Raw genomic sequence first — 71,761 nt, forward strand, 5'->3', positions numbered from 1 at the left:
TTGGCCGAATACCGAACCAAATCCTGGATTCAGGGCATCCCTAATATAAAGTCACAAAGTTTACATCATGTCTGCTAAAACAAAGTAACAAGTCAGCTTTTAAACAGGTTACCAATGACAACCGAGACAATTTAATTAATTAGTTAAGAGTATTAGAATGTCCTGTGTGCAATTACCCTTACTGCAAGGGTAAAAAGGGTAAAAAGGATTTAGTGCCAAGATATAGAAAACATTTTGTTAAGCATCTACTCAGAAGGTACCTATGCAGACCCATTGGAGCAGACAGCATCAAGCTGGACTTTTAAACCTGCCTGATTATATATGTGGTCAATTCTTGGCCAAATAGAAATCCATATAAAATATTTATATGTCATCAGAAATTCTGATGCAATTTGGTATGGTTGTTTCTGTGTTTGCAGAAATATTATTTTAAACAGATTAAAATATTAATCAGTACTATAATTTATTGTCACCCAGGGCTTAAGTCTTAGCATTAGATCTAGCATACCCAATGAAGCAGCGGTGACAAAAAGCAAGTGGGTATGTTAAAGCAGATGCCACTAATGTACAGTAACTCACCGTAAGAGTTTGCAAACTGGAGCAAAGAGATAGGATGAATCCTCTGGAAACAGGGACTGCTGCTTGTGGTTTAGGTGGGTACTGATTATATATCGTGTAAACACCGCCCCTAGCCATATACAGAAATCCAGAGACCAGGTCCACAGCTCAGTTCCTCAGAGGGTTAGCAAGAAAACTTGCAAGCTAATGACTAAGGTATTTATATCCCATAGGAATGCAGATGGTGTTTTCTTGAAACATCCTATACCATAACCTAATGAACGAAACCCCAAGCATTGTATACAATACAGACTTTCTATAGCACAGAAACCCAAACTGGGGGGGCTGGGCCTTCTAAGAGGCTTAAAACAGTAGATGCAGGGCTCAGCCTGATGGTGAATAGTGATGAGCGAATCTGTTCGTTTTAATGCGCCGGAAAATTAGCAAAACAGCAAAATAATTTGTGAAACGCATCGTCAATAGGTAAGTCAATAAGGCAACATTTTTTACACACAACTTTTTTACTTACTCCAAGTGCATTAAAGTCAATTTTTTTTACTTTTTTGGCTCAGTGACTTTTTTGTCGCACCAATTTCTTGCCGCTGTTTTGGGAAAACATTTGCTGAAATGTGGTGGAATTTCGCTGCAAATCCATGACTGCTGAAAAACTTTGCTCATCACTAATGGTTTGTTGCCCTTGATACTCCTGGGCTGACTATCATGACATGGTTTTCATATATCAGCAAATTTATTTTATGTTGGGAGGCTTGAAACCAAAAACTTTGTTCTCTAGATTAAGTTTAAGGTTCTCCTCTGTCCAAGCACAACTCAAAATGTTAAGTTTATCGTCAATGCGTACTGTATGTTTGCTGTAAGTTGCTGTTTAAGATAAATATATTGCATAAACAAGCTCATATGTAAAACCCTGCTTCATCTAAATAAACCATTTTTATAAAAATATACTTTTTAGTAGTATGTGCTATTGGGTAATCGTAAATAGAAATTTGTCATTTTAAGAATTAAGGGCCAACCCCCTGGGATCATAGGATTCACATCCTATGCCAAGGCACACATACATGAGTTCTGCCTTTTACTCCCACACTCCCTGTTACAGTCAGAGCTGCATTATTTCTGGTCAGGTGATCTCTGAGGGAGCACACAGCCCATCACTAAATGGTGGATCAAGGGAAAGAATGTAAAAGGGCAATATTTATTGATTTACACATTCCCGTTTGGTGAAATTTTTTAATTCAGTATTTATTCTGGGGGTATAGTTTCCTTTACCTGTAGATACCAGATGTTCTTATTATATTAGTGTCCCCATCTTTACCTAAACAGGTCAGGGGGAAATTTCAGGACTGTACTTTTTCCATGTAGTGGTATCCACTTTGCTACAAATTATAATAAAATTATGAAAATTCTTGGTTTGTCTTGGGGTTGTACAATTTGTCCTGTTTCTGTTTTAACCCTCTCTGGTCCTGTTCTTGTCCTGTATGGTTCTGTTTCAGTCCTGTCTGGTTCTGTTCCTGCTCCAGTACTCTCTGGTCCTGTTCCTGTCCTGTTTCTGTTTTAGCCCTGTTTGGTTCTGTTCCTGCTCCAGTACTCTTTGGTCCTGTTCCTGTCCTGTCTGGTCCTGTTTCTGTTTTAGCCCTGTCTGGTTCTGTTCCTGCTCCAGTACTCTCTGGCCCTGTTCCTGTCCTACCTGGTCCTGTTCCTTTTTAATCCTGTCTGGTTCTGTTCCTGCTCTAGTCCTCTCTGGTCCTGCTTCAGCTCCTGTCCTATCTGGTCCTGTTCCTGTTTCAGTCCTGTCTAGTTGTGTTCTTGCTCCAGTCCTGTTGCTGCTCCAGTACCTGTCTCTCCGTCCCGCTTCTGCCTGTCACTGACACTTCGCTCTCTACATCCCAATTCTGTCTATCCTCTTCCTGACTTCGAGCCTCTCCATTTTCATTCTTGTCTTGCTTTTGGTGGCAAAAACTAGTATTAACCCTGACATACCTGCAGATCTATTCCATATACTTTACATCTGTAGATTGTTTTATGATTTCATTATCATTATCATTAAGGGGTATCGGACCCCTTATCCGGAAACCCGTTATCCAGAAAGCTCCGAATTACGGAATGCCCGTCTCCCATAGACTTCATTTTAATCAAATAATTCAGAATTTTAAAACTGATTTCTTTTTTCTATGTAGAAATAAAACAGAACCTTGTAATTGATTCCAACTAAGATATAATTAATCCTTATTGGATGCAAAACAATCCTATTGAGTTTAATTAATGTTTTATTGATTTTTTAGTAGACTTAAGGTATTGATATCCAAATTACGGAAAGACCCCTTATCCGGAATACCCTTGGTCCCGAGCATTCTGGATAATGGGTCCTATACCTGTACCTTAACTGTGTCATGTACCCAGCTGTTGTGGCTATTTATCCTCTAAGTTGCCTATAACCAGTTGAGTGAAAAATCCCACTCGTGGTACTTGTGGCAACATGTGCTCTCAGCGCTTCAGCTCTGCTGCATTCCTTCTGCCTCCTGTTGCAAGTTTCAGGTAATTTCACCAATGGGCGCAGGGGAACTGTAATAGACTGTTAATCAGGAGCCCTAAGACTTCTTAAGAAAACCCCTTAAAGTGAAGAAGACCTTGGTCTTCACTAATCCCCATTTGTGGCCCTGAAAATCTCTGCTGCAGTATCAACAGGGGATCTGAACATGGCAGGGATAATTTCAGTAGCAAAGTACAGACAAGGATCAAACATAGTCAGCAACAGGAAAAGGGTTGGGGCAGGCAGCAAGAAAATGTAGTCAAGAACATGAAAGCAAACAAAGAAACAAGGCTTTGGCATGGAACTGTAAAACAGAGCCAGCTTTGTAAATGAAGGAAGAGCCAGCAAAGTCTATTTAAATTAAGTTTGGCGCCAAAGTGACATCACAACACAGTGCTTCAGAACGCGTGTGTGAATACATGCCCTTGAACCCCAGGACTGGAGCGTCAAGAGGTAGGAAAGTAATCTGGTCTTCCAGTGCGCAAAATAAACCCTGGAGCTACAGCCACCTCCAAAGCAGGCAGTAGCCTAGGGTTCCCACAGTGACCCGGGCCAATCTTTGCAGCTCAGTTGTGCCAAGCGAATAGGGTACAAATGTCACTCTCATGCCAAACAGCGGAAATTGCACCAACCAGACTTTTTTTTCAAAAATTTGCATCTGATTTGTATAGAAGTACAAGCACAAATTTTGATACATTATCCACAATTGCATCAGACACATCTTCTTGTTGAGACAGCACAAATGCTGGAGTCATGGGGGGGAAATTATGCATTGTGGGTAAACAACATATCTCTTGGGTACGAAATTTCACTTTGTACACTTTGGTGTGGTAAGTAAATGACCCCCTAAATTCTACTTCCAGTGTCCCTATTAATATTTTCAGATTGTTCTAGTGGCCAAGTCATAGGCTTAGCAACCATATTACTGCACATATCATAACAGTGTAGGGTGGGAAGCAGGGGATGGGGAGAAGCTGAAAACAAAAAACTGTCACATTACCTTGTGATCAAAAATAGATTAACTGAGCTCAGGGCCTCAAGAGTGTGCAGTACAGAAAGATCCCTGTAACAGCCACCTCTCCTCAAATAACACATTTAACTTTTACAAGGTATTTATTATTATAGATGTAAACAGGGAAAGGCAACTGCAAGTGAAATTGAATTGGGGGTTGGAAAGTTATGTAAGTGAAGTGCAATTAGGGATGCACTGAAGCTGCACATTAGAACTGCTTTCAGGTAACCTATTGTTTCTCCTGTTCCCAGGTAAATGGAGGAGTCCCAAGCCAGACTTGGATTTCTTACTATTGAGTGTTATTCTGATATCTACTGGAAGCTGCTATCTTGCTACCTTCCCATTGTTCTGCTGATCGGCTGCTAGGAGGGGGGCAGCCGATCAGTATGGCACAGCAGTAAAGTGTGACTGCAGTTTATCAGAGCACAGGTCACCCCGGGAAATAAAGAATATGGCTAGTCCCATGTAAAATTTCAAAAGAAAATATAAAAAAATCTATTTGTGTTTTTGAAAAATGGATTTCAATGCCAGATTATGCTGGAGCTCTATTAACTGATGCGTTTTGAAAAAAACAAGTTTTTGTTCTTTTAACCTCATAATAAAAAGGTAATTGTTCAGTAAAAAAACATGTTTAGATGCAGGCAAGTTGTCTGATAACCTGCATGTCAACAGAAGGGAGATGCCATCAAAGCAATGTATCGTTACTGGAAATAGATCCATACCTGCCAGTTTTGGTGAATATATATTACTGCTTACTGTGCAGAATTTCATGCTCAGTGTTTCAGGGTCAGCGAGTGCCTCTCACTTTACACTCTTTTCCTTTCTTTCCAGCTGTTGTGGCCCTTCAGCTGTTGTTAGCAAACTTTCCCAGTCTTCTCCAACAGCTGTAGAAGGATGCCGGGAGTCATAAATCTTAGTTTGAGAGTCAAAAATGGCAGATTTCTTGACTATAGCAATAAGCAACTGACACAAATTACAAACTGTCACTATCTGCGAAGATGGAATTAGGTTGGGGACAATCTGTCAAGGCACAACTGTTATTTACTATGCACAGCAGGATCTAGTGTGACTGTGTGGCATAAATAGCAGGGCAGACGGTCTCTTGGCCTTTAAATTTTAATATAGGACCTTTCTTAGCCTTACAGTAAATATGCCGTAAATGAACACTGGAAAGGCTGGCTGTCAGCAGCTACCCTGGCCAGGTTTAGACATGAAATAATGCTTTAAAAAGAAAAGTGAAGCTGCAGGTGCAGATATGGAAGTGGGCACTAGGGCACTATATTGTGTATTGCCACAATATTATCATCAGCCTGGAAAATGTTTTCTAACAGTATATGAAGTAGTCTTTTACTAAACATTTACAACATAAATATACTTTGTGTTTAGGACGAATGTCAAATGCAGCTTTATATGAAATAGACACAAGAATATTTTCTATATTCTCCAAAAATTATGTTGACAACCATAAGTCACATTCATTAAAGTCAGGGGTCCCCAACCTTTCTTACTTGTGAGCCACATGTCAAATGTAAAAAGACTTGGGGAGCAACACAAGCACCATAAAAGTTCATGGAGGTGCCAAATAAGGGATGTGATTGGCTATTAGGCAGCCTCTATGCACACTATCAGCTTACAGGGGGCTTTATTTGGTAGTAAATCTTGTTTTTATTCAACCAAAACTTGCCCCCAAGTCAGGAATTCAAAAATAACTCCCTGGTTTGGGGGCACTGAGAGCAACATCCAAGGGGTTGGTGAGCAACATGTTGCCCCTGAGCCACTGGTTGGGGATCACTGATTAAAGGGGTTGTTCACCTTTAAATTCAATCTTAGTATAACATAGACAATGATATACTGAGACTATTTGCAATTGTTTTTTTTTTATTTATTTTTTTGGTTTTCAGCTATTTAGCTTTTTGTTCCACAGCTCTCTAGTTTGGAATATCAGATGTTGTTATCTGGATGCCAGGGCCTTGTTTACCTTCGCAACTAGGCAGTGGTTTGAGAGACTGGAATATGAAAAATGAATTTAAAGGGGAACCATGCTTTTAACTACATCCCCTACTTAGCAGTTATAGGGGTGTCATTAATATTTGTTGGATTAACAACTCCCCATGTCAGTAGTGAGAGGATAAATGGCAACCCCCCACTAAGGGGGGCTAGGGAAAATTTCAAGTGTGCTGCTGCCTTAAATATACAGGTATAGGACCCATTATCCAGAATGCTCGGGACCAAGGGTATTCCGGATAAAGGGTCTTAACGTAATTTGGATCTCCATACCTTAAGTCTACTAAAAAATCAATAAAACATTAATTAAACCCAATAGGATTGTTTTCCATCCAATAAGGATTATTTATATCTTAGTTGGGATCATTGATTGATCATTGATTAAAATGGAGTCTATGGGAGACAGGCTTTCTGTAATTCGGAACTTTCCGGATAACGGGTTTCCGAATAAGGGATCCCATACCTGTACTTCATTTCTGCTGCTTGGTTAGTGCATGTACAATATGGAAACTGTACTGTACATATGCCTAGCCAGTAGCAGAGATGTTTTGCTAGGCCCTCCTAACTCTCAGCTCCTCCCCAGGATTTTGTTGCAAGTTTCCAGCAACAGGTTAGACCAAGCATTTTTATGGGGGCAAAATACCCTTAAGAGGCACTGTACCTAGGTGCCAGCCCAAGAGTCCCTAGATGGTAAATATGTCTCTGTGGGGGACAAAATGGATCCCTGTTCTATGTTATGCACCACTTTTTTAGGGCACTCTGTTCAGTTTTTAATATTGGGCATGCCCCCAGCTTCCTCACAACTGGTCCTTCTATGACAAAAATGGTGTATTCCGACAACACTTCCAGAAAGTATGTAATGTCTTTATTTTAGTCCCAGGCACAGAGCAATGTTTCAAGCCCGCAGGATATTTCTCAAGCTCAAAACACTATTTACTTTGTGTCAAGGACTGCAAAAAAGGCATTTTACTACATGGTGTTATGTTGCTGCCCATGCAGTTCCCAGAACCCACCATGCTTTGGTTTCCATTGCACCAAGCACACACCATGCAAATACAGGGAAAATCTCCATACAGTTACAAAGATGATTGGAGCACCCAAGTTTATTTTTTTAAAACTATTTTTTTAATGTCTTTGACTGATCTGTAATACTTAATAAGCTGATGGCTTAATTTTATTTTGAATTAAGATGAAAAGGGGAACTGCAAATCTGGCTTTAACGTGCAGAATTAAATGAACTAATAAGATAAACAGTCCTGATACAGTTAAAAGAGTAAATCTGTCAGATATGCCAACATTTGGTAAGGCAATTTGGCATGTATGAGCCGTGGCCACATCAGGGGACATGCAGGGGAGCCCAGACTTCCATGAAAAAGACTAACATTTGTTCTAAATGAGGCTAGTATTTGTTCTAAATGGGTGCACGACCAGGTGAGCATAGCATTTTTAAACACAGTAACAGAACATTTGAAACCTCAGAAAAGAAAAAAAATCATACTAACCATTGTTAAAATGTTTTATTGTTTTATTGAACATTTACTATAATATATATATATATATATATATATAGATACTATTGGGGATATACTGAAATACAGCTTGCTTTTAAACAACATGCATATTCAGGCTTGTTATGAAATGGGATTATATACATTGGGAAGGTCTGCTTTCTCTAAACTGTTTTTGGGGTTGCTGGGGACACTTATCTTGCATATTTTGATCTCTTGCAGCTTGCCTGTGCTTTTTTAAAATTTCCTTTTATTTCATCTTGAAAAGTTACTTGGGTTGGCCTTCTTACATTTAAAGGAACCTCAGAGAGCTGCTTCTTCAAGTTTTGGTTCTTTTGCAGATTGGGATGTATGATTAAATACTCATCTGCAATCCTGGCTGCCGCTTCTGGAGTAAGGGCCCTTTGCTTGATCATACGCTGTACATCAGGAGGGCACTGAGTGAGCAGTTGTTCTACTACTATTAGGTTAGTGCACTGTCCAAAAGTCTTGACTGCATATGCCTCCATCCACCTATTATAATGGCAGAGAAGGCTTTGATAAAAAACTGTAAAGGTTTGATCAGCCTGATGCTGGATGGTTCGGAACTTTTTCAAATGGGTCTTGGGTGTGATGGCATAAATTTTCAAGATTTCTGCCTTTACAAAATCATAATCATGCTTGTGTTCTTGTGGCACAGATAAGCAGACATCCAGCACTTTCCCCTTCAGTTTGCGATATAAACATTTCACCCAGCGTGATTTGGGCAAATTCTGAAACATGCACCTGCACTCAAATAAATCCAACAAATCCAAGATGTTTTCATTGTCTGCAACAAAATACTGAAGGAAGTCATCTATTTTTCCATCTATTTTGGGTGGTGCACAGCGTTTCTTCAGTTTGGGATGAGCAGCAGTTTTCGGATGTAGCTGCATGCTTTCATCTGCAATTTTGGCAGCCTGATATGGCGTGCAGCCCTCTTGGTTTAGAACCGTTTGCTTAACCTCAGCTGGACACGTTTGAAGCAATTGCTCTAACACTAGAGGCTTATAGCAGTCCTTAAATTTTTTTACATTAGAGGTGTCCATCCATCGCTTATAGCGGTACTGGAGTCTCTGGTAAAAGCTGGTAAAAGATTCTTCTGCATTCCGCACCATATTTCGGAACTTCACACGGTGGATTTCTGGTTCAATATCATAAGGTTTCAGCAAGGCTGCCTTTATTATTTTGTAATCCTGGCAGGCATTCATAGGCACATCACAGTAACATCCCATTGCTTTGCTTTTGAGCCTGTCAGGCAGAAAACAGACCCACTCAGGCTCAGGCACATTGTACATGGCACAGAGTTTCTCGAAATTTAGCAGGACCCAATCAGTAAATTCATTTACATCCTGGAACTGAGGGAAATTCTCTTCAGAAAATGGCGGCGATAATGAACCACTCTTACTATAACAAACCTGCATCTGGGCCATCTCCAGCTTAGCTATTCTGTGATGTTGACGATCTTCTATTATTCTTTGGTGCCAATGCTTTTCTGCTTCTATACCCTGCTTTAAGATATCTCTAATTAGCAAAAGAAACCCTTCACTCTGCTGTAATGTGGCCTCATTTCCTAATATGGCTGAGTGCGTGTGGACCAGTTGGTCTATTAAGGCACTCACTTGCGAGAGGGGCCCAATGTCATCAGTCGAATGGGAGTCTAAAGGCAAAGAAGCATTATTTTTGCTGATGGGGCAAGGAGAATTTCTCTGGTCTGTTGACCCTGTAGCTTTGCTTGGGCCTCTCTGCAAAAAAGGATTTTTGTGGCCTGAAGGCAAATTAGTATTATTGCTGGTAATCAAAGGCACATTTGAAAGCAAAGAAGTATATATTCTGTCTGAACTCAACTGGGCATTACAAGCAGCTGTAGGCAAAGAATGCAAACTGGTTACTGTATTACTGATGTTCCCTTCTACATCAGTCTCCTTGCTATCTTTTGGCCTCTCAGAAGGGGACTGTGAATTTACACTGCCTGCAGGTAAATTAACAGCAATGTTGCTTGAAGCCAAAGGTGCATTTATGCTGCTTGGAGGCAAAATAAAATTACTGTTGCTTGAAGACAAAGTCACATTTATGACACCTGATAGCAATTGGGCTTTACAGATAGTTGTAGGCGAAAGCTCTTTTGTGAAGGCTGTAGACAAGGAAGGGAGATTGAATATCACATTGAATGCTACATCACTGGCATGGCATTTTACCCCTCTCTCTGCATCTCTCTCAGAAGGAGACTGTGCTGCTTCCCACTTTTTTTCAGCCACTCCCTCTGCGCTGCTGACTGACATCTTTTCTGTGGAGCTGTCGCTGTCTCTGGTGCTCATATTTTGTAACGCTGCTTGCTATATCTAGCAATATCTGGCATGTACAGGCATCTACTGGTTGGCAATTGGGTAAGTTGCTTTGAGAGTCTGTCCGTTAACTCAACTGACTGGACTACATACCCACCCCTACTGGCCAAGAGGTCAAGGGTCACACACTGGTTAGGGAAGGGATGCTTTCCCCCAATAGTTACATCTGTGCAATGTTCTGACAGGGGATAAGAGAAAATAAAGGCCTGATACTGACTGGATAAAGATCCCTTCTGGTTTCCCATGGCCCCATTTGACCAAGGGTGCTATTAGACTGATTGGGCAGGGATGGTCAAAAACAGGTCTAAACAGAAATGAATGTATTTAGTCATTCATATCTGACAACCAACGTTGGTAGCATTTCAGCTGTTCCAAAAGATTACACTTTCATCAGCCTTGGAAACTGTGAACAAAAAGGGGCAGATTTCTCAAAGTGTAAAATGAAAGCGCAAGAATCCCACCACTCTCCATTCATTTCTATAGGATTCTACAGGCAAAAGTATCAGTGCGTGAAAGTATGGGGCAGAATTATCAAAGTGTGAAATTAGAGCTTACCACAGAAACATTCACCCACTTTCTATTCATTCCTATGGCATTTTTAAAGTGTATTTATAAAAATATCTTTCACCCATTGATAAATACACTGAACAGAATTTGAATTAGTGAGGTTTTAGAGTTTTAGTCTAATTTGAATTAACTCACAATTAAAAAAACATGAATGGTTTCTTATTTATTTAAAAATCTGAATATGAAAAACTTGAATACCTCGCATTTATGAGTTTATAAGCTCATATAGAATGAATTGCCAAGGACAGTCAAGGACAGCTCCCATTGACTTCTACATGACCTTGCAAGCTTTTAAATGCTAAGATATTACACTCAAGTTTGTTTAGCTTAATAATAGTTGATTTGAAGTTATAATTTGAGTTTGTGAGTTATAACACAAAGAAAAGCTGTAGAAATTGCAGTGCGAGTGTTCATAAAGTTTCCCCTAAACACCATATGTAATATAAGGCAATAAGTTTGCACAGGAGCAGTAACCTATAGCAACCATTAAAATGTTTGTTTTTAAACAGGTGACCAGTAAATGCTACCTGTTGATTGGTTGCTATGGGTTACTTCTCCTGGGCAAACTTATTGGGCAAACACAAGGTCAAGTAACATGAGTGCAACAAGTAGAAATACAAATAGATGAATAGCTTAAAAGGCCCAATCAAAGCTCTGTTCTCAAGCCAATTGATCTGTAGCACAAGTGTCATCTTATCCAACCATCATGAACAACCTGGACCAAATATATCTGGAAGATTGGGCTCTCAAAATTGTGTAACAATGGTTACTCCCAAAGACTTTAGGCTGATTGGAAACTTATGCAAACGGCATATTTCATTTTATACTTAATTTTTTTGTAATGTATATTTTTATTTACAGTTTCATATTTTCGACAATCCATATTTATTTTTAAAAAGCATATTTGATAAATATGCCTCTAAAAATTGCATAGGGATGAATAGAGAATGACGAAATGTTATTTTTGGCAGAACGTGTGGCAGATTTATCAAAATGTGAGTTTAGAGCTCGCTACAGAAAAATTTACTCACTTTATATTCATTCCTATGGGATTTTTAAATGTGTATTTATCAATGGGTGAAAGGTAAAGTTCACAATTTGATAAATACGCTTCTAAAAATCCCATAAGAATAAATTGAAAGTGGGAGAATTGTTCCGTAGTGAGCTCTAATCTAATATGGATAAAGGGGGTACTGCACTTGTTGATAGGCAGGAAACAAGTTATGTTGCTGATACATGATTTATTAAGTAAGCAATGAGAATGAGTGATAAGAAATATAGATGTCCTTACAACGGGCCAGTGGTCAGAGGCAGGCAGAAGACGAAACAAATCCGTAAAGCAGACAGGGGGTCTGGACTGGCAGCAAACAAGGAGGGTCCAGAATAACAGGCAGTGGTCAGGGGCAGGCTGAAGACAGGGAAAGGCCGAGGTCAATACCGGGAGATCCAACAGAGGTCAGGAACAGGAGTTGTAGAACAGGGTAAGGTGAACGGAATCAGGCAGGTACGCGGGCAGGAGTCGGGCAGGAACAGGGGCAGGAATCAAGCAGGAATCACGCAGGAATCAAGCAGTAATCAAGCAGGTAAGGACACTGGATCACAAAAGGGATTAATGATCAAGCAACCAGGGGTTGCTTGTAACAGGCTTATAAAGCCCGTTAATTGTCTGATTGCAACCACCTGGGCTAATTAAGGGAGGGGAAGGTGAACATAAACACAGAAGGGAAGAGGGGTTAACAGAATGTTTAGGGCTGGATGCCCAAGGTCTCCAGTGGCTCAGTGAGGTAGTGCAGAACCTGCCTAAGTCCAGAGTTCCAGTACAGGCAGGTCCTGACATGTACTCTAATTTCACACTTTGATAAATTTGCTCCTGTGACAGGCTTTATTTAAACTTTTGATAAATCTACCTCCATGTTTTTAATACAATGACCTGTGGCACAAAATGAGCCCCCAACTAAGAGTTTACTCTGCTAGCTGGCATTTTTTTTTATTTATGTGAAATTGTACATGGGTGAACCTCCCCTTTACATGTGGAATGAAAGAGAGATGAACTACGGAACTGGGAGGTAAAAGGCTAGGCAGAGCGGCAGTATAGGAAATCTCATGACCACTAGCATGGAAATCTGGGTGATAAAACTACAAATGACTCGTAACAAAATAATTAAAAAAATTGTTTTTATTGACAGCTTTGAGTTTTTTATGGTGCTGCCTCAGTCTGAAAGAAGAATCACATGCTAATTTACAAAAGTCATGCTGATATGATCAGAGACCAGTGGTATATAACATGTTAAATAAATACTGTTAATTAGGCAACTCTTAGATAAATTGCTGGTTTCCCGACAACGTTTCTTCTATGCAGCACAAAGCCCTTCCTTTGCTTGTCCATAGGTTTCTGCATTCTGCCCAACCAGGTTCCACTTCTTTCAATTTAACTAAGAAAAGCCAAAATTCCTGCAACTTCATCTTTCATGAAAGTTTGTGGTCTTCATTTTCAAGGTCTGACTAGAGCCTGGAATTCTAAAATGAAGAAGAAAAATATGATTATTATATATATATATAATAATGATTTTTTTTATTATACTTAAGGTATGAAGATCCAAAATATGGAAAGACCCCTTGTCTGGAAAAGCCTATGTGCCCAGCATTCTGGATAACCGATCCTTTGTCTAAATAACTATACATTGAGGTCTATGTGCATGGTTTTCTTATTAATAAAAATAAAGCATTAAAAATAAAGCATATTAAAGTTGTTTTGATTTTTATTAAGAAATTGTAGATCCTTTTCGGTCAAATGAAAGGTCTGCCATGTCTGCTTTGTTATCTAATAAGACTTTGTCGGAAACATTTATCAGACATTAAACTTCGTTTAATCAGCTGTAAGAGACCTACAACATCTCATTTATTTACACATATTAATTTATTCAGCGGTGAAATGATAGGGCTCTGGGCCCCCTGCAAAAAGATCTTCTGGTGGGGCCCAGCATGCACTTCAACCCAACCTGCCTCCCCCTCCTTCACTGGGGTCTAATATTTGGAATGCTTGAGACTTGGTGTTTTCCAGAAGGGGGGTCTTTCCGTGATGTGGAGGACCTATTTCTTATAGAACAAAGAATGGTTACACTTAAATGAAGCTCTGCTGATTTCAGTCATCTGCTTGCCTCTCAGCACTAGCAGAAAGCACATTCTGGTTTTATTTCACCCCTTCTTCTGATAGTGCTCCCCCTTGAGCACCATTAGCACGGAGCATGTACAGGAACACTGTGCTCCAGTCTGGTAGAAGCTTTGTCTTTAGCAATATGGCTTTGGTCATGTGTGTGACAGAAATGTCATCCCTGACCTCTTAGGCGCAGAAAGTAAGGGAAAGGTGTTTAAAGATGGCAGCTGCATTCCTTGGGGAATCAAAAATTGATGCAGTATAGAACTTTACAAAGTAACATAGCAGCTTTTATATTAGCATTGGGTAGGGGTACTGGTGCACTATCTATAGTTGTAATATTGCAAATAATCTCTTCTCTATCTTTTTTCGTCTAGGCATAAATATAGACGCATATCTGTACAAACTGGGTCATTTTAACTGTTCCTAGAAATTCACTGTTTGCTTACCTTCAACTCCAATTTTGCCATCACCATCAGAGTCTCCAGCTGCCAGGAAGGCCTTGGTCTCAGCATCAGTTAAAGCCCTGGCACCTGCGCTGAAGTTCTGGAGGAACAGTCTTGAGAAGCGCAATAAGAGAAGCCAAGTTAGCCACAAACTATTACAAGGTAAGGGTTGACTATTTCTATTGCTACCCAGCTTTGTAACTGGAACAAGCCCTTTTTTATCTGCGAAAAAGACTATTAAACTCTCATGATAGACATAAATATTTGTAAATCAACAGTAGGGCAAATTCCTTTAGTAATACCGTACAAATTTGAGTTGAATGAAATTTGAAATATCGAATAGAAAGGACAACCTCTATGAGAATATATAGCAGTTTAATTATGTGTATACTGTATATACAGAGCGAAAGAGAGTAACACATTTTGTGCGCGCTACTCTCAATCTGCCTTATTTTGTTGATGTTCTGCTGGAGCAGCACTATTTCACTGAATGCCTAAACATGAGGGTTGGTTGATTCTACAAATTTTGTATATATATATAATACTGATTAATATTTACCAGAGGTATAATTAGTTACTGATTTACTATGAATTTTGCTATTCTCTCTAATATGAACAGTGAGTATTAGCCTTTACTTACTTCAGTTCATCTTCCTCAATGAAGCCACTCCTGTCCTGGTCCAGGATGCCAAAGACATTCTTCACATCATCTGCAGACCTGCTGCTCAGGCCAGACTGGGCAAAGAAAGTTTTGAAGTTGAAGGAGTCAGGGGCTGAATAAGAGGACAAGAGAAATAAATATTAAGTGCCGTGAGAGAATTGCAGCATTGTGCACCATTATAAATGAAACAAGCACTAAGGAAACACTAAAACTATTTGCATGTTTGCAAGAAGTAGAGTGCTCATCTTTTTTGGGGGGGGGCTCCCTTACTCAGTGGAATGGAGTTGGGAGCCCGCCTGAAATGTTGGGCAGGTTTTTTTAAAAAAGATATTGATGCAAGGGGTGTAATTCCCCATTGAAACAAATTGTGTGATTGACTCTACTGTTGCAAGACAGGATTAGTCAATTTGCAATTGGTCTTCACTTATTTTATTGTCTGTGGTTTTGAAATTATTGAATTGGAATTTAAGCAGATATCTGGTTGCTAGGGTTTAAATTACCTTAGAAATCTGGCAGTGGTTTGAATAAGAGACTGGAATATGAAAAGGAGAGGGGCGGAATAGAAAGATAAGTAATAAAAATTAACAATAAGAATAAGATTGTAGTCTCAAAAATAAATAGTTTTTGGTTGGTGGAAGCTGGAAAGAGTCAGAAGAAAATGGCAAAAACTATAATGAATAAAAAATAAAGACCAACTGAAAAGTTGCTAAGACTTGGTCTTTCTATAACATGCTAAGAGTTAACATAAGGTGAACCACCCTTTAAAACTGATTTACAAATGACAAATGACAATTCCCACGAGTAAGGTTCCACAAGAAACTGTATGTTACAGTAATGCCTTTATACACTTACATATGAGCTAAAGAGTGACCCCTAAAGAGTGATTTTTACAATATGTAACCCATAAGTTGTTGCTGATCTACACTGCCTCCCTAGTATCTTCTGGCAGCCACTGATTTAGGGCCTTGTGTGATGCTTAATAAATGTTGTGGTTACTTTTTTCACAGTTTCCACCAAAAGTGATAATCACCAGTATGAAATGTTAGAAAATATACAAGTTTTCACAGAATGATGTAACATGTATAGAAGCACTGGGCCCACTTAGGCTTTGGAGCCTGAAATGCCCATAAAGGGGTAGTTTACTTAAAAATATACCAAAGGAAAGTGCAATTACACCTACACAATTTAAATACCATATAATTCAGACTTATTACAAAATGCCTTATCATCACAGGCTTGGAATTTAAATGATCTGGTTTTAAAGGAACAGTAACAGGAAAAAATAAAAGTAACTAAATATAATGTACTATTGCCCTGCACTGGTAAAACTGGTATGCATGTTTATAACAAAAACCTACAATAGCTTATATAAATAAGCTGTTGTGTAGCCATGGGGGCAGCCATTAAAGCTTTAAAAACAAGAAAAGGCACGGGTTACATAGTACATAACTAATAAGCACTGCAGAATCCCATTGTATTCTACAGAGCTTATCTGTTATCTTCTATGTAACCTGTGCCTTTTTTTTTTAGCTTTAAATGGCTGACCCTGTACTGCTGCTTGTTTATAAAACAAAAGAAGTCTATCTGAAGCAAACACAACATTTTTATCAGTGTAGGGCTACAGTGCATTATATTATAATTAATTTGAAACACTTTCATTTTTTGCTGTTAATGTTCCTTTAGTCTCTACAATTGGGTAGTATTTTAAAATTAAATTAGAAGATGAAATGTATAGGGCTGAATAGCAAAACTATAAAAAAAAAAATTAATAATAATAATAATTAATTTATAGTCTCACTGTCCTCACTCTCCCCACAACCAGTGATGGAAAAAGGCATATATATATATATATATATATATATATATATATATATATATAAATACTATAAGAAAAAAATATATTTATATATGTTCTTTGGGATCAGATTTTGGAAGTTATTGATAAATAATTGATAAAATTTCACCTGTAAAATATACAGGAGGGGTGCAATATCCCAAATAGAAAGAGAGTAAAATAGCTGCATAATAACTCATTGTATCATACCTTGGCAGTTCTGCAGGGCAGCAGAGATGTCAGCCTCACTCAGGATTCCACCGAATGCCATGGTAAATCTAGGAAGCAATATTGAGTAAATTGTAATTGTACAGAACAGAATTAAAACAGAAACCTAAAGTATATTAAAATGTTGGATGCCTTAGGCTTAAGCCACAGGGGACTGATAATTGGTTTGCAGATAAACAGAGGGCGAGAATTATCCCCTATGCTCTGATCAACTTTCAGATGTGCCGACATGTCAGTTCTAGAATAGCACCATCCCATAAATAATCACAGTTATGAAACACCTGTATAGGTAAAAACATGGCTGCAAACATGAGCAAAATTTATATATCTATGCCATATTTATAAAGCTTGCATCAGACCAATCGCCACTGACCACAATGAAAAACAATCCTTGACAGTGCTAGGGTGCAACCTTTTGTGGAAGAAATGCCCACCTTCCTATAGTTTTATATTGTTTTGGCTATTAAAGAGGTGGTTCACTTTAACTTATAGTATATAATGGAATGGTCAGTCTATTAAGATCTCTCCTTTTCATATTCAAGTCTCTCATACAAACAACTACCTGGTTGCTAGGATAATTTGGAGCAGCTATAATTACAAACTAGAGAGCTGCTGAACAACAAGCTAAAAAAATAAAAAAGCACAAATAATGAAAAATCAAGACCAATTCCAAATTGCCTCAGAATATCACTTTTTTACATCATACTAAAAGTTAATTCAAAGGGGAACAATCCCGTTAATAACATTGTCATCAAGCACATTATTAAGGACCAGGCCTGTGGGCAGGTGGCAACCCTAGACAATACTGCACACATTTTATCACCAATACTTTTTTGTTGTGATGGAAAAACTTCAGATAATTGATACAAATCCTTAAGAGCTATTGACATCTGATGCCCTCTTGTTTGCAGTAGCACCGGTAGACACATTATTTCCTAATAGTTATTTCCTTTTCCATATTAAAGTCCATATTTTCACATCTCATACTCGTTGTTCTAATTTCAGTATTGGAAAAAAATAGAATTAGAAGGTTTTCCCAAAAACTCACCTGAATTCCTCTTTAACAGGAGCAAAGGGCTCTGAGCAACCTTTTGAGTATTAACACTTCTGAAAGTCTTTGCAGTAGGATTCTGCTTATATAGGTTGTAGATTTTCCCCCTAACCATATAAAGAAACCCAAAGACCATGTCCGGATCAATTTCTCAGACAGTTAGCTAAAAAACTTGCAAGCTAGTAACTGAGGTATATATATCCCACAGGAATGTAAATTGTTTCTTGAACATTCCTGTAGCAGAGACTAACAAGTGAATCCCATACATTGTATAGGAAATGCGGAGTGCCAACTTCTTGAAACTTCAATCATCAATTCAACTTGAATTTTGGTCCTGGATGTTCAATGCATCCTTTTTGAGTTAAGCTGGCAACGTACAGATAAAATCATACGAAACCTAGTTTCGGAAGATTTTCGGGCTGTGTGGGCTCTGAATTATCGCCCCGATAATCTTTGTACCATGGTCATTTAGGATCAGCCAGGTTCGAAAATTTCAGTCGGATAACAACGAAATCTGTGCATGTATTGTGTATCGGGCGATATCCTTAAAGGAGATACAATGGAAGTCACTTTCGTATGATTGGTGTCTAACAACTATTTCATGCTCAGAACATCCTCTGATTTGTATTTTAAGGGCTTTATAGTATAATTTCAGTCTGAATGTTAGTTTCAGATTCTTGCGTTTAAACATACGACTGATATCCGAATGTTCTTCGGAAGAAGACTAAAATCTGAATGTGTTTGGCCACCTTTAGAGTTGTACATCCCTCTTTCCTTGCCCCCCCATGTCTGTGTGGTCTGTCTCCTCTATAGTTACACCACTGGCCATAGCCATAGGGAACTGTTGGTCAGAGAAGCTTTTGGGAAAATGGCAGATACTGCATTTTGTGTGTTTGTATTTTATGGTCTAAGCACATACAGATGAAGCATAAAAGCATATTTTGAAATATTGGATGCTTGTTTGGCTATGAAATACCCAGGCTAGTAGTAGAGCAAGGGATACATGCAACTCTGATGCAACAGGATGGGCCTCCGCTATGTGGAAGAAACTACTGGAGGATGTTGTTGTACTACACCTCTCACTGCCACTGTGCAATGCAAATGATAGAATGGACACCAGGAGCTCTTGCAAAACAAAGTAACTGTTTATTTGTCCAAGACAAGGGTGGTAATGCAGGGCAAATCAATACTCACTCTAGATGAGGTAGACAGGCATGCAGCGATACAACTGATGTTAAAGCAGATTAAGCAGGAGAAGTATGGTGTCTTCCAGTTTATCCCTTCTCATAAGGAGGTAGGGCAGGGTAAGACAGCCAACAGAGTGACAGGAGGCAAGCTCACTGGTTTATCCCTTCTCTTGGTAGAGGTTGGGCAGGGTTATTTGCTGGCCTATGTCCCTGGCACTTCTGTGTCCCTAATCCAAGGCAAGTAAGCCTGTAGGAGACTACTCATTTACTCTCCTCTCCTGGATGGAGAAAAAGAGCTGCTCTTTCTAGATAAGTTCTGACTTCCTCACTTTCCTAGAAAGTGCTATGATGTTATTTAACCTGTTCTAGCTTTACCTCATTCAGGGGGCCCTGTCCCCAACTTCACTAAGGGTATTTGTCCCCTTAGGGCCTAACACTTCTGGGCCTGTGTGGATCCCAGGCTTCAAGGAGCATCCACACAGAACAGTTGCAGTAACCCAAAAAGGAATATCCACCCCTTTCCTATCACTATATTAAAGAAGATGACATAGTTACATAGTTAAATTGGGTTGAAAAAAGGACCAGAGTCCATCAAGTTCAACCCTTTCAAGCTAACCCCAGCACACACACATAAAACAATACAGACCTATTTATACACTCACATACATAAACTATATATACCAACATCAATACTAACTGTAGCTATTAGTAAAGAGAAGTACCAGCCCAGGGTCTGGATTAAGTGATTATAGTAGGGTGAACAGATTGAATATACAGTGACATGTCTAACAAAATGCATGTTGCAGGGCTGCACTGGTTGCATTAACATTTAATTGCAATCGGTGCAGCCCTTCTAGCTGGATTTTCTAGATCTGGCCCTGAATTTTCGAGTGATCTGGTCACCCCTTTGGGGGTCGAACAGCCCTTTCACAGGGGTCGCCTAAGACTGTCAGAAAACACATATTTCCAATGGTCTTAGGAATAATTTTATGGTTGGGGGTCACCACAACATGAGGAACTGTATTACAGGGCGCTGCATTAGGGAGGTTGAGAACCACTGCCCTAGATTATTATCTATTATATTATTATCTCTGGGGAGTGCCTAACAAATGGGATTAACCCTCTCCTTGTCTTTTACATAGTATATCCATTAAAAATTGATTTTTTTTTTTTGCATCATTAAAAAAAAATACATTTCTAAACAATGTCCCATTATAGATTTGATGTAATTAATTTGAAGAAAAACTAACTTTGCAGAGACCAGAAAGTGGTAAACAAATACTAGTTCTCGATAGCAATTAGATTTACAAAAAAAAAATATTAAAACCATTGAAACATGTTTAATTAATGTATATTGAAAAAATTGCTTAGAATTGTTTTTTTTGCCAAAAAAAAAGGGGGTTGTTGAAGAGAGTACTAGTCTTCCCTTATCATTCCAATGCTGCCTGCCATGTTTTCTTGGCATGCTAGAGTGCCGCAACCCTGTTAAGCAGCGCCTGTTAATAGCATGTGGTGCTGGTAGTTGGCATTGGGGTATCCCCTAAGCAGAATGGCCTGTTCCTCTGGGATATGGTCTCCATACCTGCTGCATGGTTATAGTTCATGTAAATTGCTTAATCATCATTTTCTGAGACGAGCAGGGTCAGACGCCCCCTCTTGTGTCCCCGCTGCTGCCTGCTCAACAAACCACCACCAGTAGGGGAGCAATGGGGGAGGGCAGGTAGGGATCATGTCTGGGTTGACGGGCCCACAAGGGCCAGGGCCCTCCATGTATTTCCCTGGTATCCCACCGGCCCAGTCTGACCCTGTTGGAGATATATGGTTGAAGATACATGGGCATCAAAAGCCATATAGTGAACAGTGGCACTACAAACAGCTGGAAAATGTTATGGTACTGTTTACATGGTCCTTCTCATTTTTTGTCACTGATGGCATTATAATGCTTAAATATGTCAATGATAACTGTGGCAGGAACCATAGCATTGGGTCTCAATAGGCACATTAAATAATACAGTAAATAGAATCAGGCAAAACTGCCCTCTGTGTTGTCCAGATAATTGAAAGAGTCTGAACCAAAAAGAACAGTACATGGAAGAGATGTGGACTTCTGTCCCATCCAGATATAAGAAAGTAGCTATAAAAACACATTCAGACCCCTAGTCTGAAGTCTTAAACCTCCAAAGCAGATACTATTACCTACTGCTGAGATAAACAAGAATTACTGTGACAGCTGATCATGTTCTTTTCTTCCTAATAGATATATGCTGTTTATGCTCATCAAAGCAACTGGCACCCAACATGATCTTTTACACCAGGGATAGGCAACCTTTGGCACTCCAGCTGTTGTTGCACTACATCTTCCAGCATATTTGTGTCAGATTTTTGGTGGTTGTGGAGATAATGTGATTTGTAGTTCTAGAACAGTCTGAGTGTCAAAGACTTGTTATTTACAAGGACTGCAAATATGCCAGTTTGGGAAAACTGACCCCCTCCTCCTGTCAGGAAATAGGGTATATCTACAGCACCCTTAGCTAAACTATACACTAGTCAAAGGAAGAAAGGGGCCCCCAACTAAAAAAAGCTCCACGCAAATAAGGAATGCTGCAAAGGAGGAATGTTGTCGCCACTCTATGAAGGTCAGACTTGCAAGGTAGCTCTGTTACCAACATGCCTCTCTAATTACCCACACACAGGGAGAAAAATATAGAACTACACTTATGTAATTTCAAGACATACAGGCCAAATTACAGGGTGCTTTGTTACCTCATTTGGTTGTTATGCTCTTGCCATAGAGGTCAGTGCTAGAAAACCCCCACACAGTAGGGTGAAAATTCAGTGGCGTACTCAGATTAGGATCACACGAACTTAACATAGAGAGCTATCCCTATCCAACAATAGCTCTCCACTATCACATATTAAAAAGGTGAGCTATCCCTATCCGACAATAGCTCTCTATCACATATTAAAAAGGTGAGCTATCCCTATCCAACAATAGCTCTCCACTATCACATATAAAAAGGTGAGCTATCCCTATCCAACAATAGCTCTCCACTATCACATATTAAAAAGGTGAGCTATCCCTATCCAACAATAGCTCTCTACTATCACATATTAAAAAGGTGAACTGTCCCTTTAATTACCACTCTCTATAGGTATAACTGCTGTACTGGAAATGGTTTTAGTAGATGGCCCATATAATGCTAAAAGGAAACAACAACATGGCAGCTTTACACCTTTATACATGACATTCAGGGTCCCTGCATCATTCCCTGGCATACCACCATGTACCCCATTGATACACTAGGGGGCACATTTACTTACCCACGAACGGGCCGAATGCGTCCAATTGCATTTTTTTCGTAATGATCGGTATTTTGCGATTTTTCAGAAAATTGTCGCGCCTTTTTCGTAGCCATTCCGAAAGTTGCGCAAAATGTTGTGATTTTTTCGTAGCGTTAAAACTTGCGCGAAAAGTCGTGCCTTTTTCGTAGCCATTCCGAAAGTTGCGCAAAATGTTGCGATTTTTTTGTAGCGTTAAAACTTGCGCGAAAAGTCGCGATTTTTTCGCAGCTTTCGCGCCGAGTACGAAACATTCGGATTCATTCAAGCTTCAGTATGGTGACTTTTCTTGGGCCAGGTTGGAGCTGCAGGGTGCCATTGAGTCCTATGGGAGGCTTCCAAAATCATGCTAAGTCTGAAAGTTTCGCCCGCCGCTTACGAGCGCTCAATACGAGAAAGTCGCGACAAGATACGAGCGAATCGTAATGGCTACGAAAAACTCGAGTTTTTTCCCGCAAGTCGTAATGGCTACGAAAAACTCGTGTTTTTTCGCGCAAATCGTATTGGTAACGACAAAGTCGCGACAATTTCCGAAAAGTCAAAAAAATTGCAAAAAATACGAAAAAGTCGCAAAATGTTCGTTTTCCAATCGGAATTTTTCCAATTCGGATTCAAATTCGTGTCTTAGTAAATCAGCCCCTAGATCTAGCATGGGTACCATTGAAATTAATAATAAGAAAATAGATTAAGAAAGAGAACCTAAGTTATATCCCACTGATAGGTCCTGAATCAGTACACAATTAGTCAACAAGTTATTCAGTGAAATAAACAACCATTTATTGGCTCAAAATTTAAACAAAAAATAACAAGCATATATTATATCAGAAAAACTTGAATTATACACAGGTGTATAATTCAAGTTTTTCTGATATAATATATGCTTGTAAAATAAATGGTTAATTTATAAATAAATGGTTGTTTATTTCACTGAATAACTTGTTGACTAATTGTACCATTGAAATTAAAGGAAAGCAATTCTGGGCATTGTCTGCCACAGAACTGCTAATGGGCAACAAGTCATTGAATATGCCTTTGCTTTTAGTGTGTGAGGCTACTCCCACAATCACTTTACTACTGGCAGGCGCCTCTGCTGTTAGTGATGAGTGAATGAGAATTTGGCATGGAAAAAATTCACAGCGCGGCAAAAACAAATGACATGTGTAATTTTTTTGACACTAGACAATTTTTTTGATGCACAGAATTTTTCGCGTTTCGTGAATTTTTTGCATTTTCCCGAATTTTTTCACAGTTTCGCAAACTTTTTCAGCTAAGGAAAACTAGACAGATTTACTCACTATTGGCTGTGGATATTGCATATTGGGTAGTGAATATTTAATACTATGTAGTGTATATAACTTGTTCTTTAGAGATTGATTGGCAAGTCTGACCAAGACCAACTCCTCTCCTGTAAAGCTGGGAGCTAGTTTGCATAGTAAAACATAAAAATAAATGTACTGACTTAGATTTTAGTTGCACCTAAGTCTGTATTGCGAATCAGGCCTTAGGGCTGTTATTAATTTCTTTATACAATATACAGACCAGACTGAACTTGTGTTTTCCAGTTCTGTAGGCAGCAAAGTGCAACAAGGTTAAGTCAAGACGTTTAGATTTAGCTGATATTATTGCCATACTTGCACCTAATGCTGGGCTGAACAAGGGCAAACACTGCTTAGAGTGTAAAAAGTACTGCACCCTGTATGTTGTTAGATCCAGATATAACCTGAAGGTGATTTAGGAATGATAAAGATGTATCTTGCTAATGGAATTATATATGGAAAAATATACATTTTAAACAAACAATAACAAATATAAATGCATCATTATTCTGAACCATGTAGCTTTATGCCTGATGCAGGCAAGTTGTGCCAGAAACAATTTAAAGGGGTAGTTAACCTTTAGAATGTTATAAAATGGGTACATATGGAATAGAATAGCAACTTTTCAGTTGGTCTTCGTGTATTATTGTTAATAGTTTCTGAATGATTTGCTTTACTCTGCTGATTTTTTCTAGCTTTCAAATGGGGGTCACTGATTTCAGCAGCCAAAAAATGCATTGCTTTGAGAGGCTACAGTTTTTATTGTTATTTGTTATTATCTTTCTATACAGGCCCCCTTCTTTGTATATTTCAGTCTCTTGGTCAAAACGCTGCCTGGATTCTTTGGTAATTTGGACACTAGCAATTGTCTTAGAATAACACTCTCTGCAACATACTAGAAGTAAATTTAAGGGTGCATAATCACCCTATTACTGATTGCACTAAAAAGTTAAAAAGTATAATGAGATAAAGAAACTAAGGCAGAAGAAATATTGTAGGGCATTTAGGAGGTAAATAAGGAAATGTAACCTTGGATTTGTTATGGTTTGGGAGAGTTGTTGAGGAGGAAAAGTAGCAAAATAAAGGAGAGAGCAGTAGACAGAGGTGGGGACACAAATTAAAGGGAAGCTTATGAAGGGAAGGGGAATGAGCATGATACCATGAGAATCTGGTAATATTAGATAAGGGCAAGTTGGATGTAAGTGAGAGTTAATAGTCAGCTGAGAGGTTACATGTAAAACTGAGAAAGTGAGGAACTGTTGGATGGGGACAGATGAAGCAAAGCCTAATGGTAAAAAATAATGCAAAATTATAGGTAGTGTGTGAGGTTATGGGAAAGAAGTGGGAAATGCAGAGGAAAACAAGTGTATAGAAAGAGAGACTTTAGCTCTGCGTATTTAAACTTAGACAGTCTCAAGGTCAGTCAGCGTTAAACCACATCTTCCTTCATCCACTGAGGATACTGAAAGATGCAGTTCAGCGGAAGCTGAAAGGCCACAAGGGATGAAACTTCTTTTTTATAATTATTCAACAGAAGAACCATGCGACAAACTGATTCCAAAACAGATTTATTGATAGCACACAAGTTTTTCTTTATTCTGCTGCTTCAATCCATTAAGACATTGAAAGAAAGAATTCTGTTTGTGGATTTACAAAAGTCATGACAGCTGAGATCAATGCTCTACCAATATACAAAAATAAGAAGTTATCTTTATTAGATGAATCTTAGGCGCATTGCTGGTCATAGGATCCATTGTTGGTTGATGGTAACGAAAATGTCTTCTTTGCAGAATAAAATCCTTGGATTCCGCAAGCAGGTGATGTTTCCAAAACTTGTCCCCCGGATAGAAACACAGCGAAGAGATGGTGGTGTTCCACAAAACCAGATTTCCGTTTATTTCAGTTTAATTAGAAAAAGTCAAAATTGTGGATGGTTAATGTTTAGTAAAGTTCACAGACTCACGTGTTAGAATGTTTAAGCCTTTACCAAAGCCTGGAATTCTAAAGTGAAAAAAAAAAAAGTTTATTTAATAATTTGCAATTTATTTCCATCAAAAAGAACATGACAATGCTACCTGCTACAAATACACTTTATGCAGTTAACCCATCAAAGCTTTATAATAAAAAATAAAGAAGAGCCCTATGATCGTAGGTGATATTCTAAGACAATTTGGTCATCATTTTAGTGGTTTTTCAGCTACTTAGCTTTCTGTTCAGCAGCTATGTGGTTGTTTGGGATATTATTATTATTTACCCTAGCAACTAGGCAGTGGTTTAAATGAAAGACTGGAATATTTAAAGGAGAGGGCCTGAATAGGGAGTTAGGTAATAAAAATAACAATAAAATTGTAGCCTTACAGAGCAATAGTTTTTGGCTGCCAGGGTCAGCCATAATTGAAACCAGTGCAGCCAGCAGTATGCCTCATAGCTTTTCGTTATTAACCCTGCAGCATCAGGTATTTTAATGTAAGTGTTTGCTTTTAAATTCTGGACTGCAAAGAGGCCTCTTTTGTCAAATAGAGAATTACAGATTAGTAATGGCTCAAACACTGACGCATGGCTTATTTTAATTAAGATACATTTGATAGATGTAACCTCACTTTGTGCTAAGTATGTATGTATTTCTTTTAGATAACACAAACCTCCACTGTATCCCATCATAGGAAAGTGTGTTTTTACTTACCATCAACTCCAATTTTGCCATCACCATCAGAGTCACCAGCATTCAGGAAGGCCTTGGTCTCAGCATCAGTCAAAGCCCTGGCACCTGCGCTGAAGTTCTGGAGGAACAGTCTATGGGAAGATCATCAACAAGAGAACTGTGTTAGCAAGAAACTGCTGAAAGGTAAAGTTTGTCTACATCTAATACTTATTTGATCATTGTACTGCTTATCCAGTCTGTAAATAGAACTTAAATAGAACTCAAAGTAGGGTAAAAGGGTAGTTTGCACATGAAAAGGCAACAATTTCCAGGGTCAATTTAGAAATATTCTTTAAAGGGTTATTGACATGTTCCTTTGACAATACATAGGAATGTGTCAGTATTACTATAGAGTTTTGGCACACAAACCTTGTTAGCCCAAAGTGGCCCAAAGCCACCCCTAGCCCAGCAGTAAGTACCTGAGCAACACAATAAAAGTAGCCTCTGCAGTTGTGCCAGTCACACTGAGCTGGAGGTGACTCAGTCCATAGTAGGCCATAGTATTGTTTTCATTTGTAATTAGACTGTGGAAAGATCATGCCACCCCCAGCCCAGCGTGACTCAAGGGAAACAATGCAGCTTCCTCTGTTCTTTGGTATCAATGGACTATGGTGGCTTTGGGGAACTTTTGGCTATTCAGATTTTTGGCTTTTGCAGCTTTAATACTGACACATTCCTTTGGATTTTCATATTGATATGATTAATATATCAGTGGGGCTCGTTTATAAAAACTGGGCAAATTTACACTGGGGCAGTAACCCAAAGCAACCACTCAGTAATTTAAATTGCTTCAGTTAGCTTCAGGTAGTAAAAAAAACAAACAAACATCTCATGGTTTCCATGGGTCACTTATATACAAATGTCTATACATACGGGTCTGCCAGAGTAACACTAGACAGAAAATTGAGTGTGCCTTTTCCCTTAGGTGCTGATGGTGTGGGATAGAAACCACTTTCTGTCCTTTTATCTGTGGGACCACATAAGAATCAGCCTTTTATATGCCAGATGATCTTTTTAGATGGTTGGAGGGTCTAATGATGAAGGGAGGGGGTCTGTTTACTTTCAATATTTTTAAATTAAATGAATTTCATACAAATTTTATTGAGGAGTGAATACGATCATTTGCTTGCTAAACAAGAGACGGGTATATAACTCTATGCCCCAAACATTTGCCCCCACTTACTTCAATTCATCTTCCTCAATGAAGCCGCTCTTGTCCTGGTCAAGGATGGCAAAGGCGTTTCTCACATCATCGACGGACTTGCTGCTCAGGCCAGACTGGGCAAAGAAGGATTTGTAGTTGAAGGAGTCAGGGGCTGGATAACAAAAGTCAGATAAATACATATTATACAATGCTGGGAGAATAACACATATTTAAACTTATTAAGCATTTACCTAAACAATTAAGAAACACCCTGACCATTGTCACGTTAATACAAATCGCCAGCCTAGTCTATTCTTTAGCCTGGATGAGTGGCCAGAACCTTACAGTCCTGCTCTATTGTACGCAACACCTGTCCCTAAACCTTAGCTTTTACCATCCCCAGGGAGCTGAAGTCAGAACATTTATACTCGATAGGCACTAGGTTGAAGATCCTGGATATTAGATGCTGCTTTGCAGCCGCAATAACCTGTATGAAAATGTAACACCCCAGGCCAGCACGCACTCTAATATAAAGGGGCTCTCCGGCCAAAAACTGCTTTTTGCTTAATTTAAAAAAGGATAATTTTATTAACTTTATAATATATGTATATAAAGAGAATTAGCAGAAGCCAGCTGCTTCAGGCTAATGCCCCACAGAGAGATTAGTTGCCCTTGAAAAATCTCTGAAATTATATTGAGTAATGAATACATATTGAAAAGTTTGGTTATGGGGGTTAAGTAATAAAAGATACTAAGTTTGCCTGGGTAAAGTAACCTATAACAACCAATCAGAAGGTGGAATTTACTGGTCACTTGCAAAAAACAAGCATCTTACAACAAAAGCAAGCATCTTATTGGTTGCTATGGGTTACTGCTACTGCGCAAACTTAGTGCCTTTAATTGCATAAGGGGTTGCCTAGGGTTATACCAGGATACTACGACAATAATGATCACAGTTTATTTAAAGGGGTAAGTAAAGGTAAGTTTTAGTATGTTATAGAATTGCGCATTCTTAGCAATTTTGTAACTGGTCTTCATTTTTTGTTTTTTATAGTTTTTAAAGTTATTTGTTTTCCTCTTCTGATTCTCTTCAGCTTTCACTGACCCCAGCAACCAAACTATGCAGAGCAATGGCCACAATTTTATTACTTGTCGTTCTATTCAGGCATCTCCTATTCGTATGCCTTGTCTTTTATTCAAACCCCTGCCATGTTGTTAGGGGAAACTGGAACCTAGCAACAGGGTAGCTGCTGAAATTCCAAACCAGAGAGCTGTTGAACACAAAGCTAAATATTTAAAAAAAAACACAAATAATAAAAAATAAAGACCAGTGGCGAAGTTCTAAAAGTTAATTGAAATGGTAACTACCCTTTTAATTGTAAGGTTGTCTATTCCAAATTAAGTGTGCTTTGGGTTAAAAAAGAAACCAACAATATACCTCATCTAATTATAAGTAGGAAGTATTTATCATCCATTAAGAAATGAAGTGAGGAATGAAGAATGAAAGGAGGAGAGGAAAATGTAACAGTAAGATACCTTGGCAAGCCTGCAGAGCAGCAGAGATGTCAGCTTGACTCAGGAGAGCACCTAAGGCCATTTTGTGTCTGGGGAGAGATACAGCAGAATATTATGTTTTTTTTTAAATAAAAGGTTAAAAAGCAACATAAATTGGAAATTTAAAACAAACAGGATGTTTACAAAACTTGAACCATGTAATTAAAATATATTTAGCATATCTGCTAAAAACTGAACAAATGTTTTTTCTTAAGTTATGCAGTCTCACTTCTCTGTATTAAGGTGAAGACACACAGAGCTACTAGTAGCAGCTACTTGTCGTGGCTACTAAAACAGACAATGCTGATCATTTACTGATGACTGTCTCTACGTGTGCTTTAGCAGAGGCAATTATTAGTATTGTCTATGGCAGGATATTTTCTGGGGTTTAGTAGCTGCTACTAGTAGCTCAGAGTGTCTTCACCCTTAAGAAGAAGGCTATCATTTCTTAAAGCTGTATGTGCCCAATTGCTGGCGTAGAACCAATGAAAATATAACATTTAAATTACTACAGCCACTTCTGTATTTCATGACTATTTCATGATTGAAGTGATGCTTATTTAAGTAAAAAATATTTGCCTGTGGTAACCAATAGTAAAATGTATCAGGACAAAATCATGGTAATGCACTGTAAAAAAAAAAATCCAGATTATTACATTCTGCCAAATTTAGCTAGACATTGGGGAATGTAATAAAAAGCACTAAATTTGCCCTGGAACAGTAACCCATAGCAAGCAGCATTTGCTGGTCACCTGTAAAAGCAAATATGTTATTGGTTGCTATGGGTTACTGCTCCTGTGCAAGCTTTTTGCATTTTATTACATATGGGGGTTAGAAACATGCAATATGAATGACATTAGACCAAAATGATATAGAATTAATGTTAAGCCAGCTTTGTAAAACATTAGAGGCCACTGTGGTTGTTAATATGCCATGTCCTTGCTTGCAGCTGTAGGCCTGGTGCTGAAGATTTGCAGACATATTTGTTCCAGTCATTTTTGTTCTTTGTGCATATTATAGTCCTCATTCACACAGGGATCTGTTCTTGTTCCATTCACATGATCTTGTATCTAAATGTTGCTTTTCCCAGTTCCATGTTAAAATGGATGAATAATCCAAAACAGTGATTGCAACTCACCCTTAATTCCTCTTTCACGGGACTTTACAGATCTTCTCAATGAGGCTTGCACAGGTCTATGCGGTAGGATGCTGCTTATATATCTTGTAGACTCTTCCCCTATCCATATACAGAAAGCCAGAGGCTTTGACCAGATCAATTTCTTAGCTGGTTAGCTAAAAAACTTGCAAGCTAGTAGCCGAGGTATTTATAACCTATAGGAATGCAAATGGTTTCATGAGCATTCCAATACCATAGCCTAATGAACCTAATACCATGTATTATTTGAGGGCTGTGCAAAATCCTTATTTAGTTCAAGGCAAATTGTGTCTTGATTCTGGCAATTAAATGTAAACTGACAAAAAAATGCAGTTTTATTTGAAATCTCCACAAAGTCAGTTCTTCTCTTGCCATCTTTATTGCTGTTACATGTTAAGGCTCCCTTTCTGCTCCCCTGTGAGTGGCTCTATGAATCACATGGAACTTGTATTTATAATTGCACCAGATTTTTAATTGAGCCACCATTTTGTGATTGTCAGAGATCAGCTGACAGGAAATAATGCAGCTCTAACTGTATAACAGGAAGTAGTGTGGGAATAAAATAGAGAACTTTGTCCATTAATTGGCTGATGTGACCTAGTATGGATATGTGCCTTGGCTTGTTTGTGTGCACGTGAATCATATGATCACAAGGGGCAGCCCTTGGTATTTGAAATGGCTATTTTCTGGTTAGGATTACCCAATAGCACATACTACAAAAAAAAGTATATTTTTGTAAAATGGTATATTTAGATGAAGCAGAGGTTTACATATAAACTGTTTTATGCAATATATTTTTATAGAGACCTACATTGTTTGGGGTGTAGTTTTCCTTTAAGATAAAGTGCAGAGGCTTTATAAATTCACAGTTATATAGAGAAAGACATATTTAGTATCATACATTTTCTTACTATTCCTTCACATGCATTTCTTTTCTCAATTATCATTACACACTAATGTAAGATGAATTTCTGTGCATCTTTGAATAGCTTTTTGCCACCTTCCTAGAGCTTATGGGGGAAAGTTAGTGACTAAATGAAGGAAGAGAGATGAATGGCAGATGGAGTTTGATGGGGAGACATAAAAAGCTTAAAAGTGAAAAAGAAAGATTACTGGGTCATACTGGGTCATACTGGGTCATAGAAAGGAGATAAGTACAAGAATGAGGTTTGAAGTAGAGGAATGAGCAAGATTAGCATAGATGGGTACACAAAGGAAGATATGTAGAAACCCTAATCACGTCAGTCCATCCTGCAAACACTACGGCCATTACCTGGTTATACTCACCTGGATTACCAGATTCTTAACTTGGCCTATTAGGTCAACCAGACTAGACAATATTGCCCAGTTCAGGTCATGCCCTACTACAGGGATCCCCAACCTTATTTGCTTGTGAGCCACACTTAGATGTAAAAAGTGAGCCACACAAGCATGGAAAAAATTATTTGGGGCTGGGATTGGCTATTTGTTAGTCCAAAGTGGACTGTTAGCCTACACGAGGCTCTGCTTGGAGTAAAACTGTCTCTGTGATTTCAAAACTTGCCCCAAGCTAGAAATTTAAAAATGGGCACCTACTTTGAGGCCACTGGGAGCAGCACCAAAGGGGGAGGTGAGCAACATGTTGCTCCTGAGCCACTGGTTGGGGGTCACTGCCATACTACATAGCATTCACTGCATATTCCTTTTTCAGCATAGCACATTCATCCTGCTGGAGATTTATGCCTGTTCATCTGTATATCATGCTAAATCCACATTCCTTATCTGTGCTGCTACCTTGGATGCCTCCCTATGCTGGTTACTGCTCTCTGTTGCTCTGCCCTTCCTTTGGGCTTCCTCCGGTTTTCCGGGAATGTAATGTTTACCAGCCTGCTCAACTAACTCTCTTTTGCTTCATCCCTTGTGTAGGCTTGTTTTATCCTTCAGACTTGCTTGGTGGAGCTGTACTAATGTCCATTGTGTGCATCAACTCTATATACTCTTTAATCTTCTGAATATGCCACCGCTAAACACTTTGCTTGTGATATATGCATAATGCATGCAACAAGATGTGGTATAAAACAGCACTTTCCTTGTTACCAAACAAACTGTTAACAGTCCTTAAGAGGGATATTAATGAGCTGGAGAGAGTGCAGAGACGTGCAACTAAACTGGTAAAGGGGATGGAAGATTTAAGCTATGAGGTGAGACTGTCGAGGTTGGGGTTGTTTTGGAAAAGAGGCGCTTGCGAGGGGACATGATTACTCTGTACAAGTACATTAGAGGGGATTATAGGCAGATGGGGGATGTTCTTTTTTCCCATAAAAACAATCAACGCACCAAATGCCCCCCTTTAAATTAGAGGAACGGAGCTTTCACTTGAAGCAGCGTAGGTGGTTTTTCACGGTGAGGGCAGTGAGGTTGGGGAATGCCCTTCCTAGAGATGTGGTAATGGCAGATTCTGTTAATGCCTTTAAGAGGGGCCTAGATGAGTTCTTGAACAATCAGAATATCCAAGGCTATTGTGATACTAATATCTACAGTGGTTGTATTTATAGTTTATGTATGTGAGTGTATAGATTGGTAGGTGTGGGTTAGGTGTGCTGGGTTTACTTGGATGGGTTGAACTTGATGGACACTGGTCTTTTTTCAACCCTATGTAACTATGTAACTATGTAACAAATGGGAAATAACTGACACTTCCCTTTTGTTTGCATGGGAAATGTGCTGTTTATGGCAGATGCTGGCATTCTAAAATGATTCCAGAAAAATACATTTTGAATGCTATTAGACCACAGCACCCAAAACATGCCATGTTCCATGAGCCTAATTCCTACTGGCAGGCTGTACTGGTTGAGTATGCCCATATGTCAAAAAGTGCAAGAGGCCAAACAGCTCATTGAGACCAGGTTCCAAGTTCCAAGGTTTCCTAGGGGGATTGGGTGTCATACATGACAAGTCTGTGTTAAGAGTTTCTATAAATATAAACTTGATGCCAGAAGCAAGTTGCCTGAACAGCCAAAGCAAGCAAAATTGTAATTTCTCAATCTTTGACAGTTATCTAGATAAAGTCTGCATCTTTTGAGGTAACTGGGCTTTTCGGTCAGGGCAGGAGCTACGGGTATGTAACAGAGATGCCTTACTATGATGCAAGTGGGATGGGGCACAATTAGGGGGAACACAATTCAGAGAGACTGAGGAATTAGCATGGGGGAAGGGGAGCTAGAGAACGTCTGTTGGGTGTAGTGTGGTCAGGTGGAAGCGAGTGAGTGGGGGTGGAGCAAATACTATTTGGCTCTGTGTTTGATTATTCCAATATTGTCACATATTGGGATGAAAAAGATTGACCTTCTGGAATTACAACTTACATGCAGTGAATATAGGTTTACAAATATTCTACAAAAAGCCTGAGTTGAGGTCAGGACTTGACCAGTTCCATTCTGTTACTTGTGTTTATACTATGCAAACCCAGTGCCCTGTGCAACAAGCATAATGCTGTGCTCTGGCTCATTATGTAATGAATAATCATCATGTAAGCCACAGTCATTCATTTCTTAAGAGTGGGCAGAGAATAACAGTGGTCATGATGGAAGAACTTAACTTGAATCACTAAGTCTGCTTTTACACAAAAGTATACCATAGTTACAACAAGGATTATTTTGGGACCTTCATTTTAGAGTCTATGGGGACACCAATGTACTGCAAATGCAGCCCCAAAGACAGCTGTAAGAATACCTTTCAGGTTCCACTGATTATGTATTATCTCCAAACTCCGCTACTGTAGAATAAATCCCCTCCTCTTTCATGGCGGTATGATCCATGTATTGAACTGGACACCTAACAGGACTCTTGATTGTTCCTCTCCAGTGCCTGCCCTGTCTGCAAGCCTCCAATTGGACATTATTTAAAGGACATGTAAACCCCCTAAATATGAATCTATGAACAGCCTCTTTGAAATATTTAAACACCTGCCGCTCTGGTTATTAAAAGGGTAATAGTGAGGCTGAAGCACCCCCTTCTCCTCCTCTAAACCACTCGGCCCCCTCTCTTAGGAATTTACTTTGGCTGTTGGCTACTGGGCATGCTCAGTTCCAAACTAAGCCAGTGAATCTTCCCAGCTCAGATTACTAAACACACCCTTTCCAGTCTAGCTACCAATGAAGAGATGGCATTGATGTTCCCATAGAAACTCTGCTCTAGCTGTCTGCTCCTATTTTTCATACTGATGATGTGTATGAAGGAAAATGGCTGCCAGGTGAAAGCAGCTGTTTGTTTTACAAAAATGTGAAGGTTCTGGTGTATGGAGAGAATATATGCATTACAAATGATGCCATATTGGTGAGGTAGATGTGCCCAACGTTTATACATAGTAGTAAAATTTAGGGTTTACATGTCCATTAAGACGTTTACCTACAAAAGGAAATTGAGTATTTGCAGCAGTGCAGGTTCCATAGTGTGATAGAGCCTGCTCCCATGATGAACCAGCCCATACATGAGTGTAAGGAGTAACTGACTCGTCTAAAATAGGCATTACATAAATAGGGAATGCTGCATAGGAGGAATGTTTCTGCCTGTCTGCGGAAGTCACAGTTAAGTGGCTCTTTTACTGACATGCCTCTCTAATTACCCGACACAGGAAAGGAGAATATAGCATAGACCTACCGCCATATAACTTCATGTTAAGGCATTACAGGATAATCTGATGCGGCACTTGGTTTGTTTTTCACTGTGTAGGCACACGGATAAAGCAAAACAGGTCTCTAGACTTACATGTGAATATTCACAGAGATTAAATTGACCCTCATTCCATTCACATAATCACCCTGCCGCATTCACAGGCATACATAAATAACCCCATATGTAACATATCTTTACATGATATCACCCTCTGATATATGCATAGAACCCCCCAGCCTGGTGCTTTATAGTCTGTGACAGTGATCCCCAACCAGTGGCTTGTGAACAACGTCTTGCTTATCACCTCTTTGAGTGTTGCTCCCAGTGTCCTAAAAGGCTCATTTTTATATTTCTGGCTTAGAGGCAAGTTTTGGAAGAACAGAGACACAGTTTTATGCCACACAGAACCTCCATCACATGCCTTATTTGCACCCCAGAAACTTTTTTTTATGCTAGTGTGGCTCACCAACACTTTTTACACCTGGTCTATGATATGATCTTACAATTGGGAAACAGACCCTGTGACTGATGCCAGGCCAAAATGTTTAGGGGGACAGTTTGGGCCCTGACAAATGCACAGTTTAAATGAACGATCTTTTATTTATAAAAGATTACCTTTTAGAACATCCTTTACTCATCTTGCAGAGGGGCCATATAACATCTATCTATGCCACCGATTGCTTACAAGTGAAATTAGAATAGTCTGGGCCTCATAGCTTTAAGAGTTGCTGGACTTCTGATGTATGCAGAACACCATAGCTACACAGGGTAAAACTGAAGCACCAGGGAAATAGGGAATAGCTTGTTGGGTCTGTCCTTCAGTGAGTGGCCCCTTCCCTTCTGCACCTCTTGCTGCTTAGCCATGAGCAAGTTCCCTGTGGAGTATCTGCTTATATACAGAGAGAGGTGACTTGAATGGGTGAACCATCTTAAAATGCCCCTGAGAAAGTGGGCAATTATTTAGAAATCAAGGGATTAATACATGGATCCCTAGACATGAGCCAGTGGAAAACCCAATTACCCTAGACATGAGCCTTTGCAGCAATATCGGATATTTGTTATTTATGTCAAATTACATCATCTGTGCATTTTCTAACGTGATCATTTGTTACTTAGATGACATATTTATCCATACTGCTCTTATACTGTATATAAAAAACATATTTTTTCTTAATTTTGCTAGATGCTAAGACCCAGTACATGTCTTTGTATTATAGTTATATAGTTATAGTTGGAGGGAGGCAGACTTAAAGTGGACCTGTCACCCCGAAAAAGCTGTATAATAAAAGTCATTTTCAAATTAAACAAGAAACCCAAATTAATTTTTATATTAACACATCCAAACCCATTATAATGGCATTTAGAAGTCCCAGCTGTCAATCATATATTGCCTGCCCCGCCTCTATGCCTTAGGATAGAGGCAGGGCAGACAAGAACTTTAACTTTCAATTCAGCTCTCACTTTCCCCCTCCCTCCTAACCATCTAATTGTGTAGCCAGTGCACGGGCCTGGGCATCTGGTCCCCCATTCTGGCACATACACAAGATTTTGGGGTGATACAAAGCTTGCCTTAATAACAGTGTCCACAAAATGGCACTTGTCTATTTGCTGTGATTGTGTAATTCCAGGACTGAAGGAAACGAGGTTTGTATTACTTATAGAGTGTAAGTGAACTTTATTTTGCTTAACAAACACAATAGAAAATAATTTGGAATTATTTCTTAGGGTGACAGGTCCCTTTTAAGACTGGCTCTGGTTGCTGACAAAGAAGGACAGTAATATAATGCACAATACATCTGCAGATTCTCTCACTCTATATGTTTCTCACATACACAACCAGCATTTCTCACCAAAGCTTTCAGGACCCCTGTTCCATATGGATGCACAGGCAGAGTGCCACTAACTGTTTCAGGGGCTCCCTGCTCACTAGGGACCCCTTCCTCTGCGTTGACCATATTTACAGTGCCCAAGCTTCACCTGTAGGCCCTCCTACGCCCTAATTGCTCAATTCCCTCTCTGGCGTAGACTTCGCCTCAGGGGCTGTACCCTTCTATAAGTACTCCTTGTTGGGACAACAGGCTGCCCTCGCTAACTAGCCCTCGCTACCTTTGACTTCTAAAGTGAACTCATTTCCATTGCTAGCTAGTGTAACACTTGTTTGGCTATGATTTGGCAAAACCCAGGCTAGGGATAGGTATAGAGCATGGGTTACATTCAACCTTAATGCACAGGAGTGGGCCTCCGCTATATGGGAGGTATTGATGGAGCTGAGGGTGTAGTTGAACTACAACTAGGTAGAGCGTGTGTAGTGCAGATGGAATAATGGACGCCAGAAAGGTTCTTGCTCATGAACTATAGTACAATTTATTTGGACAAAGGCACAGCTTAATAGTGCAGCAGGGTTATACTCACAGACACAGCAGTATATGATGTCACAGATAGTACAGCAGATGTGACACTTTAGGCACAGAATAACCCACTTGGAGGATGCACAGAGGATTAGTTGACACCTGAGATATAGACCTTTCAGAAGGGAGTGTTCCGGCCGACTGTGGTCCAGGGGAGAGCTCCTAACACTGGTACCTGGCGTCTAATAAAACCGGTCCCTAAAGAACGACTACAGAGCCGGGGTGGACTAAACCCTTTTACAACTCCTGGTGGGGCTATTAACTGCCCTTGCTAAATAATCTGACTACTCTCACCACTCCTAGAGGGTGCTATAATAAAACTGTCTGTGCTGGCTTTACCTCGTTCACGGGGCCCTGTCCCCGACTTATCACTAGGGTAGGTGGTCCCCTAGGGTACAAATGGCTTCTGGGCCTATGTTCTGGTCCAGGCTCAGTTGGGATCTGTCCAGAACACAGCATGCAGCCAAAAGAGGAAGACACTTCCTTGTGCAAGACACTATATAGTCTGCCAAGGGGAGTGGTCAACCTGGCTAAACCTATAGAGGGCAGCCTAATAACAGTAACCTGATATCAGAGGGCTCTGCCCTATAACAATACAGATTAGATAAAGATAAGGGATAACACCATAGGGAGCTTAACCCTATGGGTCCCTACATTCACCCGGGGGAAAAATCCATTCCGACCCGGCAATGGCAAATAATATTAATTACACATTTCAAGCAATAACAGTAGTGCATTGATTTAGTGCAAAAATACAGTATCCATACATCCGTTTCTGATACCCTCTCCTGAGGAGTAACTGGTACAGTGGATAGCTGAAAAATGAAAATTTTAAGGCACAGAAAATTTTAACTGTTTCATTACTAGTTACGTTTCTGTAAACCATTTACAATACATGAGTGTCACTATGGATCACTCAGGCACTTACTTATATAGATCCTTGAGATACCTTCTGGCTCTGCAACAGAGGTATAACAGGCACAATACTTAGAAATCTTGAGTCACCTTCCTGCCCCTAAACAGTGGTGCTCAGGTACACACTTAGGTATCCTTGATATACCACCTGTAACCTGCAACAGGGATATAGCAGATACACTTACACATGAGGACGATCCTGCCTTCACTCAGGGGTCCCCAGGCACATGCTTGGCTGTAAAGAAATTGTTAGTGGGCACAATTTAAACTGTAATACATCCCCACCCATCAACTTTATTAAGTCCAGGCCTTCCACCCAAACCCAGTGTTCATGGATGTCTCGACATGCACTACGTGGTGTGGATCAGGCAATGAAGTAGAAGTTGTAGTGGGATGGGGCGCAGCAGTCTTTGTTTGTTCACCCAACTATTAACAAACTTTACAGTCTCTCCTGAAGGAATGTGGAGAGTTCCAAACTTAAAATAACAAATCCACCACTGTGGATAAACTGAAGATGGGGTCACACCCTATATGCAGCAGTACCGGCAGTCCTTAGGAGTGCGCCCAATGAAAACGGTGGGTATTTTGCCCTTAACTTTTAGGGAATTAACATTACCCACCTCCGACCCGGGGGAAAATCCCATCTGGTGATAGGGAATTACCTGAACCGGCATGGGGTTTTCAGTGCATGTTTCTCTCGTACTTGGCTTTGGTCACCTCATACGAAACATAATAGGCCGGGTGAGGCTTATCGATCCGGCCTCCACTGGGGAGGTCTGAACTGAGGGAAAAATTTCGCTCCTCCTGGTGCTTACCACAGGATTTTACCCCGTGCTTGAGGATGGTCCTCCCGAACCACCACTCTTGGGCAATATCGTACAGGTAGTCGACATCTCTGTGGCGCTTCTCCCGGTCTTTCTTAAAGATTCCTCCCAAGCCGATCTTTTCCCTGCGGATAAGTTCACCATAGATCCACTCATCCACATGTTTGGCAATTTCGTCAAATACCCACTCAGGGGCATAGGGCATATAGAATCCCCATTTCTCAAACACTCGGGTGTTAATGAGCCTTTGAACTCTGGATACAGCACGGTACCGCTCTGGGTCAGCTCTCCCCGGTGCCACCCAGCAAAAAGTGTCCTTGTTCACCGCGTGTGGTGGCGGTGGAGTACTAGGCCACTCTGGCGGGAAACAGAAAGAGACAGATACCACCGGTTCGAATCGATGCTCCCCTTCAGGCAGCGTGCATTTTGGTAGAGGGCCCATGTCCATCAGGCCCCAGTTAGGTTTTGGGTACCTGCGCCTGGCAACGGATTTCAGCAGCATCCCACTCCCTGTGGATGAAGTGGAGCTTTTCTCTCCGTGGCTCTCTGATTTGATCCTTCCTCTGCCTCTTGCCATTTTTAACAGCAGCTCTACATTCTCATCATCAGTAGACGGCACATCAGAAGTCTTTCCTGCCACTACCGGTTGGATGGTCATGGCTACAACAGCTGCACACAGGTCCTCACTGCTGGAGGATTTTGAGGGAGACAACAGTAAGTCTCTTGATGATTCCGCAGGGCCCTGTTGGATAGGCTCCTGCTCTGCCTTTTCTGGCATGGGGGTGGCGGGCCTAGACTGGCTTGATGTTGCGCTGCCTGTCTGCTCCCCAGCCACTCCCTGTGGACAGATTAGTGGCTCAGCCCAGCATCTAGTCTTGCAGAATGGGCATCTAGGCTCCAGGTCTCTCCAGGCCTGGGAAATTTCAGTGTAGCAGCAGCCACAGAAAGCCTCTATCCACTTCGACCCATCTTCCTCATACCTCTCCCCAAATGTGCCCAACCACGCATAGCGGTGTGGGGGCTGTGGCTCAGGATTACTCTCCGGGGCTTCCGGGGTAAGCTGGCGGGGGGTAGTACTGGCGTCAGCCATTTTACTCTAATATGCGCTGACTCTGAGGAATTGGTAAATTAAAGTCCCGCAAATATTTATCCGCTTATGCTATATAGCAAGCGGTCACTGAATGGAGTAGTCCGCAGCCGCGGTTGGTACTCACTGTTGTTTAGTGTAGTTAGGCCGCAGCCGCTGGTCCTAACGACACTTTGTTAGCGTCAATCGGTATGCCACTCAACCTTCCGGCAGCCGCACGGTAGCAAGGTAGGGCAGTGGTAGTGTGTGAGGGTTCTGGCTGTTCCGTCCCGCAGCCGCGTGGATGGTTTGCACAGAGCCTCACTCTCAGGCGCCGATTCGTCCCTCTGGGTCCCCAGGTAGGGTAAGGCGAAGCTGAGATGATTTTATGCTGGAACAGACAGTATCAGTAGCAGCCGCTTACAGATACAGCACTATCAGGCACAGGAGCTCTAATATGGCGTGTCTCTCTCACAATGTGAGTTGTAAGATGGCCGCCGTGACGTCAGCTCCTGCCCCCCTCCCCGGTGAAGTCTCGTAAACAAGTTACTTCACACGAGATTTCAGCAAAAAGAGCGCCAAAACTAGTAATGATGATTGACAGTGGCGCTGGCCAATGGGAATACTCGGGGGAACCTTTCAAGCCCGAACCCACGGCCAATTACATATCAGGGTTTACGATCAGGACTGCAGGCGCCTTTGACTATAGCGATCAGCAGTACCTGTCAGCAAAATTTTAAAGACACACACACAGCAGCTCAGTCCCTCAAGGCTATGGCTCCGGGTTAAATAAATTGAATATATCAATATAAAAGCACGTTGGGCGCCAAAAATGTAACACTTGTTTGGCTATGATTTGGCAAAACCCAGGCTAGGGATAGGTATAGAGCATGGGTTACATTCAACCTTAATGCACAGGAGTGGGCCTCCGCTATATGGGAGGTATTGATGGAGCTGAGGGTGTAGTTGAACTACAACTAGGTAGAGCGTGTGTAGTGCAGATGGAATAATGGACGCCAGAAAGGTTCTTGCTCATGAACTATAGTACAATTTATTTGGACAAAGGCACAGCTTAATAGTGCAGCAGGGTTATACTCACAGACACAGCAGTATATGATGTCACAGATAGTACAGCAGATGTGACACTTTAGGCACAGAATAACCCACTTGGAGGATGCACAGAGGATTAGTTGACACCTGAGATATAGACCTTTCAGAAGGGAGTGTTCCGGCCGACTGTGGTCCAGGGGAGAGCTCCTAACACTGGTACCTGGCGTCTAATAAAACCGGTCCCTAAAGAACGACTACAGAGCCGGGGTGGACTAAACCCTTTTACAACTCCTGGTGGGGCTATTAACTGCCCTTGCTAAATAATCTGACTACTCTCACCACTCCTAGAGGGTGCTATAATAAAACTGTCTGTGCTGGCTTTACCTCGTTCACGGGGCCCTGTCCCCGACTTATCACTAGGGTAGGTGGTCCCCTAGGGTACAAATGGCTTCTGGGCCTATGTTCTGGTCCAGGCTCAGTTGGGATCTGTCCAGAACACAGCATGCAGCCAAAAGAGGAAGACACTTCCTTGTGCAAAACACTATATAGTCTGCCAAGGGGAGTGGTCAACCTGGCTAAACCTATAGAGGGCAGCCTAATAACAGTAACCTGATATCAGAGGGCTCTGCCCTATAACAATACAGATTAGATAAAGATAAGGGATAACACCATAGGGAGCTTAACCCTATGGGTCCCTACACTAGTCTAGGTATCAACCTCCCCAGTAGGTCTGGCCGCAAGGTCAAGAGGAAGTGCACAGCTCATGCACCATTTTATATAGACTTACAGGTGAACTTTACGCCACCTACTGGCTAACCTGCATATTGCTTTAACTATTTACATTAATGAAATAAAAATATTTATTTCATCCCCTTATGTGTCTGCATAAAAATGTTTATGCTTTAGGGAAGGTATTGCATTAAAAAAAAGTTAACACAGTCTACTATCTGTTAGTCCGAAATCGTCTTTTAGCAACCTCATAATTTTATGATAGGCTATTGTTGCAGGGCCCTTGGCCTCAGGTTCTCAGCCCCAGACAATGCAATGCAATGAGTTATCTGTTATTGACATATCCTTGGGATTTAGCAGTTGGATCTGTTCCACTGATGCCTTTGACCCTTTTGGACTCCTTTTATATAAGCTCTTATAGTGCAAATGGATGTACACTTCTGTTATTCTTCACTATGAGTTTCCCACCCCTGTTAATATAAACTGCGCATTCTGAATATACAGTTATCATCCTGGTCCTTGGCAACTGTGTAAATGTATTAATTCTGCCTTGTGGCAGGCATTGCAGAAACTCCCACAATTATTAACAATATACAAGTATGTTTAGTAATCAAGGCTTGCTTGATTACTAGGGGCCACAGAGTAGAGGTAACTCTTTAGCAGACTCTTGTGAGAGACTGACTGGAGGTGAAAAATGGGAACAAAGCTTTACAGTTTTTCACATGTTGCATCATCCTGCCCTGCAGTTAGCACCCTGTGGGTGCAAGTCTGTTTTCTCCAGTATGGAGCAGTCCTGCACCTCTCCCAAGAATACAGCAGCACCTGCATTCAGCAGCATTGTATTCATGGGGATAGCATAATGGTTGGACGTGGGCATTCCCTAGCTTGTATATTGTTTACATCTAGATGTGGAAATTAAAATTAAATATCAACTTCTCCTTTGCTAGAGTATAGGCAATAGTCACTTATCCCAGTCTGATGAGGGCTAGCAGCTGATCTATTTGGAAAACATTTATTGGAAAGGGCTAAGAACCCTGGTTATTTGATAAAGCTATGCAATGTGCTTTGGAAACTAAGAGAAATACATTACTAAGTTTAGAATCCACCACCAGATTTAATAATACTAGAGATAAAGATAACAATAAAAATAAAAATATGGTAGGAATTTAACTCACATGCAAAGAAATATAAAAATCAAGGGAATTCTATCTTTTGCACTACATATAATCCTGGATACAAATTAATTATACAAACTCTTGAGAAACATTGGCACATATTACAATCCGTATTTACAATTATGTTTAGATTCCAATAAAGCTCATAATTTAAAGAATATTCTCGCCCCTAATATTTTTCCAGAGACATTCCCATTAATGATAGTAATGGGATGCATAAATGTGGGAAACTTAAATGTATGTAAATGCAGTTTTATTTCACATTTAGGGCCAAAGTCACAGGGAACCTTTTTTCCCTTAGACAAAACATCACATGCGACTCAATGAGGGATGTTTGCCTTCTTGAGTGTGTATAATATGTTGGACAGATTGAAAGTGCTATTTAGCACCCATGGCTTCACATTATCGTATTTATATAAACTGTAGTAGTATATCCTAAGATAGCACACCAGTTTTACCAGTGCTGGTAAGACACTTTGCTTTTTTGGTGTTACTGTGATGACACAGGAAGTTGCACTTTGGTGGAATTGGTGGAAAGGGATAGGGGATAACTGTACTGGATGAGTCTGGAAGAAAATCCATTAGCCAAGATGATTCCAAAATTGATTTATTAAGAACAATTTTTTTATGCCTGCCTCAGTCCATAGGAAACTGTAGCAAGAATTGCACGTTTATGGATTTGCAAAAGTCTCAACAGTGTAAACAATGGACAATGTTATTAGTATAAAAATGAGAATAAATATGTTGGTTTCATTAAGGGGCTGTTTGATAAACTGTAGGCAAGGGTAACCATTTCTGGGTTCACAAAATGTTGAAGAAAAACAACTGCTTTTTTGTGAATAAATAAATGAATCCCGCCACCAGATGATGACACCACTTTTCTGAGGGGGAGAAATATTGATGAGACGTCTGTGTTCCGCCAAACCAGGTTTCACTTGGATCAGATTAACGCAGAAAACCCGCATTCATCTTTTGTGATGTTTCACAGATTCAGATTTTAACAAAAAGTTTAGTTTTTCACCAGAGACTGGAATTCTGCAATGAAGATGGAAAATAATTGTAATTGTATTTATACACTTTGATACACATTATTATTACTCTAATACACCTTGGCAGCCCTCTCGCTGGCCTCTTCCCCCTTCTTCCTCTTTCACCATCTTACCTACCTAACCTTGGAGAAGTTTTTCTTCTTCCCTCTTTCTGTTCTCCTCTGCCCCTTTCCTTTTTCCCTGCTACTCCCTTTTATCCCTTACTATATTAATCACAATCGTTTAGTTACTCAGTGTGGTTGATATGGGAACCTGTCCAGCTGTTAGGCTCTACATTGGCCAAGATATGCATACTTAGAATTGCTGCACCATTGAAACTTTAATAAAAATATAAGTTACAAAAATCAATGATGCATATTATTTTATTAATACTGGCTCTTAACGTAGAACATTTTGTGTTACTTAAGGGAGTCATAGAGGACCATCATAAACAGCATTCCTATTAACTTTAGGAAAATGATCCCAGCATTCAGAAAATAAACAGACTAAGGAGCTAGATTTTTATTGTTAGTAGGGATCTATTTGGAATCTATTTGGAATGTTTGGTACCTGGGGTTTTGCAGATAGGTGCTCTTTCCATATTTTGAAGCAAAATGTATTAATAAACCCAGTAGTATTGCCTTGCCATTAAAGGAACAGTAACACCAAAAAATGAAAGTGTATAAAAGTAACTAAAATATAATGTGCTGCTGCCCTGCACTGGTAAAAGTTGTGTGTTTACTTGAGAAAGTCTACTATAATTTATATAAATAAGCTGCTATGTAGCCATGGAGGCAGCCATTCAAAGGGGAAAAGGCACAGGCACATAGCAGATAACAGATAAAACACTATTGTATTCTACAGAACATATCTGTTATCTGCTATGTAACCTGTGCCTTTTCTCCTTTTTTCCAGCTTGAATGGCTGCCCCCGTGGCTACACAGCAGCTTATTATATAAATTATAGTAGTGTTACTGTAGCAAACACACCAGTTTTACCAGTGCAGGGCAACAGTGCATTATATTTTTATTACTTTAAAGCTCTTTCATTTTTTTGGTGTTACTGTTCCTTTAACATGGATTTATGCTGGCATAGTTAACATTAGGTATTCGCTTATGAAGACAGTAAGGAATTGTTTCAATGAGACACTATGGCAATCAAATTTCTGTATTTTAGGGGTGAAATTACTTCAGATTAAGGTTTTCAAGGGTTAAGAGCTTGCACAGTCTCTTGAACATGCACTAGAGGAGGTTAGAAAGCAATCGTATGGTCTTGACCTAAAAGGCCAAAAAATGGGGAAAAATAACTTTGGGATCATTTAATTTTATTAGATTCAGTCAAGGATGTATATATATGTATGTATATTTTTTATATATATAGCGTTACTCATGTAAGCAGCACTGTATGTATTTAAGCCTTTGTGCTGTAAGACTAGAAAAGCTAAGTTACTTAGTAGCTAACAAAAAGATTCACAACTGCACAAAGTGGCTGATTATTCTGTTTTGGCCTAGCAAACTTGGTATCCACTCACCATCAACTCCAATTTTGCCATCACCATCAGAGTCACCAGCATTCAGGAAGGCCTTGGTCTCAGCATCGGTTAAAGCCCTGGCACCTGCGCTGAAGTTCTGGAGGAACAGTCTTGAGATAGAGGGTGGAACAATGGGGGGGACAAATTAGCTGGAGATTACTGAAGGGGTAAGAGTATCTGATCTTCCCACTTTAATTCAAGTCTTTAGGTCACAGTGGGTAATATATTACTTCAATTTTTATGTGCCCAAATCTAATCTCAGCAAATATATTTGCTTGAATTGTCTTAACAGCAAATATTTGTTCTGCAGTCTCCCCATATTCTGTACAACAACGAATGAACTCTTACTTCAGTTCATCTTCCTCAATGAAGCCGCTCTTGTCCTGGTCAATGATGGCAAAGACGTTCCTCACATCATTGTCGGACTTGCTGCTCAGGCCAGACTGGGTAAAGAAAGTTTTGAAGTTGAAGGAGTCAGGAGCTGGATAAGAGGACAAAAGGAATATGAGTTGAACAGTATGAAGCAATATATCAGAATACAATTACAATAATATATTATTAAAAAAGGTTATAATAAATGATAAAATAAGAAGTTATAATGAATGCCATCAGCAGAGAAACTAGAAGAAGTAGGTGACTTATTCTGTGCTTCCTTCTAAGGCACAAGTGGAGATTTGTCACTTTGACCTTTCACAAACCAGGGAAAATGTACTGGACAATATTTCCATAAAATAATATGATTGCAATTTAAAAGCAAACCTTAAATTAAGCTTCATACAAATTAATAGCCCCACTGACTTAGTTTTAATAAATACATCCCTCTGTAAGGCTATTAGGGATGATTAGTTACTTAAGGATAACTAAACTAGGCATAAATTAATGTTGATGACAAAAAAAAAAATTTTTTTAGTCTTAAAGAAGGGTTCTTCAAACAGAAAGAACACTCAGGTCCCAGCCATTCCAAAAAATAGATCTATGGAAGAGCACTGGGGCCAGACTTTAAAAAGTCGAAATTATGATATGAGTTTAAAAGTCACAATTCTGACTTTTTAAAGCCATCATTTAACAGAATTTTTTTTGCTGACCCCAATGCTCTTCCATAGAGATCACAGAGCTGTAATGCAAAGAGTTTTGAAAGAACTGCTGCAGCTTTCAGACCCAGGCAGATACACTGAGCTATCACTTCCCTCTTACATAATTCACCACCTTACCTACACCCCAGAAAGTTCTGAAATAACCATATACTTTACTCTTTTTATGATGAGCTGAAATGTAATCCTCTACAGTAGGAATAGTCAGCCTTTGACACTTCAGCTTTGATGTAGTAGATTTAAAGGAACAGTAACACCAAAAAATGAAAGTGTATAAAAATAATTAATATATTATGTACTATTGCTCTGCACTGGTAAAAGTTGTGTGTTTTCTTCATAAACACTACTGCAGTTTATATAAATACCCTGCTGTGTATCCCCGGGGGCAGCCATTTAAATTGAAAAAAGGAGAAAAGGCACAGGTTACTAAGCAGATAACAGATAAGTAGCAGATTCCCATTGTATTCTACACAGTTTATCTGGTATCTTCTTATGTAACCTGTGCCTTTTCTATTTAAATGGCTGCCCCCATGGCTACACAACAGCTATTTCTATTAATTATAGTAGTCTTTCTGAAGCAAACACACAACTTTTACCAGTGCAGGGCAACAGCACATTATAGTTTAATTATTTTAAAACATTTTTATTTTTTAGTGTTACTGTTCCTTTAATGTAGCTAGAAGTCCCAGCTAGTTTGGCACTAATGCTGTTACAACTAGAATGCTGAGAATTGCTGCCTCATAATAATAAAAAAAGCTCTAAAATAGAACAATGTCAAGAGAGGAAAATAAAGGTGCAGGACTTCAAGATACCTTGGCAGTTCTTCAGAGCAGCAGAGATGTCAGCATCACTCAGGATACCACCGAATGCCATGGTCAGTCTAGGGAGAAAGAGCAAAACATTAAGGTCATTGTTACAGTAATTTGCAGGAATACAGCAGGCTAATTCTGGAATCAGGAATTCTGATAACCAAGGGACATTTTTTGGCTGAAACCACATGTTTAAGTTTAACTTTGTCTTAAAGACACAGTTAAATAGGAAAAGCTTTAGTACCTTTGACTAACTATCCTGAACATGTGCTGTCAATGCTTTTATAAAGCTGTTTGCTGATACAAAGTTATCCCCCTTTTAACCCTTTGGCTAACAGGAAAAAAATGCAAAAATATTTTACATTATGAAAACAAAATGCTACTAGCAATAACCCAGCTTTTGAAAAGGCATTTTAGTTACAGATAAAACCATTTGCCACAACTGGTTTACAAAAAAGATTCTTTGCTTTCGATGTCTACTGAGGGAGTAGTTGACCCCTCCAGTAAATGAGGTTAACTACATATCCCTAGCCATTATTCCTCAGAATCCATGCCACCTGTTCTTTAAACCTAAAACCCAGTGAAAGTAATATTTTCCACCCGCTAAGTCATATTTTTCCAGCTATGGGATCTTAGCGGGAGGCTTACTCAAGGGAATCCTTTTCATTAGGGATGAGAGGAGCAGGTTCTGCTGGTGCATGTTGATAGTGGGACCTTCTACAGATGTACAAGTACAACTTTGCTACATTTGGAGCAGGCACCACACTCACCCTATAACTGCAGTTTGTTACCCATCCATCCCTATTGAAAGAGATATTTTTCTGCCAGCCACCCATGGAAGTCCCTATTGTCACCCAAAAATATGACACAGCACCTAACTAAAACATGAAGATCTCAGTGAAGCACTAGCTTCACTGAGATCTTAATGAAGTAAAACATATATATTAACCCAGACTGACATGATGCAACATATTAAGCCCTGAGTACATTTCAAGATGAAATATGACAGTAATACATATAAACACATATATTAAATGACTCTGCATATTGAACACTCATCCAGTGGTTTTTGAGATGAAAGGCCATTGGTGCTTTTGATAACTGAGGTCCTTGTTAGCAGCTGCTGGCCTGTGCCCAGGTTGAGCCAGAGGTTTGTATCAATATTTTCCAGTGATTATTTCTTGATCCCCATTATAGTCCACATTCTTGCAGGTCTTTGCATCGTATTGCTCCATTTTTTTAAAACATTTAGAGCTTTGTTTCAAACTCAATTCCAAAGAGTAGTTGACTGAAAAAGTGAGCAGGATTCCAGACCAGAAAGGTTTTGCAACTCACCCGAAGTCCTCTGTAGCTGGAGTGAAGAGATACAAGCAGTCTTCCTGTGACAGATGTGTGCCTGTCTTTTTGGTGGGCCCTACTTATATGTCTTGTAAACGCTTAACCTGACCATATACAGAAGTCCAGAGACCACGTCCAGATCAGTTTCTCAGTTGGTTAGCTAAAAAACATGCAAGCTAATGACTAAAGTATTTATATCCTATAGGAATGCAAATTGTAGCTCCATGGACAATCCTACCCAAGCCTAAAGAAGAGAATGCCATATTTTATGTGGGCATTTTCTGCTTTTATACATTTTTGCTCTTTCCTCAGGGATTCAAAGAGAGGTATAACTTGCTCTTGTCAGTGTACAGCTTGGGATTTGTTTTATTTTCATTTACATTGACCAGTTAAGTTGCTAACTAATTATGTCCTTATTAATTATGTCCAGTCTTATTATTTGCAGTATCATCTGCTTTTAGCATGCAGCCATCCAAACACCAAAGCATCAAGTGAACAATCTAAGGGTCATTTAAAAATGGGAGGGGGCCGAGTGGGATATAGGAGAAAAATGAATCCACAGTGATTGAGGTGATGCTGCATTACATTTTTGTGGGGGGTTTACATGTCCTTTAAGGTGGCCATACACTCTACAAATGAGTGACCCATCGGGGGTCCCCATACATGGGCAGATAAGCAGCCGAATTGGTCTGAAGGATCCGAATCAGCAGTTTTAAAGAAGACATATAGGATGAATGGGAAAAACGCTAATTTTGTTTCCCTTTGGGCTAAACATTAATCCTATCTGTAACAATGGCCCCTTTATTGGAGCTCCCTACAGATCGTATCACTTCTCCGACCGAATTTGAAATGGAGAGTGGGCGTGTCCTAACGGTCCCTGCCAGAAGCACAGTAGGAGGGGGAGAGCCAATCACAGCCCTGCAGTCACACAGCCTAGCTGCTGATTGGTTCCTATCCTACAGTGTAGTGTACTGAGGGGCCGCCTCATCCAGAGAATTCAGCGAGCAGGAAGTGGAACAGATGGGCGGGGCTAGTGGGGTTTTGGGCGGATTTCTCAATAAATCAGTCCGAAACACAACGTTTTTAGCACAATCCTGTGTGTGGCCACTTTTACTACCCAGGTGCAAATCTGTCCAGAGTTTATAAATGCCCCCTATGTCTACAAGAGGCAATTAGGTACAGGTGGTACCAACATGAAGCATAAATTTGGCATATTTACATGTTACAATTTAAAGTGATACTGACACATTCCTATAACCATAAGGAAAGTGTTAGTGTTACTAAAGGTGTTGAACTGCGCTGTTAGTTTCTATTAAAGTTCCCAAGAGCCTCACCCCATAACCAGCCGCACTTACCCCATTCTGATACTCTGACCAGGCTAACATTGACTGAGCACAGAGAGCTGGATGTCAGCCATGCTGGCACATTGGCTGGAATACTATTCAAGATTGTGGGGACCCAATGATCTTGTTCCACTGCTGGAAATTTCATGTAAGAGAGCTAATATAATTCAGTAAATAAATGCCAATATTACTTAGATGTTATTCTATAATAATTAGTTCAATTTATCTATTATTCATTATTTATTTGATTTAAAAAGTTCCATTAAGTAATGTGCTAAAAAGTCAGTCAAGTTTTGCTATAAGTTATACAAATTTAATACATTTAGGCGGCCCAATGATCTTGCTGTGGGGCCCAATAACTGGTCATTTTACTGTTGAAAAGTCAACTGCTAAAACAGCTGATTTTACTCAATAATAAGTAGTTCATATAAATAGTTCCATTAATGAATGTACTAATAAGTCAGTTAGTTCATTGGGGGCAGTGGAATTTACCCCTGCTGCCTGTCAAGATTCTCTGCATTGTCATTGTTTAATACCTAAGTTATGGAATCTTCTATGTAAGTTACATAAGTTTCTAGGCAAGTAATGGCAGTTTTTGATGACATTACATAACTTGTGCAGTAGGGCCCCCTTTGGATCCAGATTCCACCGGGCCCGGGAAAACAGTCCCACCCCCACCCCCAATGGCAGACCTGCCTGTAAATACCATACAGATTTGTGGTTATGTTACCAAATAACTATTAACTACCAAATTAATTGCCACAAGGGCAGAATTGCTGTGAAGAATGGTGGTGCCCCATATTCCTGCCAGGCCCCACACAACCCCACAAAATCCTTGCCTCTGCCCTGCCTAGAGTTGGAACCTTTTGGTTCTGGGTGCTCCGGACAGGGGGGTGGACGGCAACATCATGGGGGTTGGGCAGATCGCCTCATCAATCATGGAGAGTCCTGTCAGGATTTCCTTATTTGGACAGCCAGTTTTGACCCAGACAAACAGAGTTTTTGGAAGGCTGTCTGAGTCAAACCCGGACAGGTGGCAGCCCCAGATCTGTCCAAGACCTGCCTCTATCCTACAAAGGTTAGGGATAGGGAGACATTCCTTTGCTCCTTTGTTGAATAGGAGAGGCCCTGTAAAAAATGTTGGCAAACAAGATAATGCCCAGTATGCAAACTGTGGAAAGGTGTCTGTAAATATTTAACTAGCCTTAGGGGGAGATTTACTAATCCACAAACGGACGAAAGCGTCTTTTCATAATGATCGGTATTTTTTGCGACTTTTTCGTTGCCGTCACGATTTTTAGTATGTCCCCCGATTTTTTCGTCGCCGCTGCGACTTTTTCAGATATTTTCCGCGACTTTTTCGTTGCCGTCGCGAAAAAATCGGATTGGTTTTTCCGCCGTTTACTATCGCTCAATACGAAAAATTTCAACGGCGACGAAAAAAGTTGCGCAAAATACGGTAACGTTGCGACGGTGACGATAAAGTCACGATGGCGACGAAAAAGTCGCAACAAATACGAAAAATCCCAAAAAATTTTTCCAATACGATTTTTTCCCTTTCGGGATTCGGATTCGTGGATTAGTAATTCTGCCCCTAAGTATTGTGTGAGAGACTGACTGGAGGTGAAAGATAGTTTAGTATAAGAAAGGTGACAAAGCTGTCCTGGAAAGCCAGCACACAGCAGCCAAAAAACTTTTGGGGCATTCCCCAGTTTGTATTTTGTTTAAATTTAGAAATATAGAAATTGACATTAAAGATTAATTTTCTGTCTGACCAGTGCTAGCAACTTTAAAAAAAAAAAAAAGCCCTCTGGGTAGAGAGCTAGCTAATTCTAACAAAGGAAGAGGGACATAGTATTGTGTTTGCTTACCCTTGGACTCAGAAGCTATAGGAGCATTTTCAATCAGTGAGCCCCCAGCAATGTGTATTATATTATTATGTGTATTGGAACCATGCTCACTTACCCTTTGCTCAGAGACTCTATTTAGACCAGTAAGGAAGCTTTTAAGTCCCAACCTGTGCCCAAATACTTATCCTATAGGTTGAACGGCAGCTAGAAGCAATATTGAACTAATATATACATAGTTCATATGTCACTCAGGAGGTATTAGAAAAAATGAAAAAACATGGGATGTAAGGGGGATGATCTTTAGCATCAGGCTACCATCTACCTAAGAATAAGGAAAGGAACCAGTTGGAATGCCCTGAAGAACCAAACAGTGAACTCATTTTTAATGAAATGGCCCTAGTTGCAGGACAGTTTTAGAACGTGCTGGTGTAGGCAAGTTCTCGGAGGGACAAAATCAGTAATTCCATAGAGTAGTGCAGATAAATGAGTAGTTTTGAGTCATTTTTACCAACTGAATCCTATTTTGATTCCTAGGTAGTCTGATGCTAAGCTGCTATCCTGCCTTACTGCCCATGAATTCTCAATTTTTCTAATACTTTCTAGATAATAGGAAGAGAGATGTTAACTGGCTTTAATACATATATTCATTTGTTGATTGAGGCCAGAAAGGAGAATGTAGAAATAAAATGAAGGATTTTCTAACAACATTAGTAGGTGAGCATTAAAGGAGACATATAGGATAAATGGGAAAAACGCTAATTTTGTAGGCAATTATGAATAATATACGGTGCTGGTTTCCCTTTGGGCTAAACATTAACCCTATCTGTAACAATGGCCCCTTTATTGGAGCTCCCTATAGGTCCTATCACTTCTCCGTCCAGTGTGAAATGAAGAGTGGGCGTGTCCTAACGGTCCCTGCCAGACACACAGTATGAGGGGGAGAGCCAATCACAGCCCTGCAGTCACACAAGCACAGGCAGGCTTCAGTTCCCTATCAGGTCAGCCTAGCTGCTGATTGGTTCCTATCCTACAGTGCAGTGTACGGAGGGCCACCGGCTCCCCAGCTCATCCAGAGAATTCAGCCAGCAGGAAGTGGAACAGATGGGCGGGGCTAGTGGGGCTTTGGGCGAATTTCTCAATAAATCAGTCAGAAACACAACTTTTTTAGCACAATCCTTCTATATCTAGAGGAGTATAATTCACTGGTACATTGTTCATTTTTATAGGATATGTCTCCTTTAAGTAGGTACAGTATAAAATGTTCTGGAATGAGAAATCACATTTATTAGGAGGGACAGAGATGGGATTAGAGTCAATGACAGGGTGTTGGAGGAATATGTTTCTATTTGAAGAGAAGGAATAGATAGATTGGGGAAGAAGTTTAACTGAATCTGTGTAAGGACACTAGAAGCTGCACTGCAGTAGTGGTTAAAAGGAATGGAGAAATCCATTAGACAAACTGATTCCAAAAATGATTTATTGAGAGCAATTTGTTTCTTGTATGCCTGCCTCAGTCCACAGGAAACTGAAGCAAGAATTGCAAGTTCATGGATTTGTAAAAGTCTCAACAGTGTAAACAATTGACAACGTTATTAGTATAAAAATGAGAATAAATATGTTGGTTTAACGAAGGGGCCCTTGGATAAACTGTAGACAAGGGTAACCATGCTTCTCTGGTGAATTAATAAATGGATCCCACCACCGCATGATGACATCACAACTTTTCTCATGAGGAGAAATATTGAAGAGGCATCTGTGTTCCGCTAAACCAGGTTTCACTTGGATCAGTTTAATGCAGAAAACCAAATTCATCTTTTCTGATGTTTCGCATATTCCAGTTTTTTAAAAAATTAGTTTTTCACCAAAGCCTGGAACTCTGCAATGAAGATGGAAAAAACAGTTATTAAACAATGCATAAGTGCAATAGCTCTTTTCATATTGTAAAGCAACATGCCAAACTTGTTTTAAAAACCCAGTAGGATTTTCTTGCCATCAACATGGATTTATGCTGACTTAGCTAACATATGGAACTGTCTTATTAAAAAAGTAAAGAATTGTTTGTATAAAGGGGATTCTATGGCAAAGGTATAGCTGTATTATGGGGGCTCCCTGTACAATTGGATTCCATTATTAATTATTTTTCTGTACAGGCATTTTCCTGTTCATCTTCAAACAAATGGGTCAATTGCACCAAACCTACATTTAAGTAAAGACCAAATGCAATGTCTATATTATACGAAAGATACATTTTAAAGCAGGGGTGTCCAAAAAGTCGATCACGGTCCACCCTTTTTTCCCCCGCGGATTTCTGGTGGACCACGATGAAGCCGGGGATGCGGAAGTGCTGCGTGAATGCATACATACACAACACAGCGCACATACGCATTCACGCAGCACTTCCGCATCCCCAGTCATCGGTCAATCGCCAATGAAAAAGGTCTGGCCACCCCTGTTTTAAAGTAATCAACTGGTGTGCGTGGGAACTCATGTTACTTGCACAGTTACTAGAACATGCACTGGAGGAGGTTACATGATTACATAGTGCCTGGGTGGCCTTCACCTAAAATGCAGAGAAATGGTAAAAACAGTTTTATGGCCATCTTTTGGATCATTTAACTCAGTGATCCCCAACCATTGGCTCGTGAGCAACATGTTGCTCCCCAACCCCTTGGTTGTTGCTCTCAGTGGCATCAAAGCAGGTGCTTATTTTTGAATTTCTGGCTTGGATGCAAGTTTTGGTTATATAAAAACCCAGTGTAATTGCCAAACAGAGCCTTCTGTAGGCTTCCAGTCCACATAAGGACTATCAAATAGACAATCTTAGCTCTTAATGGCACCTCCAGGAACTTTTATGATGCTTGTGTTGCTGTGTGTGGCTCACGGGTATAAAAGGTTGGGGATCCCTGATTTAACGCAATCAGGTCTGGTACAGGTATAGGACCCGTTATCCAGAATGCTCGGGACCAAGGGTATTCCGGATAAGGGGTCTTTCCATAATTTGGATCTCCATACCTTAAGTCTACTAAAGAATCAATAAAACATTAATTAAACCCTATGGGATTGTTTTGCATCCAATAAGGATTATTTATATCTTAGTTGGGACCAATTACAAGGTACTGTTTTATTATTACAGAGAAAAAGGAAATCAGTTTTAAAATTCTGAATTATTTGATTAAAATGGAGTCTATGGGAGACGGGCATTCCGTAATTCGGAGCTTTCTGGATAACGGGTTTCCGGATAAGGGATCCCATACCTGTACTTTGGAAAGTTAGAAAAGCAATTCATATTGAAATAATTGCTTTCCAAGGATGTTTATGTATATTTTTATTTATATAGCGCTATATATGTACGCAGCACTGTATGTATATGCAACTAGAAAAATGCTGTAAGAAGCTGAATAACTTATTAGCTTACAAAAAGATGCACAAACTGAGTGATTATTTTGTTTTGGCCTAGCAAACTTGGAATCTACTCACATTACTAATAACTTTAATGCCACTGAACTTTTATTTTAATTGGAAAGTTGCTTAGAATTATATTTTGGTAGGACATAGTAAAATGGGCATCCATTTACCATCAACTCCAATTTTGCCATCACCATCAGAGTCACCAGCATTCAGGAAGGCCTTGGTCTCAGCATCAGTTAAAGCCCTGGCACCTGCGTTGAAGTTCTGGAGGAACAGTCTGGAGATCGATGGTGGAATAAGGAGAAAACAACAAAAAAATGAAAACAAATTAGCTGAAGATTACTGAGTATCTGATTTCCACTTCACTCAAGTCTCTAGGTTACAGTGGGAAATTATTTATATCACTTATAATGATACAACTAATGAACTCTTACTTCAGTTCATCTTCCTCAATGAAGCCGCTCCTGTCCTGGTCAAGGATGGCAAAGACGTTCCTCACATCATTGTCGGACTTGCTGCTCAGGCCAGACTGGGCAAAGAAAGTTTTGAAGTTGAAGGATTCAGGAGCTGGATAAGAGGACAAGAGGAATATATGGAATATACAGTCGGAAGCAACATTTGGGATTTACCGTTATAACAAATGCCATCGGCAGAGAGAAAAAGTAGATGACTTATTTTGAACATCAGAGCAAACAATAACTGATATAATATTTAAAGGGGTGGTTCAGCTTTATTAGAGTTTGGAAAAATAAAGAGATATGGACATTTAATGATATTTGCAATTTAATTTAATTTAAAAAATAGGTCGTTCAAAATATCTACCTGAAAAGGTAGTGTGCTGTATAAATTCTCTTCACTCTTTATTTTCAAAACTGTAATAAAAGTAGACCACCCCATTAAATAACTTTTCATAGTCTTAAAGAATTGACTGTAATGCAAAGAGTTTGCTTGAGCACAAGACCAAGCCGGATTCACTAAGCTATCACCTCCCTCTTATATAATTCACCACCTTTCCTACACCCCAGAAAGTCCTGAAATAACCATATTCTCATATAATTCTATAGTAGCAATCAACCTTTTACACTACTATTTAAGTTTTTTTTTATCAAGAGAGGAAAATAAAGGTGCAGGACTTCAAGATACCTTGGCAGTTCTGCAGAGCAGCAGAGACGTCAGCATCACTCAGGATACCACCGAATGCCATGGTCAGTCTAGGGAGAAAGAGCAAAATACTGAAGTCATACTTATAGTAAGTAAATTGCAGGAACACAGCAGGCTAAGGGATACAGGATTTATAATATATTTATATAATAAATAAATATAATAATAATAATAATAATATATAAATATATAAAAATATAATAATATATAAATATAATATATTTATATAATAAATTTATAATTTACAGGGATACAGGATTCATAATAACCAAGGGAAATATATTAGGCTGAAAGCACAGGCAGGTTTAACTGGATACTTTTGTCTTAAAGATGGTGGAGAACATTTGCTTTATTTTTATGATTTCATTGTTCATAAACTTTAATGCTGTAGCAAAGCTTTTGGCCGATACACAGGTATCCTTAACCTTTTGGCTAACATGAAAATCAGCACAAATATCCCACAAAATAAAAAATCTCTGCATTTAATGTCTACTGAGAGAGTGTTTGGCACCTTTGGTAAAAGTGGTTGACTACATGTCCCTGACCATTTCTCAGAATCCTTGCCTCCTGTTCTTTAAATCAAAAAACCCCAATGACTTAGTACTCATCTAGGTGAATATTTTTCAACCCACTGCCTTGAGTCATCTTTTTCCAGCTATGGGATCTTAAGGCTTGCTCAAGGGAATCCCTTTCATTAGGGATGAGTGGAGCAGGTTTTGCTGGTGCATGTTGATAGTGGGACCTTCTACAGATGTACAAGTACAACTTTGCTACATTTGGAGCAGGCACCACACTCACCCTGCAACTGCAATTTGTTGCCCGCCCATCCCTATTGAAAGAGATATTGTTCTGCCAGCCACCCCCTCCTGTCACCCAAAGACATGACACAACACCTAACTAATATGTGACAAAGCAGTTGCTTCACTGAGCCCATAATCAAGTAAAACATATATTAACCCAGACTGATATCATAACAACATATTAAGCCCTGAGTACATTCCAACATGAATATGACAGTAATACATATAAACAGGTATATTAAATGACTCTGCATATTAAACACTCATCCAGTGGTTTTTGAGATGAAAGGCCATTGGTGCTTTTGAGGTCCTTGTTAGCAGCTGCCGGCCTGTGCCCAGGTTGAGCCAGTGGTTTGCATCAATATTTTCCAGTGATTATTTCTTGATCCCCATTATAGTCCACATTTCCACAGGTCTCTGGATCGAATGGCTCCATGTTTTAAAAATCTGAAGCTTTGCTTTTCAATCTCAATTCCAAAGATTAGCTGATTGAAAAAGTGAGCAGGATTCCAGACCAGAAAGGTTTTGCAACTCACCCGAAGTCCTCTGTAGCTGGAGTGAAGAGATACAAGCAGTCTTCCTGTGACAGATGTGTGCCTGTCTTTTTGGTGGGCCCCTACTTATATGTCTTGTAAACGCTTAACCTGACCATATACAGAAGTCCAGAGACCACGTCCAGATCAGTTTCTCAGTTGGTTAGCTAAAAAACATGCAAGCTAATGACTAAAGTATTTATATCCTATAGGAATGCAAATTGTAGCTCCATGGACAATCCTACCCAAGCCTAAAGAAGAGAATGCCATTATTGTATAGATATTTTCTGCTTTTTAAAGTTTTTGCTCCCTCCTGAGGTAATTCAAAGAGAGGTACATCTGTCCCTGTCAATGTACAGCTTGAGTTTTATTTTAATCTTGGGGTTTTTTTTTTCATTCAGACTGGACCAGTGGAGGAGTTGCTAATTAATAATATCCCTATGGTGCGAATATGTTGGCGCTTTATAAATACATAATAATAATTTAATGGTCTACTTGTTTGCAGTATCATTTGCTTCAGCATCCCAGCATCAAAGCAATATTTTCAAGCAGCAATTAAACATATGAACCAAAATCTGTGGTATTTATCTATAAACAGAATAAACTTGGCATATTAACCCTGTACAAATAAAAGTGATACTGACACATTCTTATAACTATAAGGAACACAGTATTACAGGAAATCAGTATTACTAAAGGTATACGACTGCACTTATTTTTTTAAAAAAAGTGCCCCAAAGCTGCCACCCATGACCAGAGGCAGTTACCCCATCCTGACTCTCTGATAAGGTTGCCACCTTCTGGCTTTAGTAAGTCTGGGCAGGGGTGGTGATGCCCCAGGTGCGGGGCCAGTGATTCCAGAGGTGGTGGTGTCACTGATGTCAAGGACATCATACATTTTTTGGAAAACTGGGCAGGCAGTTTTGACCCGAACAGACCTCCCGAAAACCAGGCTGTCCAGTTCAAAACTGGGTAGGTGAAAACCCTACTCTCTGACCAGACTAACGTTGGCTGAGCACAGAGAGTGGGATGTTTGTCACGCTGGGCTGGTTGTGGTGTGATCCTTCTATTGGCTGGAATACTATTCATAAGAATAGGATAGAATCGGAGAATGTGTTTGTAAACACGCAGGTCTGATTTAAATGGAAACTAAGTGAACAGTTATGTCCCATACGGCCCCCCCTCAAGACACTAATTGGTTACTGACTGCTTAGAGAGCTGAAAGCAGGAAGTAGTGTTCTGGCCATTATGTTAGACATCTGCTCACTCCAAATTACATTTTTGTCTAACTAACTATATTAAAAACATTTTTTATTTTGTGCAGTCTGTCTATTTTACCCAGTTTTATTTTTACACCAATCTTTTTTTTTTACAACCATATTCTTTTAGGTGTGCTGAAGAAAAACAAAAAGGCAAAGAAAGAGATACATTTAGAAAGTTCTTGGCCCTCAGTTGTGCAGTTGTGGAAAGCCTCTGCATATCTTCTCCTTTTTTTTAAGATAATATTGCACACAATCAGTCTTGGTAAATTGTTAGGAAAGGGCAGGTAACATTGCAGATAGACCTGTAAATGCCATAGAGATATGTGGGAAAGTTACCAAATAACTGCCATCTATGAAATAAATTCCCTTTACACCACAGGGGCAGCATTGCTGTGAGGAGTGGTGCGGCCCCATATGCCTGAATAGAACAGCATCCGGTTGGTGACCAAGATCAGTGAACTCATTTAAACCCACTGACCCTGGTTGCAGGACAGGTTTGGAATATGTTGAAAGATTAAGAAGGTTGTAGAGTCGCTTTATAAGGGACAGAATCATAGATTCTGCACCATGCCAGGCATACAAACCCAGCAGAATATTTTGCCAACAACATGGATTTATATGGCTTAACATAAAGTACTTCCTTATGAAAACAGTGAAGAATTGGTTGTTAAAATAGGACACTATGGCAAGCAAATTGCTGTATTTTGAAGCTCTTTGGATAGACCACATTGAAGTTTTCATAGAAATGTCAATGTCTACATCAAATGAAAAATTCATTTTAACATGGCCATCTCCCTAAGCATATTGCTATAAAGGCCCTAATATTTATTTGTAACCAGCAACACAGAATAAGGTTTTATACAACATTTTTTTCAGTGCATTTCAAAATTGTGCAGCATTTCAACTACAAGCTGCTGAAGACTTTATGCTGCTCTCACTATAACATGCAATAATAATATTCTAGTACAGCCAGCTGCTCGGGTCTGGGTGGGTGCTGGCAGCTGACAGAGGAAGGGAGGGTGGCAAGTTAAATTCATATACAGCTGTGAATGTTTTGAGCTTTTCAAGAGTCACAAATTGAATTTCTTCAGGGGTCCTGGAAGGAACTCATGTAGTTGCACGGTCACTTACAGAACCATTCATAAGTACTTAACCAACAGATATATATATATATTGCCCTTTTACATCTTTTTTTTTGATCCACCATTTTGTGATGGGCTGTATATTCCTTAGTTGACCGATTAACGTGTATGTGTGCCCTTGGTTTGTTTGTGTGCACTGTGAATTGTATGATCCCAGGGGGCAGCCATTTGTACTTAAAATGGCAATTTTCTATTTAGCATTACCCAATAGCACATACAGCTAAAAACTATAAGTATATATTTTTCTGAAAATAGTTTACTTAGATGAAGCAGGGTTTCACATATGAGCTGTTTTATGTAATATATTTTTATAGGGACCACACTGTTTGGGGGTAAAGTTTTCCTTTAAGCATTCAAAGGCTGTGGTTTTGAGGTTTTCAAGAGTTGTGGGTGGATGAATTACTTATTAAGATTTACAACTGCGCAAACTGACTCATTTACCTATGTTGACCTAGCAAACTATTTATGCATTCACCTTTTTTTGCCATAAAAAATGTGGCCCTCATTTGTGCAAAGCCTCTCCTTTATCAAGATTTTGCTCAATCCTTGCTCAATCCTTGCTAAATCCTTGCTAAAGGAACATGTTTCTTTTTACTTTTACTGGCCCCTGACAAGCTTTTGTCCAGGCCCAGATTTGTGGGCAGGCCACAAAAGCCTGGGCCTAAACGGCAAAGATGGCTGCATCTGGACTGGGGACCAGACAGGAGATTTTTACAAGTGTTTGAATCTCCTGCCCACCCAGTCCCCAGTGCAGCCAATCAGTAAGGGAGGTGGTGCAAGCACGGGGGTGTTTGTGTGGAAAACATGTGCGTGGGAGGTGAGCAACCTAGGGGCACACCACAGGTAAATCTGGCCCTGCTCCCCATGATATTTCTAGCTGTTTAAAGCAGTAGGTGACTACAGAGATCTGATCAATGGCCCTTGCTTAAAGTGCTGCAAGACAGCAGCACAGCATGTGGTATTGGTAATATGGGTGCCAGGCATGGTAGCATACCCCCCAACTGTCCCGGTTTCCGCTGGACTGTCCCGGTTTTAATAGTGCATCCCGCTGTCCCAGATAATTCAATGAATGTCACGCACTGTGTATGGGGGGTACTGTGTATGGGGGGTACTGTCTATGGGGGCACTGTGTATGGGGGTACTGTCTATGGGGGCAATTGGGGGCACTTTCTATGGGGGCATTGTGTATGGGGGGTACTTCCTATGGGGGCTACTGTCTATGGGGCAATTGGGGGCACTTTCTATGGGGGGAACTGTCTATGGGGGCAGTTTCTATGGGGGTACTGTCTATGGGGGCAATTGGGGGCACTGTGTATGGGGGGTACTGTGTATGGGGGCACTGTGTATGGGGGGACTGTCTATTGGGCCATTAGGGGCACTGTGTATGGTGGGGTAAAACTGGTACATAGTTATAACTCACTTACAACTGACTGCTTTCTCTCTATATTTGTATTTTATATGTAGGAGTTGCTATATTGTTTACCTTAGGTAGTACAATATGAGGGCATAGCACATTTTGCGCCTGATCCCACCATTTCAACTATATTAAAGGAGTATTTTTTTTTAAATGAGGTGTGGTAATTGGGGCATGGTCAAAAGAGTGGGCGTGGTCAAAAATGTTGTCCCTCTTTTTACTTTTCAAATGTTGGGAGGTATGTGGTAGCCATGCAGAACAGCTGGCGTGCTGATCAGTACTTGGGTACATACCGGGCCTTTTTGCTGTGTGTGTGTGAGTAATAGCATACACACTCTGATTTCCTTCATTAATGTCACATTAGGATTTTGTCTTAAATGGCCATTGGTGAGCACCATACCTGCAGGGGTCTCCTGCTTTGCTAAAGGGATCAGTCCAGACCGTCGGTGGTCTCCTCCTGGGTTCAAAACTGGCAGAATCATTACAACTTGTTTTTGCATAGCTGGCTGTGTTTGTCTCAGGTGTGCCAACCTTGACTTTGGGGGGAAGAATATCTGACCTTAATTAATTTAGAGAGAGGACTCTTCCAAAGAGCCCAGACCTGTTTTTTTAACTGTGAAAACCTGGAGGCCTAAATCTTTCTGATAAGGGCTGAGGTAAATTGTAATCATGGCAAAGGCCATGAATAAGAAGGAGAAGGAGAGAGAGGAACTGAGAGGAGCATTGTTAAAGTTTTGCTTTTTATTTTGTTTCAACTGACAGCCAACAAGAGGCTAGCTCTACAGGATTATAATGCGGAATAAACAATATTGCTTTTGTAAATAAGAAGACCTGCACTGACTTAAGCAGTTTTGCACCATGAACTTCTAAATGGTATTAAAGAAATGTTATGTACATTATGTATGTTTCTTCCACATTGGACTGGCAAGTAAGTACATGGGCACTTATAAATATGGGCTTTTTGTCTGTCAACAAATTTGCAAAATCTCTGACTTTTTCAAAAACATTACAAAGAGTGCCCCAGGGCTCAACAAGGCAATGAGTTTCTGCTTCAGCTTCAGTGCCTTTATTAGAGCAGAAGTTTTTTATTTCAGAGGAGATGGAGGACCATACAGAACAAGGGTTTATAACTAAGAAGCCTGCACCAAAAACTGGCAAAATGGAAAAGGTAAAAGAAGTGTTTGAGCTACTGAGGATTCACTGTGTTTTCTTTTCCATTTGCCAGTGTGTGTTGGTGAGATCATGGCAGTGTGTGTTGGTGAGATCATAGAAATGTGTGTTGGTGAGATCATGGCAGTGTGTGTTGGTGAGATCATAGAAATGTGTGTTGGTGAGATCATGGCAGTGTGTGTTGGTGAGATCATGGCAGTGTGTGTTGGTGAGATCATGGCAGTGTGTGTTGGTGAGATCATGGCAGTGTGTGTTGGTGAGATCATGGAAGTGTGTGTTGATGAGATCATGGAAATGTGTGTTGGTGAGATCATGCCAGTGTGTGTTGGTGAGATCATGGAAGTGTGTGTTGGTGAGATCATGGCAGTGTGTGTTGGTGAGATCATGGAAATGTGTGTTGGTGAGATCATGGCAGTGTGTGTTGGTGAGATCATGGCAGTGTGTGTTGGTGAGATCATGGAAGTGTGTGTTGGTGAGATCATGGCAGTGTGTGTTGATGAGATCATGGAAGTGTGTGTTGGTGAGATCATGGCAGTGTGTGTTGGTGAGATCATGGAAGTGTGTGTTGGTGAGATCATGGCAGTGTGTGTTGGTGAGATCATGGCAGTGTGTGTTGGTGAGATCATGGAAGTGTGTGTTGGTGAGATCATGGAAGTGTGTGTTGATGAGATCATGGAAGTGTGTGTTGGTGAGATAATGGCAGTGTGTGTTGGTTAGATCATGGAAGTGTGTGTTGGTGAGATCATGCCATTGTGTGTTGGTGAGATCATGCCAGTGTGTGTTGGTGAGATCATGCCAGTGTGTGTTGGTGAGATCATGCCAGTGTGTGTTGGTGAGATCATGCCAGTGTGTGTTGGTGAGATCATGCCAGTGTGTGTTGGTGAGATCATGCCAGTGTGTGTTGGTGAGATCATGGAAGTGTGTGTTGGTGAGATCATGCCAGTGTGTGTTGGTGAGATCATGCCAGTGTGTGTTGGTGAGATCATGCCAGTGTGTGTTGGTGAGATCATGCCAGTGTGTGTTGGTGAGATCATGGCAGTGTGTGTTGGTGAGATCATAGAAATGTGTGTTGGTGAGATCATGGCAGTGTGTGTTGGTGAGATCATAGAAATGTGTGTTGGTGAGATCATGGCAGTGTGTGTTGGTGAGATCATGGCAGTGTGTGTTGGTGAGATCATGGAAGTGTGTGTTGATGAGATCATGGAAATGTGTGTTGGTGAGATCATGCCAGTGTGTGTTGGTGAGATCATGGAAGTGTGTGTTGGTGAGATCATGGCAGTGTGTGTTGGTGAGATCATGGAAGTGTGTGTTGGTGAGATCATGGCAGTGTGTGTTGGTGAGATCATGGCAGTGTGTGTTGGTGAGATCATGGAAGTGTGTGTTGGTGAGATCATGGAAGTGTGTGTTGATGAGATCATGGAAGTGTGTGTTGGTGAGATAATGGCAGTGTGTGTTGGTTAGATCATGGAAGTGTGTGTTGGTGAGATCATGCCATTGTGTGTTGGTGAGATCATGCCAGTGTGTGTTGGTGAGATCATGCCAGTGTGTGTTGGTGAGATCATGCCAGTGTGTGTTGGTGAGATCATGCCAGTGTGTGTTGGTGAGATCATGCCAGTGTGTGTTGGTGAGATCATGCCAGTGTGTGTTGGTGAGATCATGCCAGTGTGTGTTGGTGAGATCATGGAAGTGTGTGTTGGTGAGATCATGGAAGTGTGTGTTGGTGAGATCATGGAAGTGTGTGTTGGTGAGATAATGGCAGTGTGTGTTGGTTAGATCATGGAAGTGTGTGTTGGTGAGATCATGCCATTGTGTGTTGGTGAGATCATGCCAGTGTGTGTTGGTGAGATCATGCCAGTGTGTGTTGGTGAGATCATGCCAGTGTGTGTTGGTGAGATCATGCCAGTGTGTGTTGGTGAGATCATGGCAGTGTGTGTTGCTGAGATCATGGAAGTGTGTGTTGGTGAGATCATGGCAGTGTGTGTTGGTGAGATCATGGAAATGTGTGTTGGTGAGATCATGGCAGTGTGTGTTGGTGAGATCATGGCAGTGTGTGTTGGTGAGATCATGGAAGTGTGTGTTGATGAGATCATGGAAGTGTGTGTTGGTGAGATAATGGCAGTGTGTGTTGGTTAGATCATGGAAGTGTGTGTTGGTGAGATCATGCCATTGTGTGTTGGTGAGATCATGCCAGTGTGTGTTGGTGAGATCATGCCAGTGTGTGTTGGTGAGATCATGCCAGTGTGTGTTGGTGAGATCATGCCACTGTGTGTGTGTGTAAATATAGTACTATGTTCTGTCCCTGGTCTCTTGCTTGTGCTGTTACTCATTGCCTGTACCCGGACTCTGAGACCCTTATATCTATTGTGCCTTTTTCTGGACCTTTCCCTGCCTGTTAACCTCATTGTGCCAGTAACTTCTGTCATGATTTGTGTGTTCAGTATTTAAGAACCTGTCTTCCTGTGTCCCAGTTCAGCCTCTTCCTTGGTCTGCACTAAAGCCTTTAGGAACCAGTGGCTGCTGAAGGATGGATCAGGCCCTGGTGCTGACAGTATGTTTGGACCCTTGGTTTCAGGAAGTACAAACTGTTCAGAACCAGAACCTGTTGCGTGACCAGTGACTAATTTTGCTCTATTATATACTCATGTGCGTACGCCAATGCTTTTCAGCCTTCTCCTTGTGTAAGTCCCCTTTTCAGCTTTTGGGTCCTGGGGTACTTTAATGTTGGCGTATGCCTGGTGTGAATGCCAATGCTACTGCTCATGAGCCGGCAAGCTGAGGACCTGCTGAGGTATATAATTAACATCAAAGAACTCCAGAACTGTGTGCCACCAAGGGGGGGGGGGGGGGGGCGGCGGAATTTTTACCTTAAAAAGGCTCACTAACACGAATTCACTTTCCCAGTTTGTAGGTATTTGATGTTGATACTGGTTAAGGCATTTGTCTGTATCTAAATCTGCCTTTACGATGCCTGCCTGGACCCACTGCTTGCATCCAGGCTCTAAGACTGTTAATACTTGCTGGCCCCTGCCCTGGGCTGCTTGTTTACCATGTGCGCACCAGTGCTTACCTTCTGCCTTGTCTTGTGAATTATGCCTTTAATTTCATAAAGTGGTCCTGTTTTGTCTAGCATTAAAATCTTTTTAAATCTGTATCAGGTACTAAGTTTGAAGCAGGGTGCAAAGTACGAAAAACATTGAGGCTTGGTATGGGGATGATGTACTAAATATTACCTATGTCTGTGCTCTCCAATAATCTCAATAAACTATTCATAATATTTAGTATAGTGATCATATAGTGAATCAATTGTGAAAAAAGGAGGAAAAAGAGAAAAAAAGAGAAAGAAAAAAAAACACACCCCAAAAAAACAATATAAAACTACATACTAATTAGTCAATTAATGATAGAGAGCTGCCTTCCTCCACCTAACCCTTAAAGTATGAAACCATTAACCACAATGAGTTGGCGCTCTTATTAATAATAAATACAAAGTAAAGTGCTTTTAATAAAAATGTGAATACTTTATTTCCCTTCACACACAAAGAATAAAATAGTGTTTAAAAACCTCCAAACATAGGACAAACACTTTACCACTCTTCAATTACAATTAAAGAATCGATCAGGAGAAAGAATTCAGTTATCTTACTTAGTGAGGTTAAGTAGTACTTTATGACCCAGACTACAGTCTGGAGAAAAATCATATTAGCAAATACATCCTTATAATTAAAAGCCTTAACAACATAATTTATAGATTAAAAAACAGTATTAAAGATTCGTTCTTATGAACCCAGCATAACAGAATCCCTGATAGTTGACACTCCACTCCCCAACTCAAATCAGTTGATATATCTGGCGACGAGTAAGAGCTACACATACAAAATATAGTTCCCAAAACTTCTAGAGTTTCATCCCCCAAAAAGTACCACAAGCGAGAGCCCCTCTGTGGATAAAAACAAATGGGGATGTTGTACAGTAATATGTATAGACAGTTGAAGTGGCCTGCCAGAGTACCAAGGGATCTCCCAGTCAGCCCCAGCCAAGTGCAATATCCATCATGTACAATACATTTTCGTGTGAATGGAACCTTGATTTCATGTTATCTGGTGGGCTCAGCCCATCAAAATATTAATAAAAAGGATAGTGCATTTTTGTGCTTTCCCCAAATTACAGTTAATTGTAAATAGTATGTCCTCAGTAGGGCTCCTTGCCAGACTACCCAATACATCAGAAAGATTTTAGGTACTATTTATAAATCAAACAATAAGGGTGAATGGACATGGCACAGCATTTCTGTTATTTCCCTCTAGTTTAGCTGTATATGCTTTGCTTTCTAGTTGATCCATTTCTGCCATTAAGCAATGTAGCCATCTTTGCTGTTTCCCTTTTGTCCAGCCTATATAGGGGCTGCTTTTCATATTCCGGATTACCGGTTTGCTCCTTGGGATTTTGGGTGCAATACGTCTTAATGTGTTCTAATGAGCTTAGTATAGCAAATAGCCTTTGTTGCCTTTAGGCAAAGGCTTGTCCCATTTTGCTTCATTTTATCACTGGGGAGAGTTATTGGATTACAAATGGAGTAGGTTTTACTGGCATATTTGGATAAAGATTGAGCCATACATAACACCAACTTCCATTGTCAGGGCATGTATGTATGTACAACATGATCCCCATGTGTCATAATGCTCCATGAAAGTCTGCTCCATCTGTACTTCCCTTCTTGCCCCAACTCACAGCATCCACAGTGAAGGGCAAGCATTATAGTGATAGATATAATTACCATGCCTTATTCCCTCTTGATAATATAATCCATTTTAAACTTAGGACAGACCCTGGTTCCTAGCACTGGCTGTTATGTTAGCGCACAGCACTTCATAATCAGTGCAGATCTCCCAGTTGGAGAAATCCAACCCCAACAGAAAGGATAGGATTGCAGCAGCCTTTGCTAGATTTTACACAAGTGAAAGGAAGAGCTGCCCCCCATCTATAAAAAGCATTACACAAATAAGGAATGCTGGACTGGAGGAATGTTGCTGCCACTGTGTAGGCTCAGGTTGTAGGTGGCTTGTGTCAATGACATGGATCTCTAATTACCCCCTCACAGAAAAAGAGAAAATTAGAGCTGCAAACGGGTGATGTCACTAAAACTGTGACTTCTACTGCGTGGCCATCTGAGATAGCAGCTGTTTCCCTGGCTTGGTCATTTGTGCTGGGTTTTATCTGACTTTGTATTGCACATGTTCTAATCTGGGCAAAACAAACACCCCCAAAAATTGTTATATTTAAATTTCTTTGTTACAGTGCAGAAAATAATTGCCCTAATTATTATTCCTCAAAGTAAATGGGGGCCAATGGCTGCAAATTGTATAATATTGGCACTATGGTGCTTTTATAATGGCAATGTAGAATGTGCTGGAGGTGTTACAGTATCTTCCCAGAGGCTATTATCCCACTGCTACTATAGGCACCATCTCTCCCTACTATACCTGCTATCCCACAGCCAGAGTCCCTTCCCAGAGGCTATTACCCCCCCCCCCCCCCACTGCTACTATAGGCACAATCTCTCCCTACTATACCTGCTATCTCACAGCCACAGTCCCTTCCCAGAGGCTATTATCCCCCCACTGCTACTATAAGCACCATCTCTCCCTACTATACCTGCTATCCCACAGCCACAGTCCCTTCCCAGAGGCTATTATCCCACTGCTACTATAGGCACCATCTCTCCCTACTATACCCGCTATCCCACAGCCATAGTCCCTTCCCAGAGGCTATTATCCCCACTGCTACTATAGGCACCATCTCTCCCTACTATACCTACTATCCCACAGCCACAGTCCCTTCCCAGAGGCTATTATCCCCCCACTGCTACTATAGGCACCATCTCTCCCTACTATACCTGCTATCCCACAGCCCCAGTCCCTTCCCAGAGGCTATTATCCCACTGTTACTATAGGCACCATCTCTCCCTACTATACCTGCTATCTCACAGCCACAGTCCCTTCCCAGAGGCTATTATCCCCCCACTGCTACTATAAGCACCATCTCTCCCTACTATACCTGCTATCCCACAGCCACAGTCCCTTCCCAGAGGCTATTATCCCACTGCTACTATAGGCACCATCTCTCCCTACTATACCCGCTATCCCACAGCCATAGTCCCTTCCCAGAGGCTATTATCCCCACTGCTACTATAGGCACCATCTCTCCCTACTATACCTACTATCCCACAGCCACAGTCCCTTCCCAGAGGCTATTATCCCCCCACTGCTACTATAGGCACCATCTCTCCCTACTATACCCGCTATCCCACAGCCCCAGTCCCTTCCCAGAGGCTATTATCCCACTGTTACTATAGGCACCATCTCTCCCTACTATACCTGCTATCCCACAGCCCCAGTCTTCCCAGAGGCTACTATCCCCCCACTGCTACTATAGGCACCATCTCTCCCTACTATACCTGCTATCCCACAGCCACAGTCCCTTCCCAGAGGCTATTATCCCCCCACTGCTACTATAGGCACCATCTCTCCCTACTATACCTGCTATCCCACAGCCCCAGTCCCTTCCCAGAGGCTATTATCCCCCCACTGCTACTATAGGCACCATCTCTCCCTACTATACCTGCTATCCCACAGCCCCAGTCCCTTCCCAAAGGCTATTATCCCACTGCTACTATAAGCACCATCTCTCCCTACTATACCTGCTATCCCACAGCCACAGTCCCTTCCCAGAGGCTACTATCACCATTGCTACTATAGGCACCATCTTAATTTACTATACCGCTATCCTGTAGCCATGGTTCCTTTTCAGACGCTGTGCCTCACAATGAGACAGGCACCATCTCTCCCTACTTAACTGACTGTCTCAGCCCCAGTGCCTCCCTTAAAACTTTTATCTGCTATTTTAGATCTTTAGATCTCTAGAGATTTTAGCACCATCTCACAATACTTTATTTGCTACAGTCCTCCCCATAGGCATTTATTCCAAGCACCATTGTTGAGCTTATCTGCTACCCAGATATGGGGGTTCCAGAAAAGCAACTTTAAATTTAAGAATATATATAATATATATATATATATATATATATATATATATTCTAGTCAAAGGAAACCCTCTGAGGGGGAGCCCTCCTTGGCAAATGGTGCCTTTGCCCTAACAACTGATACACATCCTTGCAACATTCATAAGAACACTGAAGATATTGAATCCCGTGCGGGTTACACCCAGTGGAGAGAAGGGCAAGTTCTATTTCCCTACATGTCAAAGTTCATGGGACAAAATAAGTCTGAGTTTGTTTCAGAGAAGGTGTCATGGTGATAGGGTGAGAACTTGTAGTGGCGTAGGAATACAGCAATTAGAAAAGGAATATATTATCATGCCAAAAAGAAGAAAAGTAGAAGAGCTGGTGTGAGAGATGAGAAGGTAGGGTTACCCATAACAGCTATTAATGACTTTACTATAATGAGCACAGTGTGCAGGGCTGTTAAAATCTATATATGGAGAAATGCACCAAGCCTGCTTGTTAATAGATGGCTGATTAATCATAAAAATATGGGGGGCAAGTGAAGATGTTTAATTAAAAGAGCAAAAGTAAGAATAAATGGGACTATATGAAAAGAAATATTGGAAGAGATAAGGTGGACAGAAATATTTGGCCAAAGTAGCAGGTTGGTAAGTGTTAGAGGGACTATATACTGGGGAGTACATGAGGTGACAGGTGTAGGAAAGCTTGGAAAATGGTAGAGTTTTAGGTTATGGTGATGTGAGAAAGTTACAAAATATATAAAAATTCAGAAAGGAAAATTTGACTTTGTACTGTACATGTGGCCTTTCCTTGTTTTCTAACCAATACATGAATATCAAGCACATTCTAGAAAACTACAACTCCCAGCATCTTTAGGATGCAGATAGCTGTAATAATACAGGGTTAACACGTAGGTATTTGATTAGTCCACCAGAAGAACCATGTGACAATGTGACTCCAAAATAGATTTATTGATAGCACTGAGGTTTTTTTGTGTCTGCTGCCTCAATCCATTAAGACATTGAAAGAAGGATTGCACATTGGAGGATATACAAAAGTCCCAACAGTATAAACAGCAGTAAATGCAATATCAATATAAAAAAATATAATAAATAAATATAGCGTGTTAAGTAGGCATCTCTTAGGTAAATTGCTGGTCATGGGACTGAATATCTTCTTTTGCAGGGTGAATGCCTTGGATTCAGCAAGCAGAAGGTGAAATCAAAACTTGTCCGCAGGGAGGAAAATGCTGAAGAGGTGTCTGTGTTCCGCTCAACCAGGTTCCATTTGTGTCAATTTAACTAAGAAAAGCCCATGTTGTGGAACTGCAGCTTACATGAAAATGACTTGCAGGTTTAACAATTTAAGCTTTCACAAGAGCCTGGAATTCTATAATGAAAGGGAAAAAAGTGTAAATAGTAGAAATATATAAATACATTTTTCAAGGTGAAATGATGCAATATACAGGATCTATTATCTGGAAACCCTATATTCAGCAAACTCCAAACTATAGGAATGCCATTTTATGCAAACTTCTATTTAAGCAACACTTTTTTTTTTAACTGATTTGATTTTTTTCTGTAAAAATAAAACAGGGCCTTGTTAACTTATTTTACTAGTCTGTTTTGGAAAACTATAGGTCATTTTAGATAATAGATCCCTTACCTATACTATATTCTTTAAACATGACAATTTGCACAGAATTTAAAAAA

General features: G+C 40.3%; 7 protein-coding genes across 7 annotated transcripts in view; all 7 read right to left on the reverse strand.

Annotated features, from left to right (window-relative positions):
• Positions 1-687, reverse strand: part of ocm4.6 (oncomodulin 4 gene 6) — a 3,936-nt gene extending 3,249 nt beyond the window's left edge. The window contains exon 1 of the mRNA XM_012970159.3: positions 580-687. The gene's annotated coding sequence lies outside the window, so the exon portion shown is untranslated. The remainder of the gene's footprint in view (positions 1-579) is intronic.
• Positions 688-7,619: 6,932 nt separating this feature from the next.
• On the reverse strand, positions 7,620-10,073 carry LOC100486021. Its single transcript, XM_002931952.5, has one exon. The coding sequence runs from the start codon at positions 9,961-9,963 to the stop codon at positions 7,822-7,824; it is 2,142 nt and encodes a 713-aa protein (XP_002931998.2). The 5' UTR covers positions 9,964-10,073; the 3' UTR covers positions 7,620-7,821.
• Positions 10,074-12,718: 2,645 nt separating this feature from the next.
• Positions 12,719-17,969, reverse strand: ocm4.5 (oncomodulin 4 gene 5). Its single transcript, NM_001126648.1, has 5 exons — positions 17,929-17,969; positions 16,863-16,930; positions 14,798-14,930; positions 14,161-14,270; positions 12,719-13,074 (listed from the first exon to the last, which is right to left on the reverse strand). The coding sequence occupies exons 2-5, from the start codon at positions 16,921-16,923 to the stop codon at positions 13,049-13,051; spliced, it is 330 nt and encodes a 109-aa protein (NP_001120120.1). The 5' UTR covers positions 16,924-16,930; positions 17,929-17,969; the 3' UTR covers positions 12,719-13,048.
• A 7,379-nt stretch (positions 17,970-25,348) lies between these two features.
• Positions 25,349-30,334, reverse strand: ocm4.4 (oncomodulin 4 gene 4). The gene is given in 5 exon segments (NM_001015897.2): positions 25,349-25,774; positions 26,457-26,566; positions 27,658-27,790; positions 29,155-29,222; positions 30,311-30,334. Coding segments are annotated over 4 exon segments (330 nt in total). The 5' UTR covers positions 29,216-29,222; positions 30,311-30,334; the 3' UTR covers positions 25,349-25,748.
• A 13,405-nt stretch (positions 30,335-43,739) lies between these two features.
• Positions 43,740-48,988, reverse strand: ocm4.3 (oncomodulin 4 gene 3). The gene is given in 5 exon segments (NM_001114201.1): positions 43,740-44,183; positions 45,708-45,817; positions 46,056-46,188; positions 47,611-47,678; positions 48,943-48,988. Coding segments are annotated over 4 exon segments (330 nt in total). The 5' UTR covers positions 47,672-47,678; positions 48,943-48,988; the 3' UTR covers positions 43,740-44,157.
• A 4,610-nt stretch (positions 48,989-53,598) lies between these two features.
• On the reverse strand, positions 53,599-58,089 carry ocm4.2 (oncomodulin 4 gene 2). The gene is made up of 5 exons (NM_001016487.2): positions 58,044-58,089; positions 56,690-56,757; positions 55,981-56,113; positions 55,714-55,823; positions 53,599-54,014 (listed from the first exon to the last, which is right to left on the reverse strand). The coding sequence occupies exons 2-5, from the start codon at positions 56,748-56,750 to the stop codon at positions 53,989-53,991; spliced, it is 330 nt and encodes a 109-aa protein (NP_001016487.1). The 5' UTR covers positions 56,751-56,757; positions 58,044-58,089; the 3' UTR covers positions 53,599-53,988.
• Positions 58,090-71,001: 12,912 nt separating this feature from the next.
• The window catches only part of ocm4.1 (oncomodulin 4 gene 1), a 4,160-nt gene continuing 3,400 nt past the window's right edge, over positions 71,002-71,761 (reverse strand). The window contains exon 5 of the mRNA NM_001011134.1: positions 71,002-71,438. Within this exon, the coding sequence (NP_001011134.1) occupies positions 71,413-71,438 (26 nt within the window). The 3' untranslated portion in view covers positions 71,002-71,412. The remainder of the gene's footprint in view (positions 71,439-71,761) is intronic.

This window comes from Xenopus tropicalis, chromosome 9 (assembly GCF_000004195.4).
Source record: "Xenopus tropicalis strain Nigerian chromosome 9, UCB_Xtro_10.0, whole genome shotgun sequence".
Classification (NCBI taxonomy): Eukaryota; Metazoa; Chordata; class Amphibia; order Anura; family Pipidae; genus Xenopus; species Xenopus tropicalis.

Bases quoted from the DNA above. Each gene is read 5' to 3' on its own strand.
- LOC100486021 (XM_002931952.5), bottom strand. From the start codon at position 9,963: ATGAGCACCAGAGACAGCGACAGCTCCACAGAAAAGATGTCAGTCAGC.
- ocm4.5 (NM_001126648.1), bottom strand. From the start codon at position 16,923: ATGGCATTCGGTGGAATCCTGAGTGAGGCTGACATCTCTGCTGCCCTG. The intron at 14,931-16,862 runs GTATGATACAAT...CCTCTTATTCAG, and splicing joins TGCCCTGCAGAACTGCCAAG to CCCCTGACTCCTTCAACTTC. The intron at 14,271-14,797 runs GTAAGTAAAGGC...GCGCTTCTCAAG, and splicing joins ATTGAGGAAGATGAACTGAA to ACTGTTCCTCCAGAACTTCA.
- ocm4.2 (NM_001016487.2), bottom strand. From the start codon at position 56,750: ATGGCATTCGGTGGTATCCTGAGTGATGCTGACGTCTCTGCTGCTCTG. The intron at 56,114-56,689 runs GTATCTTGAAGT...CCTCTTATCCAG, and splicing joins TGCTCTGCAGAACTGCCAAG to CTCCTGAATCCTTCAACTTC. The intron at 55,824-55,980 runs GTAAGAGTTCAT...ATCGATCTCCAG, and splicing joins ATTGAGGAAGATGAACTGAA to ACTGTTCCTCCAGAACTTCA.